Raw genomic sequence first — 72089 nt, 5'->3', positions numbered from 1 at the left:
AGGAACCTACCTCAACATAGTAAAGGTCATATATGATAAGCCTACAGTAAGCATTATTCTCAATGGTGAAAAACTGAAAGCATTCTTGCTAAGATCAGGAACAAGACAGGCATTTCCACTTTCACCACTATTATTAAACATAGTTCTGGAAGTCCTAGCTACTGCAATCAGAGAAGAAAAAGAAATAAAAGGAATCCAGATTAGAAAAGAAGAAGTAAAGCTCTCACTATTTGCAGATGACATGATACTGCATACAGAAAACCCTAAAGATAGTATCAGAAAATTACTAGCGCTAATCAGTGAATTTAGCAAAGTTGCAGGATACAAAATCAATACACAGAAATCACTTGCATTTCTATATAATATCAATGAAAAATCAGAAAGAAAAATTAAGGAATCAATCCCATTCACCATTGCAGCAAAAAGAATTAAATATATAGGAATAAACTTATCTAAGTAGCCAACAGAACTGTACACAGAAAATTATAAGACATTGATGAAAGAAATCAAAGATGACATAAACAGATGGAGAGATATTCCATGTTCCTGGGTAGGAAGAATCAATATTGTGAAAATGACTATACTACCAAATACAACCTGCAGATTCAATACAATCCCTGTCAAATTACCAATTGCATTGTTCACATAACTAGAGCAAAAAATTTCACAATTCATATGAAAGTACAAAAGATCCCAAATAGACAAAGTAGTCTTAAGAAAGAACAATGGAGCTAGAGGAATCAACTTTCCTGACTTCAGATTATACTACAAAGCTACAGTTATCAAGACAGTATGTTACTAGCACAAAAACAGAAATATAGATCAATGGAAAAATATAGAAAGTCCAGAAATAAACCCATGCACCTATGGGTACCTTATTTTTGACAAAGGAGGCAAGAATATACAATGGGGCAAAGACAGCCTCTTTAATAAATGGTGCTTGGAAAACTGGACAGTTACATGTAAAGGAAGGAAATTAGAGCACTTCCTAACACCATACACAAAGATAAACTCAAAATGGATTAAAGACCTAAATCTAAGACCAGAATCTATAAAACTCTTAGAGGAAAACATAGGCAGAATACTTGATGACTTTGATTTATCAAAGCAAGATCCTCTATGATCCACCTCCTAGAGTAATAGAAAGAAAAACCAGAGTAAACAAGTGGGACCTGATTAAACTTAAAAGCTTTTGCACAGAAAAGGAAACTACAAGCAAAATGAAAAGACAACCCTCAGAATGGGAGAAAATAATAGCAAATGAAACAACTGACAAAGGATTAATTTCCAAAATATACAAGCAGCTCATACACTCAATGCCAGAAAAAGAAACAACCCAATAAAAAAGTGAGGAAAAGACCTAAACAGACATTTCTCCAAAGACATACATATGGCTAACAAACACAAGAAAAGATGCTCAACATTACTCACTATTATTAAATGCAAATCAAAACTACAATGAGATATCACCTCACACCAGTCAGAACGGCCATCATCAAAAAGTCTACAAACAATAAATGCTGAAGAGTATGTGGAGAAGTGGAACGCTCTTGCAATGTTGGTGGGAATGTAAATTGATACAGCCACTATGGAAGACGGTATGGAGATTTCTTTAAAAACTAGGAATAAAACCACCATATGACCCAGCAATCCCACTCCTAGGCATATTTGGTTTCCCTGAGGAAACCAAAATTTAAAAAGACACATGTATGCCATTGTTCATTGCAGCACTATTTACAATAGATAGAACACAGAAGCAATCTAGATGTTCATCGACAGATGAATGAATAAAGAAGTTGTGGTAAATATACACAATGGAATATTACTTGACCATAAAAAGGAACACTTTTGAGTCAGTTCTAATGAGGTAGATGAACCTAGAACCTATTATACAGAAAGAAATGAGTCAGAAAAAGAAAGATAAATATAGTGTTCTAAGGCACATATATGGAATCTAGAAAAATGTCACTGAAGAATTTATTTACAGGGCAGCAATGGAGCAACAGACATAGAGAATAGATGTATGGACATGGGGAGAGGGGAGGAGAGGGTGAGATGTATGGAAAGAGTAACATGGAAACTTACATTATCGTATATAAAATAGATAGCCAATGGGAATTTGCTGTGTGACTCAGGAAACTCAAACATGAGCTCTGTATCAATCCAGAGGGGTGGGATGGGGAGGGAGATGGGAGGAAGGTTCAAAAGGAAGGGGATATATGTACACCTATGGCTGATTCATGTTGAGGTTTGAGAGAAAACAGCAAAATTCTGTAAAGCAATTATCCTTCAATTAAAAGAAATAAATTAAAAAAAATAGAGAGGCTAGACAGGTGAAGGAATTCATTTTGGTAACCACACTTAGTACCATTTGCTCCTGGGTCCCAGTTACATAATAATGTCTGAATTTTATATGAGACTAGAGTTTCAATAAATCCTTACTCAGATAGCCCAGGAAGTCTTTTTCACTGGGTCATATGATTGAAAATCAAGATTCAACAGAGTATACTCATTATGGGCTTTCCTAATGGCAAGGAATATGGGCTAGCAGGAGAAAACACAGGCACAGATGAGCAGTGGGGACTAAGGGACTTTCAGGCACTGCTCCCAAAGATGCACTTATCCAGACTGTAACCATCATGATACGTGCAAGAGATATTAGTTTCAGAAGAGTTTAAGCAAAAGGCTTCAGCAATGTGTTTTTAATGTTTCACTGGTTACAAAGCCAAGCTAGGCTGTATAACCCTTTAAAGCAGACATAAGCCATCAATCTACACAGACCTAAATAATATAACATAACAGAGTCTGGGTGTTACCAGGGGAATATAAAACTTTAATAGTATGTTATAAATAATGACCTAGCCCATATCTTTCTTATTTGGCCAAAAGAAACTATCAGGCTTTCAAGCTTGCCTGGAGATAAGCACAGAGCTGTAATATAGTTTCATCTTATATACATTCTAACACAACTATTAACAAGAAAAAAAAAAAAATCAGTACTTATCCCAACTGCTGGGCATTCTATTTAATGCAAAATACCTAACCCAAATAAAAACAAGGTACAAAGCAAAATTCCTGAAAAACTTACACCCAAAGAGGATTGAGACATGGTAATTGAATGTAAAATCACTGTAGATGGTGATTGCAGCCATGAAATTAAAAGACGCTTACTCCTTGGAAGGAAAGTTATGACCAACCTAGACAGCATATTAAAAAGCAGAGATGTTACTTTGCCAACAAAGGTCCGTCTATTAAAGGCTATAGTTTTTCCAGTGGTCATGTATGGATGTGAGAGTTGGACTATAAAGAAAGCTGTGTGCCGATGAATTGATGCTTTTGAACTGTGGTGTTGGACAAGCCTCTTGAGAGTCCCTTGGACTGCAAGGAGATCCAATCAGTCCATCCTAAAGGAGATGGTCCTGGGTTTTCATTGCAAGGACTGTTGTTGAAGCTGAAACCCAGCTTTTCCAATGAGTTTTTGGAAAAAACTGAAACCCTGATGCTGGGAAAGATTGAGGGCAGGAGGAGAAAGGGGCGACAGAGGATGAGATGTTTGGATGGCATCATCGACTCAATGGACATAGGTTTGTGTGGACTCGGGGAGTTGGTGATGGATGGGAGGCCTGGCGTGCTGCAGTTCATGGGGTCGCAGAGAGTCGGACACGACTGAGAGACTAAACTGAACTGAATTGAACTAAATGTAATATGGTATCTTATATGGTATCACCATAGAACAGAAAAAAGACGTTAAGAAAATTAAAAATGCAAATGAAGTATAAATGAAGCTTTGTTAATAATAATGTATCACTATTTTTTCATTAGTTGTGACAAATATTTATACCCACCCAATATGTTGTTAACGATAGAAGAAATTGAGTGAGGAATATATGGGAACTCCATTATCTTTGCAATTTTTCTGTAAATCTAAAAATATTATACAATTAAAACTTTATTTTAGACACATATAAAAGCACAAACAGAGTAAATGGAATATTCAATGAATCAGTCAACATCCACTTGATGGAATGTTATGTAGCCACTTAACACTTCTGAAATATCTGAAATTTTCTTTGCAACAATTACCATGTTTTTATGTAACAGTATATAAAATATATTAAATTATGTATCTAAATAACCAATGTGCTTTATGTATGTATGTATGCATGTATGTAACACCAGAGCTTCTTTTACATTAATTGTCAAATGTATTTGGGAAGTCAGTTTTACTACTGTTGTAATACAGTGTTTTATAATTTTAGATATTTCTTTTCTAATACAATGACATTTTGATGAGAAATAAACACAAATTTTCATCTTAGCAAATTCAGTATCACTTATTTTTGGAAGTAACCTATTGTTTATATGTAATGAAGAATTTATTTGCTTCAAATTCTCTTTGGCAAAGGCATTCAGCACACATGACTGTCAATTCGGCCATCTAGCCAGTAAAATTGGGGAAACAGTCCTTTTAGGTCACTGCAGTTGCTTCCCTCATCTTTGGCAGCTTATCATTAACTATTATTAATATGATTGATATGTCTTTTAGCATAGTATAGAATTCAATAGTAATGGTGTATGATTACAGTCCTATCAGGAATTCTTAATGATTTCTGAATACCCATACATTTCATGAGCTTTCAGTGAATAAATACTACTTTTCTCTTTTTTTCATCACTTCCTCTTCCACCTTGAAATATATTCTGGCTTTACAACAGTTATCCTTCACCAGAGGCAGGTCTAAAACATTACCCAAGCACAGAGTTTTCCAAATCGAATATGTGAATGACCAGAGTCCAGAGGTTGGTAGGATAAATTATTTTCCTCCTTCTGTAGTCCCATTAATTTACATTCCTTGGCGAATTACTGTCTCTCTTCTATTCTATATACATTGGGAACATAAAACTCTATGAACATTTATTCTAAAAAGGAAAACCAATAAGGCTATGGCTATTTCTGTTTTGTTTTGTTTTGCATTACACTTACAGCTTTTTTAATGGAGCTTTTATTTCAAAGTGTATAACAGGATGAATAAGTGTGAATGGATTGGGCCACATCTCGGTTACATACCACTCTCGTGATCCAACACATTGTTCCAGGGATTATTGCAACATTAAAATTCAGATAGAAGGGTAATGAAAAAGATGCATTGGACACACACAGGCAATTATTATTATTAATTTTAAAGTTTTCTTTTTTTCATAGCAAGAGAGGATTCAGCTGTAATGCTCTTGAATGTGCATGAAAAAGAATGAAAAAAAGGTATTGAGTGATGCTGTTGTCAAGATAAAAATGGTGCCTTGTATATGTATTTGATTACATAGCTACATTTTCAAAAGTATTTTCTACATAAAATCTCATTGACTTCAATTAGAATTTGCAATCTAAGTACGCCATATGGCTTTGCTTAAAAGCAATGAGACTATTAAATTTAATTACTTTTATATGCCTCTCGCATGGTAAAGGTGCTTGTTAAAGGAGCAGCAGTATATGAGAATTATTTCTAGTAAAAATTGAAAACTAAGAAGATGGCTACCGTCTGGTGATTACTAATTGGCAGTCTATGCTGCAAGAAAAGTAATTTTCAGTAATACTAAAAAATAGCAGGCGGAAAACAATGTTACTTTGCTAATTTTATTGCTGGTGTATCTAGCAATGTTCGAATGTAATGTAAATTAACACTAGTGCTCGAAAACAAAGTACAGGTATCCCCCACTATCAGAAAGGAGAGCCTTCCTATGAAACCTTTCATAAGACAAAACTGGCCAAAAGTGAAGAAGCAATTACCTTAGGACATATGTTGCTAAGGAACACAAAAGCTAAGTTAAGAAAGCAGGATGGTCACAGACAGTTCAAAGCTATGATGTCTAGATGCTGAGTGTGGTTCAGGGGAAGGAGCTGGTAGTGTCTATTGTCACTGCTCAGGGTGCATGCTACCTCTATAATCTCTTTCTTCAAAGCAAACATTGAATTCAACGTCCACTTTTTGACTTTTTTCTTAAAAATTAAAGTTGTCATCAGATTTTTTTTTTCCATTAGGAAAAACAGGTACTAATGCAGATCTTTTCAAAAGCAAAATGGCATTGGGTATTCCCTGGCAGCCCAGTGGTTAGGACTTGGTGCTTGCACTGCAGGGAACATGGGTTCCATCCCTTGTCTGGGAGCTGAGATACTGTTTGCCATGTGGCATTGCCAAAAAAAAAAAAAAAAAAAAGCAGCATAACCAGAACTTTTTGAAAAGCAGGGAATATTTGCACCTCCTCTACTTATAGGTCTTGTTCTCTTTTCTCTCTTTCCCATAACGAATAAAGGCACATAGCTTTCTTCCAGGGGTTCTTCCAAGTCTCGGGACTGAACCCAAGTCTCTTGTGTCTGGCGCCACCTGGAAAACCCACATATATTGATGGAAATGCAGTTATTTCCTTCATCTTTTTCCATTATAGAAAATTTTACAAAGTCAAATTCCTAATAAAATCACATATGCAATGTAAAGAATTGAAATGATTGCTGTATAAATACATGTTGTTGGACCTTCAGCAGGCACTAAAAAGTCTGTGGCAAATCAGAAAGCAGACACCTTTTAGAAGTATATTTGTTATCTCCAGCTAATTTTTCCATATGATAATTGAATTTCACCCACTGTGCTAGATCTGTTGAATTTATTTCTTTTAAAAAGTTGGAGAATTAGAGAGAAAATAAAATCTTCAAATTTTAAAATACAGAAATAAACATTTTATGAGCAAAACAAGCATATCTGCAAGCTAAATATGCCTCATGGACTGTTTTTGTTTGTTTGTTTGTTTTTTGTTTTCTATTTTTTAGTATTCAGAGTATATTACCAAGCAAATTCCTAAGAAATTAAACTAAAACCCATTATTTCCCTACTTGTTCATGCAAGCAATAAAATCAGAAATCCTAAGCAGTGGAACTAGCCATTTTTCCTTTAAACAAAATATAAAATAAACCATTGAGAAAACACTATATTCAGACAATTTCTAAAAAGCAATATATAGTAATTTCCTTTATGTGCATGGAAAACTGTTTTTCGTTTTTTTTTCTTCTGATTCTGACTTCCTTTAAAATTCAGTGGTCATTCTTAGTTCAAAAACAGTTGAATAAACATGGATGGTTATCACACCCCTTGCCAGAATCTAATGAAATCATGTAAATATTTTTAAAAATCAGCACAGGGATTTCCTTGGTGGTACAGTGGTTGAGAATCTGCCTTCTGATGCAGATTCCACAGGTTCCATCCCTGGTAGGGGAACTAGGATCCTACATGCTGAGGGGCAACTAAGCCTATAAGGCAACCACTGAGCCCTTGCACTCTGGATCCCAGGTGCCACAAAGAAGATCCTGCACGCTGCTGATAAGACCCAATGCAACCAAATAAGTAAATATTTTTTTTTTTAATTCAGTACAAAGTCCGGTTTTGAAAAATCATTAAGCATGCATTCTAAGTACATGAACAGGTATTTCTTGAAATATAAAGCATATGATGATTACAGAAATAGCTAAATTCAATAAAAACAGAAACCTGCTATACTGAAAAAGCAAAAAAAAAAAAAAAAACCAGTTTCTCTTTCCCCTCTCTACTCACAGTCTAACCTCAAAAAAACAAAAAGAAAAACAAAAGAATGAGTCTTTCCATCATCACAGAATACTTAAAAATTAGAGGCAAGGAATCAGAATTTTTTGTTATTTTTATTTCTTCTGTTTATTTTGTTTTCTTATTGTTATTTATTTTTAGAAGTGGTCCTGATGTTCCTGACAGGGTAAATGTTTAAAGGTTGTGAAACAGTCATCCCTAAAACTATATGTACAGCAATCTAAATTAGAGAAATAATGTGTCTGAAAACACCCAGGGTAGATTTTGAGACCTAGCAAAAACCCTGGATACCGTGCCCATAGCAAATGGCTTTTTCTGCATTCCCTTAAAAGCAGCCTATGATGTACACCACCAACACACTATTAGCAGAGCTCCTTTAATTATTGCCAGAGGAGCAAAAGGTATTACTTATCCTAAAGAAATGCTGCTGCTGCTGTTAAGTCGCTTCAGTCATGTCTGACTCTGTGCGACCCCATAGACCGCAGCCCACAAGGCTCCCCCATCCCTGGGATTCTCCAGGCAAGAATACTGGAGTGGGTTGCCATTTCCTTCTCCAGTGCATGAAAGTGAAAAGTGAAAGTGAAGTTGCTCAGTTGTGTCCGACTCTTTGCAACCCCATGGACTGCAGCCTACCAGGCTCCTCCGTCCATGGGATTTTCCTGGCAAGAGTACTGGAGTGGGGTGCCATTGCCTTCTCTGATCCTAAAGAAATAAATGCAAGCAAAGTATATGTCTCAGAAGAAGCCCATATTTGTAAATATTAGCAGACAATTATAGATAAAATTCAAGTTTCCCAGGTGGCACTAGTAGTAAAGAACCCACCTGCCAATGCAGGAGACAAAAGAGACCTAAGTTCAATCCCTAGATAAGGAGGATTCCCTGGAGGAGGGAACAGCAACCCACTCCAGTGTTCTTGCCTGGAAAAGCCCATGGACAGAGGATCCTGGTGGGCTACAGTCAAACAAACTCCAGTAAACAGACTCAAACCTACTGGAAAACCAGTATATTCTTTAGATAACTTAGAGATTAGCATCAGATTTTTGGCCTTTAATTGGCAGGATTTTCCATTTTGTATCACAATTTATATCGCAATTCTATAATAACCCATGGAGTCGATCATGAATTCTGTGAAGAAAAGATATGGAACCAAATCTTAAAATGCATTTTATGTCTTTGGCATAGATGATAAATCATGTAAGGATTTATTCTTAAAATTAAACTATGTGAACCTAGACAGTGTATTAAAAAGCAGAGACATTATTTTGCTCACAAAGGTCCACATAGTCAAAGCTATAGTTTTTCCATTTGTTATGTATGGATGTGAGAGTTGGACCATACAGAAGGCTGAGCTCTGAAGAACTGGTGCTTTTGAACTGTGGTGCTGGAAAAGACTTTTGAGAGTCTCTTGGACTGCAAGATCAAATCAGTCATCCTAAAGGAAATTAATCCTGAATACTCATTGGAAGGACTGAGGTGGAAGCTGAAGCTCTAATACTTTGGCCACCTGATATGAAGAGCTGACTCACTGAAAAATATTCTGATGTTGGGAAAGATTGAGGGCAGGAGGAAAAGCAGGCAGCAGACATTGATACGGCTGGATGGCATCACCAACTCAATGGACATGAGTTTGAGCAAACTCTGGGTGATGGTGAAGGACAGGAAAGCCTGGTGTACTGCAGTGCATGATCACAAAGAGTCTAACGCCACTGAGTGACTTAACAAAAACAACAACATGTGCCTTTCCCCCTAGGCAAGTGTATATTTCTCCTAATTTTGCAAAGGTATTAAATTCAGTCTAAAGATGTTATAAATCTATTTCAAGTTATATTCTACCTGCTATTCTACCAAATATTTTATATGAGGTTCTTTGCCATTTTTCTAAAACTGAACTATATCTCCTGTTTTGGAAAGGCCTTGATTCACATTGCCTACTATGATGATATATCTTCAAATTTAATATAAGTTGTTCTACCAACAGAATATAATGCTATCAATAATATGGTAGATTCCATATAACTCAATCATTTCAAAGAATAAATAAGCAGGCATGGATTTATTTTGGAGTAAAATAATGACTTGGCAAAGAACATAGCTAGGAACAGACATACTAAATCATTTGATTGAAATTTGGATACCATAAAAACTAGCATTGAAGAGTTTTAAATCAAGCATATTTAGGTTTATTTGTTGTGGCTAATTGAGACATTTTTTCTCTGTTCCTTAACCAATAAAATGCATTATTAAACGGGTAGAGTTAATTTTATACTCGTAATAAAAAATTACTAAAATTACAAATTTAGCTTTGGTTTCAAAATCTTTAAAAACAATAAAAATTTAACATGATTTCTTTTGACTATATGTGGTTTGAATATACATGTACTGTGCTTAGTCACTCAGTTATGTCTGACTCTGTGACTCCAATGGTTGTAGCCCTCCTCCTCTGTCCATGGGATTCTCCAGGCAAGAATACTGGAGTGGGTTGCCACTCTCTTTTCCAGTAAATCTTCCCACCCCAGGAATCAAACCCAGTTCTCCCACATGCAAGTGGATTCTTTACCGTCTGAGCCACCAGGGAAGACCTTTAAATATGCATATATATGTACATGTATACACATATATGTGAAAAAATATAGATTATGAAACTTTTTGGTTCGAATATTATATTGCTTTTTTTCCCCCTTAAAATATGTGGGATCCCCTCTTAAATCCTAGTGCCTAATTCTTCTGCATTCCTTTTTGCAGCAATAGATTTCAATGGGTACCCTTCAACTTGGACTCCAGTATCACTGCAGACAGTGACTACAGCCATGAAATTAAAAGACATATACTCCTTGGAAGAAAAGCCATGACAAACTTGGACACCGTATTAAAAAGCAGAGGTATCACTTTGCCAACAAAGGTCCATGTAGTCAAAGCTGTGGTTTTTCCAATAGTCATGTACAGATGTGAGACTGGACCATAAAAAATGCTGAGCTTTGAAGAATTGGTGCTTTTGAACTGTGGTGCTGGGGATGATATTTGAGAGTCCTTTGGACAGCTAGAAGATCAAACCAGTCAATCCTAAAGGAAATCATCCCTTAATACTCATTGGAAGGACTGACACTAAAGCTGAAGCTCCAATACTTCTGCCACCTGATGCGAACAGTTGACTCACTGGAAAAAAACCCTGATGCTGGGAAAGCCTGAGGGTAAGAGGAGAAGGAGCAACAGAGGATGAGATGGGTGGATGGCATCATCAACCCAATGGGCATAAGTTTGAACAAACTAAGGGAGATAGTGAAGGACTGGAAAGACTGGTGTGCTGCAGTCCATGGGGTTGCAAAGAATCAAACATGACTGAGGGACTGAAAAACAATTCTTCTTTTCTTATAACAAATATTGATTTGGTAGGTCTAATATGTATAGTTTTTCGTCAGTCGCCTTTGTTTATTCTCATAATAACCCCTTTTCTGTGGGCATAACAGATTTCAATGCATTATACAGATGATGAAAGTATGACTCAGATGCTAAAGAAAATCATTCATAGTAAAACTAATTGTTTGAAGTAAAAAGGCAAGACTTCAGTCAGGATATCTTAATCCACAGTATATTGATAATTACAGAATTGTGACTCAATCCATATCTCTCACAAATACAAGTACCTTTTAGCTTACATATGGCATCCTCAGTTTTGTTTGCATTTTTAAACTATTTTATAAGGATGTGAGAATTGGACCATGAAGAAGGCTGAGAAGCATGAAGAAATGATGCTTTCAAACTGTGGTGTCTAAGAGTCGCTTGGACTGCAAGAAGATCAAAATAGTCAATTCTAAAGGAAATCAGTCCTGAATATTCATAAAAGGGCTAATGCTGAACCGAAGCTTCAATACTTGACCACCTGATGGGAAGAACCAACTCATTGGAAAAGACCCTGATACTGGGAAAGACTGAAGGCAAAAGGAGAAGAGGGGGACAGAGGATGAGATGATTATATAGCATCACTGACTCAATGGATGTGAGTTTGAGCAAACTCTGTGAGATAGTGAAGACCAGGGAAGTTTGGAACTTTGCAGTCCATGGGGTTGCAAAAAGTAGGACACAACTTGTAGACTAAACAATAATAACGTCAAAAATTTTCTCCTTGTCCCCTGCCATTAGGCATACACCAAAACCCAATATTGGCTAAGTGTCATATCAATGCTTGGGTTATAAATAACCAGGACTATAGGTATAAAAATTGCTCTATTGGATTCACTGTAACCTGACACCAGGAAGAGTGAGCTGACTCGAGATAGGTCTAGTAAAGTTGAAACTCAGTTCTCAGAGGCAGAAACTGAAAAACTGGTAAAAGACAAGAAATGAATCTGAGATAAAAAACACGTAGTGAATCTTCAAGGATGGTTTGTCTAGTCATCAGCAATAGGACACATCAAACTCTAGAAGATGTATTTAAACAGAAGTTATCTGGTTAATGCTTTTATATCTCTGATTGGAACATTATCTTCTGATCAGAACATGACTAGGATGCAATATCTTAGTATTAGACCTTTATTGGACACTACTGAGTGATTGAGCTAACTGATGTAAAATGTTTTAATAATATAATCATTACCAAAGAGTTCAATTCTTACTATTAAGCTAGATTTTATGTAAAAGCAGCATTCACCCAATTTTCTTCCTGAAAAACATAACAAGAATGCAATGTGACTTTCTAAAAAGACTGTCTTTATCCTATGGCAAAACCAAATTAATTTGGAGAACATTCTTTATTATGGACAGCATATGTTAATGAAAAATATATTTAACTAAATTTAAGTGTTTCCTTTTTCATGATCAACTTCCATAGAACAAATCTATAATGTTAAGGAAACTAAAGCAACATGTATGATTTGCAAGTTGTCTTTTCAGAGTTTTCCTAGAAAACTTTTTGACATGTAAACTTACACACTGTACAACAGAGGGAGATGTACAACAGAGGGAGATAGAGACCTTTCAAAAATATTCTTTATTTAAGAATTGAAACAATATTTTTTTTAAACTATGTCAATTTCTAGTGAAATGATGGTCTTTTTTCTATACAGCACAGATGCATTCAACCTAGTGAATCATGTAGCATCTGAAAAAGAGTGTTATTTGTTTTAATTACTAATTCCAAAGCACGTTGTGTATGAGCAGATGTTTGTGACTTTTTGCCAAGCAATTAAAAGATATTAATACAGCTGAGTTTTGCACATGATGGAAAGATCAACAAAGTGGTAGTCAAGATTTACAACACTTGACAGTTGGTCACTGGGAACAACAATCTTCATGAACTAAGACTATCCACATGTATTCCATTGTCCTCACGTAAAAAAAGAAACAAATACAGATTATTAAAAATCAGTGGTGGGTAAAGCCCAAACACACATATAAATCTGATTTATACTGCTAGGTAAGCAGAGGTACACTCAGTACAAATGAGGAGCCTAGCTGTGGCCAACTATCACAGAAATTATTGTACCTGGAGAAATTCCTAGAATATAATGTGTCTCTGTACATCTCAGTTTCCTTGTTGAAATATATGTCTTCACTAATCATATGTACATTGAATTAGATATACTTGTTTACCCTAGAGATACTTAATCAATGTTAGCATTTCTCTCCTTAAAGGAAAAGAATAAGCAAAAATAATATTGAAGTGAAGAGGACAAAGGGATATTTATACTAACAAAAAATACTTACATGTTTTCTATGCTCTATACATATTGGAAATGCAATGTAAATTCAATACCATAAAAATGAGTTAATCTCTTTCAATGTTACACAATTTTCAGGCTAATAAAACTACATGTTAGACTTAAATGTTTTCATCTTTATGTCTTAGAATATTAATAATTTGTCTCAGTTATGTTACTGTTTTTATAGGACTTTTTATACAATGCAGAATTTTAGTAAATATTCAAATTATTTTAAAAGCAAGCACATACATATATAAGTATATATGTACCTATGGATAAACACAAATATATAAATATGCTTTGGTCACATTCATGTCAGAGTTACAACTTTCACTAATTTATTTATTATTCAAAAATACCTACTGATTGCTTTCTATATGTCAGGTTCTATTGTGGGTGCCAGGAAGGAACAGAGTTTCAATGGTTGCTGAAAGGAAGGAAGACAAGTACATATTTAGCATAATTTCAGGTAATGACAAAAATGCAACCAAAATTAGGCAGGGTAAAATAGTGGAAAGTGGTGGCAGGGTGAAGCATTTTTCTTTGGATAGAATTCTCAAAAGAAACATATTTGATGAGATAAAATTTAAGGGGAGATATGACAATGATATTTCCAACCTTGAATAGTCACTGGAAGTACTGATGCTGAAGCTGAAACTCCAATACTTTGGCCATCTGATGCAAAGAGCCAACTCACTGGAAAAGTCCATGATGCTGGGAAAGATTGAAAGAAGAAGGAGAAGAGGGCGATAGATGATGAGACGGTTGGATGACATCACCAAATCAATGAACTTTAACTTGGATGAACTCTGGGAGATGGTGAGGGACAGAGAAGCCTGATGTGCTGCACTCCATTGGGTTGCAAAGAGACAGATGTGACTTGGTGGCTGAACAAAAACATAACAGAAATAAGTAAGTTAGCTATACGATTATCTAGAGGGAGTGGCTTCAGGGTAAAGATTATTGCTCAGCGAGTGCATGCTCAATTCACTTCAGGTCAGTTGCTTAGTCGTGTCCAACTCTTCGCAGCATGCCAGGCCTCCCTGTCTATCCAAAATCCCGGAGTTCACTCAGACTCATGTCCATCGAGTCAGTGATGCCATCCAGCCATCTCATCCTCTGTCGTCCCCTTCTCCTCTTGCCCCCAATCCTTCCCAGCATCAGAGTCTTTTCCAATGAGTCAACTCTTCGCATGAGGTGGCCAAAGTACTGGAGCTTCAGCTTTAGCATCATTCCTTAAAAAGAAATCCCAGGGCTGATCTCCTTTAGAATGGACTGGTTGGATCTCTTTGCAGTCCAAGGGACTCTCAAGAGTCTTCTCCAACGTCACAGTTCAAAAGCATAAATTCTTCGGCACTCTGCTCTCTTCACAGAGCAACTCTCACATCCAAACATGACCACAGGAAAAACCATAGCCTTGACTAGCAGACCTTTGTTGGTAAAGTAATGTCTCTGATTTTCAATATGTTATCTAGGTTAGTCATAACTTTTCTTCCAAAGAGTAAGCGTCTTTTAATTTCATGGCTGCAGTCACCATCTGCAGTGATTTTGGAGCCCCCCAAAATAAAGTCTGACACTGTTTCCACTGTTTCACAATCTATTTCCCCTGAAGTGATGGGACCGGATGCCATAATCTTCGTTATCTGAATGTTGAGCTTTAAGCCAAGTTTCTCACTCTCCACTTTCACTTTCATCAAGAGGGTTTTTAGTTCCTCTGCACTTTCTGCCATAAGGCTGGTGTCATCTGCATATCTGAGGTTATTGATATTTCTCCTGGCAATCTTGATTCCAGCTTGTGCTTCTTCCAGCCCAGCATTTCTCATGACGTACTCTGCATAGAAGTTAAATAAGCAGGGTGACACTATACAGCCTTGACGAACTCCTTTTACTATTTGGAACCAGTCTGTTGTTCCATGTCCAGTTCTAACTGTTGCTTCCTGACCTGCATACAGATTTCTCAGGAGGCAGATCAGGTGGTCTGGTATTTCCATCTCTTTCAGAATTTTCCACAGTTGACTGTGATCCACACAGTCAAAAGCTTTGGCATAGTCAATAAAGCAGAAATAGATATTTTTCTGGAACTCTCTTGCTTTTTTCCAAGAGTGGATGTTGGCAATTTGATCTCTGGTTCCTCTGCCTTTTCTAAAACCAGCTGGAACATCAGGAAGTTCACAGTTCACGTATTGCTGAAGCCTGGCTTGGAGAATTTTGAGCATTACTTTACTAGCATGTGAGATGAGTGCAACTGTGTGGTAGTTTGAACATTCTTTGGTATGAAAAGGCAAAATGATAGGCTACTGAAAGAGGAACTGATCAGGTCAGTAGGTGCCCAATATGCTACTGGAGATCAGTGGAGAAATAACTCCAAAAGAATGAAGGAATGGAGCCAAAGCAAAAACAATACCCATCTGTGGATGTGACTGGTGATAGAAGCTAGGTATGAGGCTGTAAAGATCAGTATTGCATAGGAACCTGGAATGTCAGGTCCATGAATCAAGGCAAATTAGAAGTGGTCAAACAAGAGATGGCAAGAGTGAACGTCAACATTCAGGAATCAGCGAACTAAAATGGACTGGAATGGGTGAATTTAACTCAGATGGCCATTAAATCTACTACTGTGGACATAAATCCCTCAGAAGAAATGGGTAGCCATCATGGTCAACAAAATAGTCCAAAATGCAGTACTTGGATGAAATCTCAAAAACGACAAAATGATCTCTGTTCGTTTCCAAGGCAAACCATTCAATATCACAGTAATCCAAGTCTATGCCCCAACCGGTAACGCTGAAGAAGCTGAAGATGAACGGCTCTATGAAGACCTATAAGACCTTTTAGAACTAACACCCAAAAAAGATGTCCTTTTCATTATAGGGGACTGGAATGCAAATGTAGGAAGTCAAGAAATACCTGGAGTAACAGGCAAATTTGGCCTTGGAATACAGAGTGAAGCAGGGCAAAGACTAATAGAGTTTTGCCAAGAAAATGCACTGGTCATAGCAAACACCCTCTTTCAACAACACAAGAGAAGACTCTACAAATGGACATCACCAGATGGTCAACACCAAAATCAGATTGATTATATTCTTTGCAGCCAAAGATGGAGAAGCTCTATACAGTCAGCAAAAACAAGCCCAGGAGCTGACTGTGGCTCAGACCATGAACTTCTTATTGCCAAATTCAGACTGAAATTGAAGAGAGTAGGGAAAATCACTAAACCATTCAGGTATGACCTAAATCAAATCCCTTATGATTATACAGTGGAAGTGAGAAATAGATTTAAGGGCCTAGATCTGATAGATAGAGTGCCTGATGAACTATGGAATGAGGTTCGTGACATTGTACAGGAGACAGGGATCAAGACCATCCCCATAGAAAAGAAATGCAAAAAATCAAAATGGCTGTCTGGGGAGGCCTTATAAATAGCTGTGAAAGAAGAGAAGTGAAAAGCAAAGGAGAAAAGGAAAGATATAAACATCTGAATGCAGAATTCCAAAGAATAGCAAGAAGAGATAAGACAGCTTTCCTCAGCGATCAATGCAAAGAAATAGAGGAAAAGAACAGAATGGGAAAGACTAGAGATCTCTTCAAGAAAATCAGAGATACCAAAGGAACACTTCATGCAAAGATGGGCTCAGTAAAGGACAGAAATTGTAGGGACCTAACAGAAGAAGAAGATACTAAGAAGAGGTGGTAAGAATACACAGAAGAACTGTACAAAAAAGATCTTCATGACCCAGATAGTCACGATGGTGTGATCACTGACCTAGAGCCAGACATCCTGGAATGTGAAGCCAAGTGGACCTTAGAAAGCATCACTACAAACAAAGCTAGTGGAGGTGATGGAATTCCAGTTGAGCTATTCCAAATCCTGAAAGATGATGCTGTGAAAGTGCTGCACTCAATATGCCAGCAAATTTGGAAAACTCAGCAGTGGCCACAGGACTGGAAAAGATCAGTTTTCATTCCAATCCCAAAGAAAGGCAATGCCAAAGAATGCTCAGACTACCACACAATTGCATGCTCAGTTGTGTCCAACTCTTTGCGCCCCATGAACTATAAGCCCACTAAGTTTCTTTGTCCACGGAATTATCCAGGCAAGAATATTGGAATGAGTTGATGTTTTCTACTCCAGGGAATCTTCCCTATTCTGGGATCAAACTTGTGTCTCATGAAATGGCAGGAGCATTCTTTACCACTGAGCCACCTGGGGCTCAAAGATTAACAACTGGAAATTAAAAAGCTGCACCTTTCTAAGCATGCCAGTGTGAGAAAAAATTATAAATTTATAATTTAAAAAACTTATAGACTTTTGCAAATTGGGCAGAACAAAAGTTTTCTTTTAATTCTAAATTATGTATTTTTTTGTTTTATTTATTCATTAACTTTATCTGGAGAATAATTTACAAGTGGTGGTGGTCTCTGCAGTATATCAATGCAAATCAGTCAAAATTGTCTATATATCTGCTCCCTCATGAGCCTCACTCCCCCACCCATTCTACCCCTCTAGGTTGTCACTATGTGCCAGGCATAAATGACATTTAAAAATAATAAGCTAGACAAAATCTAGAGAAAAAAATTAAATGTCGTATAAAAGATTAGCTCTAAGCAAAACAAATATTTTTGAAACACATATTTGATAAAGATTGTTGTTCAAGATGTACATAATAAAAACCTCAGTAGCCTAATAAAATAAGTTAGAGACTTTAAAAGACACTTCACAGAGAATATACCTGAGTGGACAGCAAAGCATACACACAAAATATTCAACATTTTATTATACTGGAATTGCAAATTTAGGTAATAATGATATATCCTTATATATTCATCATAATATTAAAATTATGAAGACCTGGCTAGATTGCATCATGGACTCAATGGACATGAACTTGAATTAGCTCTGGGAGTTGGTGATGGACAGGGAAGCCTGGCATGCTGCAGTCCATGGAGTTGCAAAGAGTTGGACACGACTGAGTGACTGAACTGAACAATACAAACTATTAAGAACAGTCTAGAACAGTATAATGTTCACTGATAATTTCTATTCAATATTTCTAGTAGTTTCTTAAAAAGAGAAAGAAAAGAATACCATTTGACTCAGCTATTCTTCTTTTAACATTCACTTTAAATAAATGGAAAAATTGCCTTAAAAATTATGCAAGAATGTTTAACACCAGGTTTATTAATATCAGCCCAAACTGGGCATATAGAATGAATAAGCAAAATCAGATATATTTATACAATGGAATGCTGTTAATCATTAGTGTAAAGTTTAAAAATAAAATAAAAATACATGCTTGCTAAAAAAAAAAAAAATGAGTGATCTTTTGATTCACACAAAATAGATGTCTCAAAAGTGCTAAGTGCATTACCATGCAAAGATGATATAATGTATAAATCCATTTACATGAAATTTTAAAATGAATCAATTTATGATACAGAAAAATTAAAAGTGGTTTCTTCTGTGTTTGGGGGTGAGAAATAAGAATTAAGAAGTTTTCTGAAGTGTTGACAGTTTTCTGAAAGGAGCAATGACCCCAAAAGAAACTGACCCAGACTTGCCCAAGAGTGTTCAGGAGTCTCCAGCGGAGGGGTGGGTCAGTAGTGGCCAGTTGCAAGGTTTTGGGCACTGAGTGTAGCAGTGCATGCATGGATTTTTGATGGAGGTCACCACTATCTTAATTACCTCCGCCATAGTTTCAGATCAGATAGGATTAGTCGCTCAGTCATGTCCCACTCTTTGCAACCCAATGAATCACAGCACGCCAGGCCTCCCTGTCCATCACCAACTCCTGCAGTTCACTCAGACTCACGTTCATTGAGTCACTGATGCCATCCAGCCATCTCATCCTCTGTCGTCCCTTTCTCCTCTTGCCCCCAATCCCTGCCAGTATCAGAGTTTTTTCCAATGATTCAACTCTTCTCATGAGGTGGCCAAAGTACTGGAGTTTCAGCTTTAGCATCATTTCTTCCAAAGAAATCCCAGAGCTGATCTCCTTCAGAATGGACTGGTTGGATCTCCTTGCAGTCCAAGGGACTCTCAAGAGTCTTCTCCAACACCACAGTTCAAAAGCATCTTCAGTGCTCTGCCTTATTCACAGTCCAACTCTCACATCCATACATGACCACAGGAAAAACCATAGCCTTGACTAGACGAGACTTTACTGACAAAGTAATGTCTCTGCTTTTGAATATGCTATCTGGGTTGGTCATAACTTTCCTTTCAAGGAGTAAGTGTCTTTTAATTTCATGGCTGCAGTCACCATCTCCAGTGATTTTGGAGTCAAGAAAAATAAAGTCTGACACTGTTTCCACTGTTTCCCCATCTATTTCCCGTGAAGTGATGGGACTGGATGCCATGATCTTCGTTTTCTGAATGTTGAGCTTTAAGCCAACTTTTTCACTCTCCACTTTCACTTTCATCAAGAGGCTTTTAGTTCCTCTTCACTTTCTGCCATAAGGGTGGTGTCATCTGCATATCTGAGGTTATTGATATTTCTCCCAGCAATCTTGATTCCAGCTTGTGCTTCTTCCAGCCCAGCGTTTCTCATGATGTACTCTGCATATAAGTTAAATAAACAGGGTGACAATATACAGCCTTGACGAACTCCTTTTCCTATTTGGAACCAGTCTGTTGTTCCACGTCCAGTTCGAACTGTTGCCTTCTGACCTGCATACAAATTTCTCAAGAAGCAGATCAGGTGATCTGGTATTCCCATCTCTTTCAGAATTTTCCACAGTTTATTGTGATCCACACAGTCAAAGGCTTTGGCATAGTCAATAAAGCAGAAATAAATGTTTTTCTGGAACTCTCTTGCTTTTTCGATGATCCAGCGGATTTTGGCAACTTGGTCTCTGGTTCCTCTGCCTTTTCTAAAACCAGCTTGAACATCAGGAGGTTCACAGTTCACATATTGCTGAAGCCTGGCTTGGAGAATTTTGAGCATTACTTTACTAGCGTATGAGATGAGTGCAATTGTGCGGTAGTTTGAGGATTCTTTGGCATTGCCTTTCTTTGGGATTGGAATGAAAACTGATCTTTTCCAGTCCTGTGGCCACTGCTGAGTTTTCCAAATTTGCTGGCATATTGAGTGCAGCACTTTCACAGTATCATCTTTCAGGATTTAGAATAGCTCAACTGGAATTCCATCACCTCCACTAGCTTTGTTTGTAGTGATGCTTTCTAAAGCCCACTTGACTTCACATTCCAGGATGTCTGGCTCTAGGTCAGTGATCACACCATCGTGATTATCTGGGTCATGAAGATCTTTTTTGTACAGTTCTTCTGTGTATTCTTGCCATCTCTTCTTAATATCTTCTGCTTCTGTTAGGTCCCTACCATTTCTGTCCTTTATCGAGCCCATCTTTGCATGAAATGTTCCTTTGGTATCTCTGATTTTCTTGAAGAGATCTCTAGTCTTTCCCATTCTGTTCTTTTCCTCTATTTCTTTGCATTTATCGCTGAGGAAAGCTGTCTTATCTCTTCTTGCTATTCTTTGGAATTCTGCATTCAGATGTTTATATCTTTTCTTTTCTCCTTTGCTTTTCACTTCTCTTCTTTTCACAGCTATTTGTAAGGCCTCCCCAGACAGCCATTTTGATTTTTTGCATTTCTTTTCTATGGGGATGGTCTTGATCCCTGTCTCCTGTACAATGTCACGAACCTCATTCCATAGTTCATCAGGCACTCTATCTATCAGATCTAAGCCCTTAAATCTATTTCTCACTTCCACTGTATAATCATAAGGGATTTGATTTAGGTCATACCTGAATGGTTTAGTGATTTTCCCCTACTCTCTTCAATTTCAGTCTGAATTTGGCAATAAGAAGTTCATGGGTGAGCCACAGCCAGCTCCTGGGCTTGTTTTTGCTGACTGTATAGAGCTTCTCCATCTTTGGCTGCAAAGAATATAATCAGTCTGATTTTGGTGTTGACCATCTGGTGATGTCCATTTGTAGAGTCTTCTCTTGTGTTGTTGAAAGAGGGTGTTTGCTATGACCAGTGCATTTTCTTGGCAAAACTCTATTAGTCTTTGCCCTGCTTCACTCTGTATTCCAAGGCCAAATTTGCCTGTTACTCCAGGTATTTCTTGACTTCCTACATTTGCATTCCAGTCCCCTATAATGAAAAGGACATCTTTTTTGTGTGTTAGTTCAAAAAGGTCTTGTAGGTGTTCATAGAACCATTCAACTTCAGCTTCTTCAGCTTTACTGGTTGGGGCATAGACTTGGATTACTGTGATATTGAATGGTTTGCCTTTCAAGGAACAGAGATCATTCTGTCATTTTTGAGATTTCATCCAAGTACTGCATTTCGGACTATTTTGTTGACCATGATGGCCACTCCATTTCTTCTGAAGGATTCCTGCCTCCAGTAGTAGATATAATGGTCATCCGAGTTAAATTCACCCATTCCAGTCCATTTTAGTTTGCTGATTCCTAGAATGTCGACATTCACTCTTGCCATCTCTTGTTTGACCACTTCTAATTTGCCTTGATTCATGGACCTGACATTCCAGGTTCCTATGCAATATTGCTCTTTACAGCATCAGAACTTGCTTCTATCACCAGTAACATCCACAGCTGTGTATTGTTTTTGCTTTGGCTCCATCCCTTCATTCTTTTGGAGTTATTTCTCCACTGATCTCCAGTAGCATATCGGGCACCTACTGACCTGAGGAGTTCCTCTTTCAGTAGCCTATCATTTTGCCTTTTCATGCTGTTCATGGGGTTCTGAAGGCAAGAATACTGAAGTGGTTTGCCATTCCCTTCTCCAGTGGACCACATTCTGTCAGATCTCTCTAACTTGACCCACCATCTTGGGTTGCCCCACGGGCATGGCTTAGTTTCATTGAGTTAGACAAGGCTGTGGTCCTAGTGTGATTAGATTGACTAGTTTTCTGTGAGTATGGTTTCAGTGTGTTTGCCCTCTGATGCCGTCTTGCAACACCTACAGTCTTATTGGGTTTCTCTTACCTTGGGCATGCGATATCTCTTCACGGCTGCTCCAGCAAAGCGCAGCCATTGCTCCTTACCTTAAACGAGGGGTAACTCCTCACCACCGCCCCTCCAAACCTTCAACGTGGGATAGTTCCTCTAAGCCCTCCTGCACCCACGCAGCTGCAACCACGGCTCCTTGGACATCCCACTATAGTTTGGCCGCAGGTAAATACAGGGAGGGAACACAGCTCCACCCATCAACAGAAAATAGGATTAAAGATTTACTGAACATGGTCTTGCCCATCAGAACAAGACTCACTTTCCCCCTCAGTCTACCCTATTAGAAAGCTTCCACAAGCCTCTTATCCTTCTCCATCAGAGGGCAGACAGACTGAAAATCACAATCACAGAAAATTAATCTATCTGATCACATGGACCACAACCTTGTCTAACTCAATGAAACTATGACCTATGCCTTGTAGGACCACCCAAGACAGGCAGGTCATGGTGAAGAGTTCTGACAAAATGTGGTCCACTAGAGAAGGGAATGACAAACCACTTCAGCATTCCTGACTTGAGAACCCCATGAACAGTATGAAAAGGCAAAAAATAGGACACTGAAAGCTGAACCTCCCAGGTCAGTAGGTGCCCAATATGCTACTAGAGATCAGTTGAGAAATAACTCCAGAAAGAAGGAAGAGACAGAGCCAAAGTAAAAACAACACCCACGTGTGGATGTGACAGGTGATAGAAGCAAAGTCCAATGCTGCAAAGAGCAATATTGCTTAGGAACCTGGAATGTTAGGCCCATGAATCAAGGCAAATTGGAAGTGGTCAAACAGGAAATGGCAAGAGTGATCATTAACATTTTAGGACTCAGCAAACTAAAATGGACTGGAATGGGTGAATTTAACTCAGACGACCATTATATCTACTAATGTTGTCAAGAATCCCTTAGAAGAAATGGAGTAGCCATTATAGTCAACAAAATAGTCCAAAATGCAATACTTGGATGCAATCTCAAAAATGACAGAATGATCTCTGTTCATTTTCCAAGGCAAACCATTCAATATCACAGTAAATCCAAGGCTTTGACCCTACAAGTAACACTGAAGAAGGTGAAGTTGAACAGTTGTATGAAGACCTACAAGATCTTCTAGAACTAATACTCAAAAAAGATGTCCTTTTCATTATAGGGGACTGGAATGCGAAAGTAGGAAGTCAAGAAACAACTGGAGTAACATACAAATTTGGGCTTAGAGTGCAGAATGAAGCAGAGTAAAGGCTAATAGAGTTTTTCCAAGAGAACGCACTGATCATAGCAAATACCCTCTTCTGACAACACAAGAGAAGACTCTATACGTGGACATCACCAGACGGTCAAGACCAAAATCAGATTGACTATATTCTTTGCAACCAAAGATGGGGAAGCTCTATACAATCAGCAAAAATAGGACTGGGAGCCAACTGTGGCTCAGATAATGAACTCCTTATTGCCAAATTCAGACATAAATTGAAGAAAGTAGGGAAAACCACTAGACCATTCAAGTATGATCCAAGTCAAATCCCTTACCATTATACAGTGGAAGTGAGAGCTAGATTCAAGGGATTAGATCTTATAGACAGAGTGCCTGATGAACTATGGATGGAGGTTCATGAAATAGTACAAGAGGCAGTGATCAAGACCACCCTCAAGAAAAAAGATATGCAAAAAAGCAAAATGGCTGTCTGAGGAGGTTTTACAAATAGCTGTGAAAAAAGGAGAAGTGAAAAGCAAAGGAGACATATGTATACCTGTGGTGGATTCATTTTGATATTTGGCAAAACTAATAGAATTATGTAAAGTTTAAAAATAAAATAAAATTTTAAAAATAATAAAATAAAAGAAAATAAAAGGAGAAAAGGAAAGTTACACCCATTTGAATGCAGAGTTCCAAAGAATAGCTAGGAGAGATAAGAAAGCCTTCCTCAGTGATCAATGCAAAGAAATAGAGGATAACAATAGAATGGGAAAGACTGGAGATCATTTCAAGAAAATTAAGGATACCAAGAGAACATTTCATGCAAAGGTGGTCTCGATAAAGGACAGAAATGGTATGGAAGCAGAAGATATTAAGAAGAGGTGACAAAAATACACAGAAGAATTATACAAAAAAGATCTTCATGACACAGATAACCGTGATAGTGTGATCACTCACCTGGAGCCAGACATCTTGAAATGAAAAGTCAAGTGGGCCTTAGGAAGCATCACTACAAACAAAGCTAGTGGAGGTGATGGAATTCCAGTTGAGCTATTCCAAATCCTGAAAGATGATGCTGTGAAAGTGCTGCCTTCAATATGCCAGCAAATTTGGAAAACTTAGCAGTGGCCACAGGACTAGAAAAGGTCAGTTTTCATTCCAAACCCTAAGAAAGGCAGTGCTACAAATTCTCCAAGTCAGGCTTCAGCAGTACGTGAACCATGAACTTCCAGATGTTCAAGCTGGTTTTAGAAAAGGCAGAGGAACCAGCGATCAAATTGCCAACGTTCGTTGGATCATCTAAAAAGCAAAAGAGTCCCAGAAAAACATCTATTTCTGCTTGATTGACTATGCCAAAGCCTTTGATTGTGTGGATCACCACAAACTGTGGAAAATTCTTAAAAGTATGTGAATACCAGACCACTTGACCTGTTTCTTGAGAAATCCATATGCAGGTCATGAAGCAACAGTTCAAACTGGACATGGAACAATAGACATGGTACTTGACTGGAGTAAGTCAAGGCTGCATATTGTCACCCTGCTTATGTAACTTATATGCAGAGTACATCATGAGAAACTCTGAGCTGGAATAAGCACAAGCTGCAATCAAGATTGCCAGGAGAAATATCAATAATCTCAAATATGAAGATGACACCACCCTTATGGCAGAACGTGAAGAAGAACTAAAGAGCCTCTTGATGAAAGTGAAAGAACAGAGTGTAAAAGTTGGCTTAAAACTCAACATTCAGAAAACTAAGATCATGGCATCTGGTCCCATCACTACATGGGATAGATGGGGAAACAGTGGAAACAACGCCTGACTTTATTTTTTGGGCTCCAGAATTACTGCAGATGGTGACTGCAGCCATGAAATTAAAAGACGCTTGCTCCTTGGAAGGAAAGTTATGACCAATCTAGACAGCATATTAAAAAGCAGAGACATTACTTTGCCAGAAAAAGTCCATCTTGTCAAGGCTATCATTTTTCCAGTGGTCATGTATGGATGGATGTGAGAGTTGAACTATAAAGAAAGCTGACCCCCGAAGAATTGATGCTTTTGAACTGTGGTGTTGCAGAAGACTCTTGAGAGTCTCCTGGACTGCAAGGAGATCCAACCAGTTCATCCTAAAGCAAACCAGTCCTAAATATTCATTGGAAATACTGATGCTGAAGCTGAAGCTCCAATACTTTGGCCACCTGATGCAAAGAACCGACTGATTGGAAAAGACCCTGATGCTGGGAAAGATTGAAGGCAGGAGGAGAGGGGACAACAGAGGATGCGATGGTTGGAAGGCATCACCCACATGATGGACATGAGTTTGAGTAAGCTCCGGGAGTTGGTGATGGACAGGGAGGCCTGGTGTGCTACAACCCATAGGGTCACAAAGAGTTGTACACGACTGAGTGACTGATCTGAAATGAAATGACAGATTTTTGTATCTTTGTAGAGTTTTGTGTTATACAGGTATATGTATTTATGAGATCTTATGTAATGAAACACTTAATTTTTTGCATTTCATTAAGTTTAAGGTTTAGTTCAAAAGAAAATTATATCTCTTGAGAATAATGAATTGCACCTAGTTATATTATGGGATAAGTGTCATGATATCTGCAATTTATTTTGAAATGCAGAGCATAGCAAGATAAATAGTGATATATTAACTGTAGTTTTATATAGTGAGTATGTGAATATTTATGTAAAATTACTTCAACCATACTGTATGCTTGGTAAGTTTCATAATATTGGGTTGCCTCCAAATTTTATTCCTTACTTTATGGTAGGTGGGAATTGGGTAGGCAAGAAAGCTGAAAAAAGCTACAAATTCATTTTCTATGCTATCATGATAAAATGACTATCCCATTTTCTTATATTTTCTCATTAATTTAGCTCTCATGTCTCCAATTCATGGAAGAATGTGGAAGCAAACAATAATTTTGCCTCAATACTTTTATATGCATATGCACAATAAACAGCACAGAATGCAGAAGTCCAGGACTAATATCAACCTCAGTGATACTATGATCATCAGAAATTCTTACCCTATTCTTGATTTTGGTAAATGGCTATATCTTATTATTATGTCTTTATATTATATTATATCTTTATGTCTTCATAATTTTTATATTTTATATTATAATATAATATATATTTTATATATTTATATAAATATGTATATATTATATATATATAATATTTTATATTATATTATATCTTTATGTCTTCATAATTTAAATGATTGGGGTAAAATAGAAGACTAGTTGCTACAACCTCTAACCACTGGACTCTATGAATAAATTGTATAATTGAACAAAAGTTATATCAGAAATGCCAACCTTGCTTGCACACATGCACTATAAGCATCAAAGAATGGTTAAATTGTTTGAGGGAAAATATAAAAAGACCTCTGTTTATAAAATATATTGTTATTTTTTACAGCTTTGGTGAAGATAAACTTGAAAGATTTGTATTGAAAAGTCTACTATGCAGAAATTTAATGCAAATTTTTCTGATTATTTAGAGTGGCAGAATTTTTAAACTTAAAAAAGAATATTTTACTCTATTAATAACTTCAATTTTGCAACACTTTAGGAGAATATATTCAAAAGAAAAAGCACCTTCATTATGATTTCTCTCTCATTTCGTTTGAGGTGCATTTCCATAATTTAGAATACTTCATTTTAGACAATCAAACTCTTCCTTTAGAATTTCTTTTGATTTGCAAGTTCAGAATGACAATCCAAAGAACAGAAATATAAATATTTTTTAAAATCCCTTATAAAAAAGAAAGCTATTGCCACTAAATTACATTATAAAAAGTTCAGGACTTACACAATTATGTTGCTGAACTTGGTAGGTAGTTTATCTGCTCAATCCTTGCCACCATAATTTACATGTGATAAGGCAGCTGTTTATATTTTACTATAATAATTTGAGTTTACATCAACCCCCCAAAAACCTTTTCCAACATATACAATGTATCATACATGTGCAATTTATATATATTTAAAGTTTACTCCTTAAGCTTAGAGTATCAGTGTCATCTCCAAATTACAAAACATGAAGTAGAAGTATAGAGAGATGAAGTAATATTCCTACAGAATAAGGCAACTATTATGATGGTATTAGATTCAACTTTAGGGTATCATCATCTGTGGAAATTATTGCTAAATGATAAATAATGTGTAACACAAATATAATTAGAAATTCTGTGTATAAATGTTTTTATCACACATATATGAATTATGTAGCCCATATTTTTAAAAAAGTTTCATAGTACCAGAAAAGTTTCTCCAAAATTGTTTGAAAGTGAAAGTTAAGTCACTCAGTTGTGTTCGACTCTTTGCGACCCCATGGTTTGTAGCCTATCAGGCTCCTCCGTCCATGTGATTTTCCAGGCAAGAGTGCTGGAGTGGAATGCCATTTCCTTCTCCAGGGGATTTTCGCTACACAGGAATCAAGTCCAGATCTCCTGCATTGCAGGCAGACGCTTTACCATCTGAGCCACCGGGGGAGCCCAGAATTGGGCTTCAAAATTGTTTGAAGGTCTAAGCAATACATTATTTTTTTAAAGCAGGATTTTGTATTTACTGGTACCAAATATTAAGCCAAAGAAACAGTATTTGCAGATTTTTCCTCTGTACAGCTTGTTAAATGATAGAAAAAATATGTTAACAGGAATTCCCCAGTGGTCTAGAGGTTAGAACTCTGCACTGTCAAGACACACCAGAGACACCTGGACACTCACAGGCAAGTCTGGCTCAGTCTCCCACTGGTCTCCAAAGTCAAATTCCCTGGGAGTTCTTAGTATGTTTGACAGTATATGTGTACTTTATTCTGTGGTGTTTTCCAATACCACCAACAAATTTTCTGATAGTCCTAATATTTGTCCTCTATCATTTGGAGTTGGGACTGGCTACCATCCCCTGGCATATGGATGCCTTCACCAACCTGGAAACTCTGCATGCCACTGTTAAGAGGTTTCTATAGAGGATTCATGCTACAGTCATATTCAATCAATTATTAATTCAATCTCTAGCCTCCCTTTCCTAGAGGTTAAGTGATGAGGCTGAAAGTTCCAGGCTTGTAATCAAAGCTTGATATTTCTGACAACAGTCTCCATCTTAACATTATCTCTCTAAGGGCCCTCCAACAGTTGTTTCATTAGAACAAAAGAAGTGTCTTTCATCCTTATCACTCAGGGAATTCTAAGCGTTTTAGGAGCTCTGTGCCAGGAACTGGAGAAAAAGACCAACTATATTTATATGACACCACATTTATATATACTATAGAGTGTTTAAAGTATGTTTTCCAAATCTGATATGTTACTTGAAATTTGTACTAATACTTAAGGGGGAAAGGGAATGGCTAACCACTTCAGTATTCTTGCCTCAAGAACCCCATGAACAGTATTAAAAGGCAAAACAAATATGGTAACAGAAGATGAGCCCCCAAGGTTAGTAGGTGTCCAATATGCTACTGGGGAAGAGCAGAGAAATAGCTCCAGAAAGATTGAAGAGGCTGTGCCAAAGTAGAAAATATGCTCAGTTGTGGATGTGTCTGGTGGTAAAAGTAAAGTTTGATGCTGTAAAGAACAATATTGCCTAGGAATCTGGAATGTGAGGTCCATGAATCAAAGCAAATTAAAAGCGGTCAAACAGGAAATGGCAAGAGTGAACATCGACATTTTAGGAATCAGTGAACTAAAATGAACAGAAAAGGGCAATTTTAATTCAGATGACCATTATATCCATTACTGTGGGCAAGTATCCCTTAGAAGAAATGGAGTAGCCCTCATAGTCAACAAAAAAGTTTGAAATGTAGTAATTGGGTGTAATCTCAAAAACAACAGAATGATCTCTCTTTGCTTCCAAGGCAACCAATCAAAATCTCAATAATCCAAGTCCATACCCCTACCACTAATACAGAAGAAGCTAAACTTGAATGGTTCTATGAAGGTCAACAAGACCTTCTAGAACTAACACCAAAAAAAAAAAAAAAATGTCCTTTTCATCATAGGGGATTGGAATGCAAAAGTAGGAACTCAAGAGATACTTACAGTAACAGGAATGTTTGATCTTGGAGTACAAAATAAAGCAAGGCAAAGCTAACTGTCTTTGGCAAAGAGAACACATTGGTCATAGCAAACTCCCTCTTCCAACAAAAGAAGAGACAATTCTACACATAGACATCACCAGATGGTCAATACTGAAATCAGATTGATTATATTATTTGTAGACTAAGATGGAGAAGCTCTATATAGTCAGTAAAAACAAGACCTGGAGCTGACTGTGGCTCAGATCATGAGCTCCTTACTGCAAAATTCATGCTTAAATTGAAGAAAATAGTAGAAACCTTTCAATGATTCTGGTATGACCTAAATCAAATCCCTTATGATTATACGGTAAAGGTGACAAATAGATTTAAGTTATTTGATTTAGTAGAGAGAATGCCTGAAAATCTATGGACATAAATTCATATAGGAAATGGTGACCAAAACCAAACCCATCCCCAAAAACCAGAAATACAAGAAGCCAAAGCTATTGTCTGAGGAGGCCTTGCAAATAGATGAGAAAAAGAAGAGAAGTGAAATACAAAGCAAAAAAGGATGGATATACCCAACTGAATGCAGAGTTCCAAAGTATAGCAAGGAGAGGGAGAAAGACTTCTCAAGTGACAAATGCAAAGAAATAGAGGAAAACAATAGAATAGGAAAGACTAGAGATCTCTTCAAGAAAATTGGAGATACTGAGGGAAAATTTCACTCAAAAATGGGCAAAATAAAGGATAGAAACCACAAGGATCTAATAAAAGCAGAAGAGATTAAGAAGCGGGGTCAAATAATACACAGAAGAACTATAAAATAATGACCCAGATAACTGCAAGGGTATAGACACTCACCTAGAAACAGACATCCTGGAGTGTGAAGTCAAGTGGGCCTTCAGTTCAGTTCAGTTCAGTCACTCAGTTATGTCCAACTCTTCACAACCCCAAGGACCACAGCACACAAGGCCTCTCTGTCCATCACCAACTCCCAGAATTCACTCAAACTCATCTCTATTGACTTGGTGATGCCATCCAACCATCTCATCCTCTGTTGTCCCCTTCTCCTCCTGCCCTCATACTTTCCCAGCATCAGGGTCTTTTCCAGTGAGTCAGCTCTTCATATCAGGGGATCAAAGTATTGGAGTTTCAGCTTCAACATCAGTCCTTCCAATGAACACTCATGACTGATCTCCTTTAGGATGGACTGGTTGGATCTCCTTGCAGTCCAAGGGACTCTCAAGAGTCTTCTACACCACAGTTCAAAAGCATCAATTCTTTGGTGCTCAGCTTTCTTTTTGGTCCAACTCTCACATCCACACATGACTACTGGAAAAACGATAACCTTGACAAGATGGACCTTTGTTGGAACCTGATGGACTCTAAGACCACGTGGGGCTTAGGAAGCTTTACTATGAACAAATCCAGTGGAGGTGATTGAATTCCACCTAAGCTATTTAAAACCCTAAAATGTGATGCTGTTAAAGTGCTGCACTCAATATGCCAGCAAGTTTGAAAAAGTCATCAATGGCCACAGGACTGAAAAAGGTCAGTTTTCATTCCAATCCCAAAAAAGGGCAATGCAACCTTGTTCAAAATACCATACAATTGTGATCCTGTAATACGTCAGCAAAGTAACATTCAAAATCCTTCAAACTAGGCTTTAATAGTACGTGAATCAAAAACTTCCAGATGTACAAGCTCGATTAAGAAAAGGCAGGGGAACCAGAGATCAAGTTGCCAACATCCGTGGATCATAGAAAAAACAAGGTAACTCCAGGAAAATATCTACTTCTGCTTAATTGACTATGCTAAATCGTTTGTGTGAATCACGACAAACTATGGAAAATTCTTAAAGAGATGGGAATACCAGACCACCTGACCTGCCTCCTAAGAAATCTGTATGCAGGTCAAGAAGCAACAGTTAGAACCAGACATGGAACTATAGATAGACTGTTTCCAAATTGGGAAAGGAGTACATCAAGGCTGTATATTGTCACTCTGCTTATTTAACTTATGTGCAGAGTACATCAAAATGCCAGGATGGATGAAGCACAAGCTGGAATCAAGATTGCTGGGAGAAATATCAATATCCTCAGATATGCAGATGACAGCACCCTTATTGCAGAAAGCAAAGAGAAACTAAAGAGCTTCTTAACGAGAGTGAAAGAGGAGAGTGAAAAAGATGGCTTAAAACTCAACATTCAAAAAACTATATGGGTATCTGATCCCATCACTTCATTGCAAATAGATGGGAAAAAAGTGGAAACAGTGATAACTTTTCTTTTCTTCAGCTCCAAAATCATTGTGGATGGTGACTGCAGCCAGGAAATTAAAAGACACTTGCTCCATGGAAGAAAAGTTATGACAAACCTAGAATATTAAAAAGCAGAGACATCGCTTTGTTGACAAAGGTCTCCACATAGTCGAAACTGCACTTTTTCTAGTAGTCATGTACAGATGTGAAGAGTTGAATCATAAAGAAGGTTGAGCAAGGAAGAATTGATGTTTTTGAATTGTGATGCTGGAGACAATTCTTGAGAGTCCCTTGGACAGCAAGGAGCTTAAACCAGTCAATCCTAAAGGAAATCAATCAGGAAGGACTGATCCTGAAGCGTCAATATTTCGGTCACCTGATATGAAGAGCCAACTCATTGGAAAAGACCCTGATGCTGGGAAAGATTGAAGGCAGGAGGAGAAGGGGGTGACAGAGGATGAGATGATTGGATGGCATCACTGACTCAATGAACATAAGTTTAAGCAAACTTCAGGAGATAGAGAAGAACAGGGAATCCTGAAGTGCTGCAGTCCATGGGGTCCCAAAGAGTTGGACATGACTCAGTTACTGAAAAATAACAACATAAAATGTTTTTTCAGTGACTAATATCCCTTTGTGGGGATCGTGGTGGGAAGGCTTCTCTTGTGGTTCAGGTGGTAAAGAATCCACCTGCAGTGTGGGAGACCTGGGTTTAATCCCTGGGTTGGGAAGATCTCCTGGAGAAGGGAAAAGCTACCCACTCCAGTATTCTGGCCTGGAGAATTCCATGGACTGTATAATCCATGGGGTCGGTAAGAGTCAGACACGACTGAGCAATTTTACCTTTCATTTTCATTTTCATATCCTTTTTAATCACTAACTTTGATCTTTTGATGTTTATTGTTTATGAAAACATGATTTATAAGTCACATACAATTAACAATTGGGGAAAGTATAAGTCCTAAGAAGTTGTTTGAAGCAACAACTTGTTGCTTCAATGTTTGAAGCATTAAGATACCTATACCCTCTGCCAATGCTTCTCAAGCATTAAGTAATGCATTAGTTTAATATATGATGAGGAATCCATGAAGGCAACTTAAGAAGTTTTATAAGATGTGTAAAAATTAAAGAGAAAATAAGAAAAGATGAAGAATATCTGAGAACTGAATTACACTTAAACTGGGGGGAAAAAGTTTCATGATCATGAAGAAAATGATAAAAGTTGCCAACATCTTCAGTGACTGACAGTGAAACACGGACCAGTGATAAAGCAGGGTTGCGTGTCATGTAACCAGATGATGCAAGATAATTTTTAACTCAAAACTGTACAAATATAATTTTGAGAATATGCCCAGGAACCAGGCAGGACATGACCAGATGGTACTCTCATTGTGCTGATGGACTCTGAACACTTTCTTTGCTCTCTGCCTGGAGTTATGAAGCACTAACTCATGCTTTCCACCATCTGAAGTGCATAAAAGATTCATAAGGTTCCAGACCTGGTCTAGGGATTAGAATACTCAAGTATAGATAATTAAAATACCTTTAAATTAACATAATAATCTTTTATGGTAGCCAAATACCTGCCCCTTGGCCACTTAGTTAGCATACAGTTTCTTCTTCTTCAGATTGGTCTCACTATTTAATGACTTTACTTATTTTCTCTCTTAATGCACTAAATCCATGCTATGCTATGGTTCTAACTCAGAGCTACAGAGTGGTTAGCTGATTTGTAGTAATTCCTCATCTATCCACTTCTTAATTTGAGTTGGTTATTTGGTGAAAGCAAGGTGTTTCAGTCATGTCCAACTCTTTGCAACCCATGGACTGTAGCTGTCAGGTTCCTCTGTCCACTGAATTCTCCAGGCAAGAATAATAGAATAGGTTTTTTCCAATCCAGGGATTGCAACTGGGTCTCCTGCATTGAAGGTAGATTCTTTACCATCTGAGTCACCAGGGGAGCCCAGTTATTCGCTGACGATTATCTGAAAATACTGTGAGTTGATTCTGAAGGAAGGGATCATATTTACATGTACAAAACAAATCTGAATGTACTACTTAAGCAAAGAGAAGTGTACCTGCAGAAAACAATCTCTCTGAAACTAAGGAGTTAAGGAATTGAATGACTTTCGGAACTCATAATGAGTGAGGATTTTGGCAGATTTTTAAGATAAAATAAAAGGACTGGTTGACATTCAGTGTGAGTACTAGAGCAGAACAAATATTGATTTGGCTAAATTTCAGAAGTTAGAAACACAGCCAAACTCTAACTAAACATTAAGCATGAAACCTCGTCTGTGGTTACTTACCTATGACCACAGAAGAATTAAGAAATTATTTTTAAAATACATTTTTCTTCTTATTCTTGATGGCAGATTTCAACTTCTTGACAATGTCTCTTATTTCAAGAAAGCTTCACAGTAGGTTAAAAACAATCACATACCCCTGAACAAAAAATCAGGGGAGCAGTATGATTTTGAAATGAATGCTTCATATCAGAAGCGATCTGAAATCATGGATGAGGAACTAGGAGACAAACATTCTCCTGTTCACTCTTATGAGTTGTTTCTGTAGTATGATAAAATTCCTAATGGATTTGTGAAGGGGTGAATATATTTTGAATGTGGGAGAAATAGAAATAATCTACAGGTAGAAGATAAACTGCTTGGTTTCACCTGTCTACAAATACTTTAAAACTCCAGTTATCAAGAAGTAAAGCCTAATCATCCTCCCCTTGAGGACTTAATGTGGTTACTTGCTTCTAATGAATAGTATAGAGCAGAAGTTATAGTTTGTAACTTAGGAGACTAGGTTATATACCTTTGTGCTTTTCTATCTGATCTCTACTTCAGATTATTTGCTCTGAAGGAAGACAGCTGCTATATCATGAGTACACTTAAGTCGCTATGGAGAAGCTTACATAGGATAGGTTTAAGGAGGCTGATGGCCAGCAATCTAGAAGGAACTGTGGTCTCCTGCCAAGAGCCATGAGAGTGAGTCATCTTTTGATGTTCAGATAACCATGCTGCTCCTGCTAAGTCACTTCAGTCGTGTCCAACTCTGTGCAACCCCATAGATGGCAGCCCACCAGGCTCCCATCCCTGGGATTCTCCAGGCAAGAATACTGGAGTGGGTTGCCATTTCCTTCTCCAAAGCATGAAAGTGAAAAGTGAAAGGGAAGTAGCTCAGTCGTACCTGACTCTTCGCGACCCCATGAACTGCAGCCTACCAAGCTCCTCTGTCCATGGGATTTTCCAGGCAAGAGTACTGGAGACTCCTGCCAAAATCTTAACTACATCCATATAAAATAACTTTAGCCAGAACCTTGCATCTCAGCTACATCCAAGCTCCTGACCCACTGAAACTATGAGATAATAAACGTATATTGTTCAGAGCCATTAAGTTGTGGGGTAATTTTTATACAGTAATAGATAATTAATATACCAACTCAGACATGAATCTTAGTTGGATTTTCTTTTTATTTTTTTAACTTTACAATATTGTATTGCTTTTGCAATATATATCTGCCACAGGTATACACGTGTTCCCCATCCTGAACCCTCTCCCTCCTCCCTCCCCGTACCATCCCTCTAGGTCATCCCAGTGCACCAGCCCCAAGCATCCAGTATCATGCATCGAACCTGGACTGGCGATTTGTTTCATATATGATATTATACATGTTTCAATGCCATTCTCCCAAATCATCCCACCCTCATCCTCTCCCACAAAGTCCAAAAGACTGTTCTACACATCAGTGTCTCTTTTGCTGTCTCATATACAGGGTTATTGTTACCATCTTTCTAAATTCCATATATATGCATTAGTATACTGTATTGGTGTGTTTCTTTCTGGCTTACTTCACTCTGTATAATAGGCTCCAGTTTCATCCACCTCATTAGAACTGATTCAAATGTATTCTTTTTAATGGCTGAGTAATACTCCATTGTGTATATGTACCACAGCTTTCTTATCCATTCATCTGCTGATGGGCATCTAGGTTGCTTCCATGTCCTGGCTATTATAAACAGTGTTGCTATGAACATTGGGGTACATGTGTCTCTTTCCCTTCTGGTTTCCTCAGTGTGTATGCCCAGCAGTGGGACTGCTGGATCATAAGGCGGTTCTCTTTCCAGTTTTTTAAGGAATCTCCACACTGTTCTCCATAGTGGCTGTACTAGTTTGCATTCTACCAACAGTGTAAGAGGGTTCCCTTTTCTCCACACCCTCTCCAGCATTTATTATTTGTAGACTTTTGGATCGCAGCCATTCTGACTGGCATGAAATGGTACCTCATTGTGGTTTTGATTTGCATTTCTCTGATAATGAGTGATGTTGAGCATCTTTTCCTGTGTTTGTTAGCCATCTGTATGTCTTCTTTGGAGAAATGTCTATTTAGTTCTTTGGCCCATTTTTTGATTGGGTCGTTTATTTTTCTGGAATTGAGCTGTAGGAGTTGCTTGTATATTTTTGAGATTAGTTGTTTGTTGGTTGCTTCATTTGCTATTATTTTCTCCCATTCTGAAGGCTGTCTTTTCAGCTTGCTTATAGTTTCCTTTGTTGTGCAGAAGCTTTTAAGCTTAATTAGGTCCCATTTGTTTATTTTTGCTTTTATTTCCAATATTCTGGGAGGTGGGTCATAGAGGATCCTGCTGTGATGTATGTCGGAGAGCGTTTTGCCTATGTCCAAACACCAGTGGAAGAGCAATTAATAGGCTGCTTTATCCTATGCTCTGAAAAAGACTTATCTGAAGTTTTTTTTCAATTTACTTGCATATTTAAAGTCATGTATGCTTTATTTTTTATCATTTTACATATCTTAAGAAATATCCATAATTCTTACTGACTGACCCATTTTTGGGGAAGAAGGTTTAAGAGGGAGAGGACATATGTATACCTATAGCCGTATCCTGTTGATGCATGGCAAAAACTATCACAATATTGCAAAGTAATCATCCTCCAATTAAAAAGTTAAATTAAATTTTAAAAAAGAAGTGAGATGTTTTACAGAGATAAAGAGTTTTGAGGAAAGGAACATACTGAAAAAAAGTTTCTAAATATTAAGCATAGGTAAATCCTACAGAATGTTGCTATGTCACACTGAAGTGTGTTTGTGCAGGTATCTTCTTGGAAAATAAAGCCCGATAAACAAAGAAACAAAAAAGAAAACCCAATCAAATATTTATTTTAACACTTTTCAAAGATAAAAAATAAAAGAAAGTACTTATTTGTATAAATATATAAAAGTAAACTTTCCTTGGTGGAGTTAACCACACATAAATTTTAAGAAGAAGTTTAAAATACTTAGGAATATATCTACCTAAAGAAACTAAAGACCTATATATAGAAAACTATAAAACACTGGTGAAAGAAATCAAAGAGGACACTAATAGATGGAGAAATATACCATGTTCATGGATTGGAAAAATCAATATAGTGAAAATGAGTATACTACCCAAAGCAATTTATAGATTCAACGCAATCCCTATCAAGCTACCAACAGTATTCTTCACAGAGCTAGAACAAATAATTTCACAATTTGTATGGAAATACAAAAAACCTCGAATAGCCAAAGCGATCTTGAGAAAGAAGAATGGAACTGGAGGAATCAACCTACCTGACTTCAGGCTCTACTACAAAGCCACAGTTATCAAGACAGTATGGTACTGGCACAAAGACAGAAATATTGATCAATGGAATAAAATAGAAAGCCCAGAGATAAATCCACGCACATATGGACACCTTATCTTCGACAAAGGAGGCAAGAATATACAATGGATTAAAGACAATCTCTTTAACAAGTGGTGCTGGGAAATCTGGTCAACCACTTGTAAAAGAATGAAACTGGACCACTTTCTAACACCATACACAAAAATAAACTCAAAATGGATTAAAGATCTAAACATAAGACCAGAAACTATAAAACTCCTAGAGGAGAACATAGGCAAAACACTCTCTGACATACATCACAGCAGGATCCTCTATGACCCACCTCCCAGAATATTGGAAATAAAAGCAAAAATAAACAAATGGGACCTAATTAACCTTAAAAGCTTCTGCACATCAAAGGAAACTATTAGCAAGGTGAAAAGACAGCCTTCAGAATGGGAGAAAATAATAGCAAATGAAGCAACCAACAAACAACTAATCTCAAAAATATACAAGCAACTCCTACAGCTCAACTCCAGAAAAATAAACGACCCAATCAAAAAATGGGCCAAAGAACTAAATAGACATTTCTCCAAAGAAGACATACAGATGGCTAACAAACACAGGAAAAGATGCTCAACATCACTCATTATCAGAGAAATGCAAATCAAAACCACTATGAGGTGCCATTTCACACCAGTCAGAATGGCTGCGATCCAAAAGTCTACAAATAATAAATGCTGGAGAGGGTGTGGAGAAAAGGGAACCCTCTTACACTGTTGGTAGAATGCAAACTAGTACAGCCACTATGGAGAACAGTGTGGAGATTCCTTAAAAAACTGGAAATAGAACTGCCTTATGATCCAGCAGTCCCACTGCTGGGCATACACACTGAGGAAACCAGAAGGGAAAGAGACACGTGTACCCCAATGTTCATCACAGCACGGTTTATAATAGCCAAGACATGGAAGCAACCTAGATGTCCATCAGCAGATGAATGGATAAGAAAGCTGTGGTACATATACACAATGGAGTATTACTCAGCCATTAAAAAGAATACATTTGAATCAGTTCTAATGAGGTGGATGAAACTGGAGCCTATTATACAGAGTGAAGTAAGCCAGAAGGAAAAACATAAATACAGTATACTAATGCATATATATGGAATTTAGAAAGATGGTAACAATAACCTGGTGTACGAGACAGCAAAAGAGACACTGATGTATAGAACAGTCTTATGGACTCTGTGGGAGAGGGAGAGGGTGGGAAGATTTGGGAGAATGGCAATGAAACATGTAAAATATCATGTAGGAAACGAGTTGCCAGTCCAGGTTCGATGCACGATGCTGGATGCTTGGGGCTGGTGCACTGGGACGGCCCAGAGGGATGGTATGGGGAGGGAGGAGGGAGGAGGGTTCGGGATGGGGAACACATGTATACCTGTGGCAGATTCATTTTGATATTTGGCAAAACTAATACAATTATGTAAAGTTTAAAAATAAAATAAAATTAGAAAAAAAAAAAAAAGAATCCACCAAAGAGAAAAAAATAAAATAAAATAAAAATAAATTGCAGATTAGTTAAGACTTTTTATTTAGAACAAATTTAGTTTGATAATTTTATATCTTTATTGTGAATGAGTTAACTTTCATTTCATAAAGTTTTTTTTTGTGGTGTGTAGATTCAAATATTTATTTTAAAAGTTATTATTTGAGCAGAGGATTTGTTACTGACTGAAAAGATAATTTTCAAGTTCAATTATGCAATATTGACACACTTAGGATTATCGAGTTCTTGATGTAAAGATACATATGTAATCTACAGTTTAAGGCTCACTGGAATAGGTATTTTCCATATAGATTTATGACTGCTGAGCAGCAACTGGAAAACCAATGATCTTTTTACCGTCACTGAAAATAAATTCAACCAAGGACAACGACTAGTCAACCATGAAATTGTGCACTTAAGCAGACTTCACACTGACAACAGAAATGCTGAAGGGAATTTATATATACTTGCTAGGATCTCATCTGCTGAGTGTTATTCTGCAAACTCTTTTCTATGATCCATTTGTAGTGAAAACAGCAGTATATCCATTTGCTATTTCAGTGTCTAGTCTCAAGACTTAGATACTGATCAAAGATAGTTATTTCAAATTTAAAAAGGCAATAACTCATATTTTCACTTCAATTTCTCTAAGAAAGATCTTTTTGATTGATCAAGAATAGCTAAATATTGAGAAATAACCTAGAATATAAAAAAATCATGTCACAAATATCTATATTTAAAACATTAATTATGTATATTGATTACTTAAAGGTAATCCTCAGAAACAAAGAGCCTAGACCTGATTACTATTCCCATTTTCATAGGTCAAGAAACCAAAGCTAAGATGTTAACTAAACTGTCCAGTGTCATACTTCTGAACCCATTCAGTCTTTCTTTCAAGTCAATGTTCTTAAACATTGGGCAATTTGATATGACCTCTAACTATGAGTATTATATATACATATTCAATTACAATAAAATATCTATCAACATTTAAACATTTTAAAATACAATTTAAGAATGTTTCTTCTTTTATGTGTAAAATATACAATAATTATAATAGTGTTATAATTATTAACACTGTATTCAGGTCAAGAATACAACAGTTAGAACTGGACATGAACCAACTGACTGGTTCCAAATCTGGAAAGGAGTATGTCAAGGCTGTATATTGTCACCATGTTTATTTAACTTATATGCAGAGTATGTCATGCAAAATGCTGGGCTGGATGAAGCACAAGCTGGAATCAAGATTGCCAGGAGAAATATCAGTATCCTCAGATAGGCACATGACACCACCCTCATGGCAGAAAGCAAAGAACTAAAGAGCTTCTTGATGAAAGTGAAAGAGGAGAGTTAAAAAGTTGGCTTAAAGCTCAATATTCAGAAAATTAAGATCGTGTCATCTGGTCCTATCAATTTATGGCAAATAGATGGGAAAACAGTTGAAACAGTGGCTGACTTTATTTTTTTGTACTCCAAAACCACTGCAGATGGTGACTGCAGGCATGAAATTAAAAGACTCTTGCTCCTTGGAAGAAAAGCTATGACAAACCTAGACAACATATTAAAAAGAAGAAACATTACTTTGCCAACAAAGGCCCATCTAGTCAAGGCTATGGTTTTTCCAGTGGTCATGTATGGATGTGAGAGTTGGACTATAAAGGAAGCTGAGCACCGAAGAATTGATGCTTTTGAACTGTGGTGTTGGAGAAGACTCTTGAGACTCCATTGGACTGCAAGGAGATCCAACCAATCCATCCTAAAACAAACCAGTCCTGGGTATTCATGGGAAAGACTGATGCTGAAGGTGAAGCTCCAATACTTTGGCCACCTGATGCAAAGAACTAACTTATTGGAAAAGACCCTGATGCTGGGAAATATTGAAGGTGGGAGGAGAAGTGGACGACAGAGAATGAGATGGTTGGATGGCCTCACCAACGTGATGGACATGAGTTTGAGCAAGCTCTGGGAACTGGTGATGGACAGGAAAGCCTGGCGTGCTGCAGTCCATAGGGTCGCAAAATGATATAATATATATATTATATCATTCATTATGGTGGCTTTGTGGTAAAGAATCTGCCTGCCAATGCAAGAGACCCAGGTTCAATCCCCATGTCAGGAGGATCCCCTGTAGGAGGAAACAATAACCCATTCCAGTATTCTTGCCTAGGAAATCCCAGGGACGGAGGAGCCTGGTGGGTTACAGTCCATAGTGTCCCAAAAGTCAGATCTGTCTTAGCAACTAAGCAACATCAACACACCAGGAACTAGACTGAGGGTCTCACATAAATTATTCAAAAGTCTTCCCAATACTGCTCCATACTTATTTACACATGAGGCAATAATCTAAAGCAGATTGTGCAACTTCTCTAAATCCTATTACTGATTTATCACAGATTCAGTACTGAAACACATCTGTTTAAAGGACATTAATAAATAAAAACCAACCTTTAATTTTATGGATTTCTTGTTATATTACTGAAAATAATTTTAGGCCAATATTGATGTTTATAGATTTCTCCTCTATATCTAAATAAATTGTCTATATCTGATTTATCTGAAATTAAGTGGTATGCAACAACTAGGTATTAAAGCCCTACTTTATATGCCTGAAAGGTTAGGGAACAATGTGATAAACAAAAACATAAGAAAATAACAATGAATAATTATTAGATATCTTTTATGTACATTTTACTGTTCTTTTTAAACATTTTGAAGTATTTCTTTAGATGTATTTTTTTATCTCATTTAGGAGCATACTATGCAACAGAATAAAAATTGTACATAGTAATTTAATAAATAAAAACTGTCTGTGATATAACAATATGCTAAAAAAACATGACTAGCCTGAGATTATTATTGTCTATTGTAGATGCAGAGTTCATCTTTAATGACCATACTTAATATCCTAAGATTGTACCAGAATTAAGAATAAATATTTTACTTTTGACTTATAGTTATAAATGCTATTTATCACATCACCATTCAATATGTATAAGCATTGCATTATATTGATGTAGTTTTCTTAATTTAGTTTATTATATAAAAATTAAGATTTAGAATTGAAGAAATTTCAGTAAAGTGAATATGTATGGTTCTTAGATATAAAATCAAAATCAAATATTTAGCTTTTCTTTAAAAAATTATCATTGATTTTTGTATTTGAAATTGAAGGTTGCCTTGGCAATTATTGCCATCAGGTAACCAAAATATTCATTGAACAATATTTATAATTAATCAATAAAGTACTTAAGACATTAGACTGCAAAAATGTAAAGCATCAGGCAAAGTTGTACATAGGAAGAAAACATGTAACAGCTATTGTTTACTAAATATGCTTCTTTAGATATTGAATGTAAAAGGGATAGCAAAATATAGGTGAAGTGTGAGATAGGATGGAAATAGCAGGCATGAAAAGACATATTTACATTTATGCTTTGCTTTCTACAAACAAATATACCTCATCAAAATGATATATTTCAAAAGTTGCTTTCCTTGCAATTTTCAAATCACTTTTCATTTTACCTTAGGTGAGCATTATATATTGTATAAACTATTAGATAAAAATTTTAAGGAAAAAATAACCAGCAAAAATTAGCCATTGTTGACTTATGAATTTATACAGTCACTACAAACATTATATTAAATACAGCAATATCAGTTGTTTGGAAACTGATCCTTATCAATTTAGTCAAAAATATGGTATTTTCCAACATATTTAAGACTTTGGAGCACAACAGATGTTTATCTCTTTAGAGCAAGATAACTATGCATATCTGTCATGGGATAAACAAGTTTACATCATTAACCATTTCTGAGGATAACTTATTTAATCACAAAGGTATACATTAGCAGAATATACAGTTTATCACTTCTAAACACAGAAAATGGATTTTCATTCAATCCTTTGTCTTTTTTGACAAAAATTTACTTGAACATCCAGAAATCATATAAGTGAACCAAAAATGCTTAACCTCAAACATGCACTTTGACAAGGGAATACTTGTTCTGGAGTTGTCATTAGAGCAGGTGTCTGCATTGAGCAATAACAGAAATTTCAAGCACCAGAAGTGGCAGAAGCAGGGAAATTCTTCAGAGTCTCTGGGTCACTCTATATACACAGGCTTCCACAATTGCCTGAGGCAGGAGTATATTATATTATATGATCACTTATTATAGCAATAGAAGAGTTGCTGAACCTCAAAGGGACCATGCTTGAGTTCCCACGCCAGCAACAAGAGGGAAGCAAACAGAACCAGTCTTTTGGAATCAGAAAATCATTTTGTGTAAATAGTGCACATATGGTGAAAGGAGGTACGGAAATCTGTGAGAGAAAAGCTGGTTTTCCTCATTTTCTTGAACAGTAGAACTTTTGTTTTAACTTTGGCATAATAATGGCTGGTTCAAAGACCAAAACTGAAAAATAATAACTCATGTACTCATGTATATAGATGAAATCGAAAATTGAATGTGTGTGTAAAATATATATTAGCCTATACACATATGCACAGTAATCTTTATATTGACGATTACAGCTTAGCATTTCTGTTATTAAAATGTTTGTTCTTTTAATGTTATAGAACTGTTTTCATCAGCTTTTCTATCTTGGTCATCTCAATTATAGAAACTCTCTCAGATTATAGAAGCAGAGGACCAAATGGATAAACCATTACTTTTTAAAGGGGAAGATACTTCACTTTAAGTGCAAAAGCATTTTCATTATCTGGTTGTGTGTGTGTGCATGCAATCAGATAAAAATTTCAGATGTATTGCAATGGCAAATTCAAAAGGCATATGCATCCATGACAAATAAAATATATCTATACTTTTCAGCAGATGATCCTATGCTGCTGCTGCTGCTAAGTCGCTTCAGTCGTGTCCGACTCTGTGCGACCCCATAGACGGCAGCCCACCAGGCTCCCCCATCCCTGGGATTCTCCAGGCAAGAACACTGGAGTGGGTTGCCGTTTCCTTCTCCAGTGCATGAAAGTGAAAAGTGAAAGTGAACTAGCTCAGTCGCTTTCTACTCTGTGCAACCCCATGGACTGTAGCCCACCAGGCTCCTCCATCCATGGGATTTTCCAGGCAGGAGTACTGGAGTGGGGTGCCATTGCCTTCTCCGGATGGTCCTATAATCTACTTACCAATCCTTTAATTCCCTTGCATTTTGACGATTCATTTTACAGCATAAGAAACAATTTACTTATCTCTGATTATAATACTATTGTTACCAAAGTTCTCTCTTTCTCAATCAATCAGTTTTATTCATCACTGAAAATTTGACAGAAGCTGAAAATTTCTGTAGGACTTAGGACTGACATAATCAGATGTTTTTGATGAAACATCCCTATACTTTTCTATACAGTCAGCCTCACACAGTTCCCTTTTTCCTTATGTCTTACCTTCATTCTCTGAAACGCAGTTTCCATTATTGGTTTATTTCACAAGCTCTACTGCTCTGTCATTTGGACACCTTCCAATAAAGCAATTCCTTTATTTTGTCTGTGAGGATTGCCTTCCATGATTCCCTTACTGACTTACAGCTCTCTTAGCATAATATAAACTTTGTTGAAGTCTTCAGAAGTAAATGGAATTCCTTTCTCTGTGATTTTTTTTTCCTACCAGGAAATAAGAACAAGAAAATGGTTGGTATGCTTCTAGCTTATTCATGGGCATTGAAACTAATTGTTTTTCATCTTTATTCAAACATCTTGGAGCAATGATGTTTGGTTACACTTTTCTCCCAAATCTGGATCACTAGCCTGCACTTATTTAAAGAATTGTTCACCTAACACTTAAATTCTTTTCACCAACCAATTCATTATTCATGTGGATAAAATATTTAAAAGTCTAACATTATTTATATATATATATATATATATATATATATATTTTACTCACTATAACTTTATAGTGATTCATCCAGCTCGTAGCACAAATCAGTAGTATTTTCCTTTTTATTGCTAACATTCCATGGTCTTTATGACAACATAAATTTTTTAAAAGCAATTATTTTCCTCTCTAATCAATCCAACTGATCATTGTTAACACACAGCCTTTTTCATATTTTTACCAACTCCGAACTCTCAAGTTTTAATATTCTTCTTTTTCATCATTGTCTCCTATTCATCAACCTCATCCCACCTTTCCCTAGTCTCACAAAAGTTATTTGGTTCACTGACAATCTTCATTCTCCTAGGGACATGAATTTGTCTCTTCAACTAGTTTTCCACACTTTACATGACCTTTTCTAAGAACACTTATTTTTTCCTGCCCTGCTCAGCATGCAAAGCCTGCTTAGTCCTGCCCCTAGGCAAACTCCTAAGTAGAGTCCTTACCTTGACTCCCTTTATAATCCTTGCACATTTTTTGCCAGTTATTTACATTCCTCACAAAAACAGTTCCAAGCTTGCATTGATTTCACTGCACTTATCAAATGACATTAGCTTCTATTTCACAGTGAAAATGATATTCATTATATAAGATGCCTGTCAAATCCTGTGAAATTCCCTGCAAATTTAAATAGAATATGAGCAATCCAATCTGTGTTCTCTCTCTAGTCATCACCTCTAGAAACTTACGTCAACTCCTTTTCACTTTGCCAGTGCTTTCCTTTCTTTTAATTCTGTCTCTGCATTATTGTGGTAAGAATTAAAGTTTCAAATCTACATTAGTAAGTAGGAATGCAACTATTCAGAGTTAATTACTGAGAGAATGTGACCTCTAGGTTGGATTTGAGTGAAATCTAATTGAATGCATCAATAAATATCACTGAGTGACAACCTGAAGTTTAGGAATGATTGGTTACCTCAGGCCTGGAAAAAGAGTAAAAGGGGATCATCAGGCATAATCATTACCAATACTTAAGCAAGAGTTGCAAGTATTCCAACCCATCTGCAAGGCCATCTAACTACTTTGAAAGTGAAAGTGAAGTCGCTCAGTTGTGTCCGACTCTTTGCGACCCCGTGGACTGTAGCCTACCAGGCTTCTCCGTCCATGGGATTCTCCAGGCAAGAGTACTGGAGTGGGTTACCATTTCCTTCTCAAAGGGATCTTCCCCACCCAGGGATAGAACCCAGGTCTCCCGCATTGGAGGCAGACGCTTTAACCTCTGAGCCACCAGGGAAGCCCTCTAACTACTTTAAGCCCTTCTAATTACGACTTGATGACTTCAGATAAGGAAGCAAGGAGAAAGAGCAATACACATGCTGGCAAAAAAAAATGTGTTATTTACGTAACACATATTTTTTGTTTTAATTTAACAGATTAACATCCCATAACCTGTATGAATCAGACTCCTAATTCCATCCAGTGTGATATGGATCATAATATCCAGTGTGATATCACACTGGTATGGATCCAAGGTTCATTTCCTGGGCTAGTGATTCTAATAGTGAGTTATGTGAAAATCAGATCAAATTTGGGTTCTGTTAGGTAGGTAGAATAGGGAAAAGGAGTCCAAAATGGTGGTGGCTAAAAGACAAGGAAGGTTCAAGGACCAGAGTGAAGACTTCAGGCAGAACAAACAGCACTTCTGGCTAAGCCCAGTTTGCATAGGGCAGGCCCAGGTGGAGGAAAAAACATAAAAGGAGGAGCCAAAGCGCTTTCTCTCGGACTTTCTCTCCCGCCTGCATGCGCTCTTTTCTTTCTCTCTCTCTCACTCTCTCTCTCTCTCTCCTGCTATCTACTAAATAAAATGGAGCTGTAACACTGATTTGCCTAAGAGCTGTAGTACGGTTTGTCCAAGACCTGAGAGCTGTGACGCACTGAGGGCTTTAATGTCCGTCGCTCCAAATCTTTGTTGTGACGAGAGAAAGAACCGAGGAACATACACTCACATGACAGTTCCAAGACCACACACACTTTTGGAACTTCAAGAAGTTGAATTTATATTCTTTACTCTTGAATTTACAAATGCTTATCCATACTTACTATTTTCAAGGAAATGTGATAAGTACTGTAACATTATGAGTATATAGCTTCCTTATATCAATTAGTATTGGGTGCATTGAATTGCTGTATGTTCTATTGATTATAGCCTTGAAAGATTCTGGGAGGATAACATTTGCTCAATTTGCAAATCACTAGCACATTTGCCTGGAAAATTCCATGGACAGAGGAGCCTGGTAGGCTGCAGCCATGGGGTTGCAAAGAGTTGGACACAACTGAGTGACTTCTCTTTCACTTTTCATTTTCATGCATTGGAGAAGGAAATGGCAACTCACTCCAGTGTTCTTGCCTGGAGAAGCCCAGGGACAGGGGAGCCTGGTGGGCTGCTGTCTATGGGTTCACACAGAGTCGAACACTACTGAAGCAACTTAGCAGCAGCAGCGCATTTTAAAAATTATTTATTTTTCATGTATGAGAAACTCTAAGGTTTGACATTACTAACAGATGCCTATATTGCATAATAAATATGAAAAACATAATCTAAAAGCACTTTTAATCTTTATGTTTAAGATCAGAGGTTAAAAAAAAGTAAAAAAAAATTGAATTATTTTCTTTCATGTTTGATTATTAAAGAAAATGTTCTAGAATTCAAAAATAGTTCTCAAATTCACAAATAGTTCTCAAATTCACAAAATAATGCTTTTGTGAACTCATAATAAAGTTTGAAATAATATTAATACTAACTTTGATGGTGGAAATTAAAAAAAATATATGCATGATATGGCAACTGTGTATGTTTTTGTGGCCGGGTTTTATTTATGATTTGCATGAAAACAACATGTTTACTTTCTATAATCCTCTTTTAGGAAAATCATAAAATTCAATACCTATTTATAATATAATACACATAATTTATAATATAGATGGTCACTGACTGGTTTTACTTTTTTAAATTCAAACAGAATGTGTTTTAAAAAGCAACATACAAATTTTGGATCATGAAAAGAAAATATGAAAACCTTTAGACAAGCTGTTAGCTAACATTTGAAAACCAAATTAAACAGGTTTACAATATAATGCAGCAGATGGAGAAAATGTGATCACCCTGGGAATAAATTTTCTTTATTTATCAATTTAACTTAGGTCTGTTTATGTGCCTCTCATAAAGTAAGATTGTTATCCCCATAGCATGTTTCATATTACCATGAAATAATATTCTTTCAAATATTTTCTGATTATATCTGCTCTAAGTTAAGGATAAGGGAAAGTGAATATAAGATAAACATATATAATATTGTTTACTTTAGGTAGGTATGAAATAGATGTTTACAAAATGGCACATCTAGAAAAATCCATGTTAATTGTACGATCATAGACTTTGCCCTCAAATATATACGGTTCTGATTCAAGTGAGGAAACATTTATGGAAGCAGGTGTCATTAACATATTTTTAAAAACTAAGTGGCACGTTTTAAAGGAATCAGAGGCGGTAGACATGTGAAGTATATAAACCAACAAAGATACTATGTCAACATATTCCATAGGTGAGCTAAATTAACTCAGCAAAGTGAGATAAATAAAGAAATGTATAAGCAACTGTCCCAGATAGCGTATTCTGTATAAACATCCTAAAACGAAATACTTTTTTCTAAAATAATACTTACTGGGGATAAATATAATGCTGACAAATTCTTCACTGAATAAATCTGAAATGTGTAAATGAAGAGATATAATGAAAAGAAACTGAAAATATTAATTACAGTAAATCTAGAAAAGGTATTAATGTCACAGAGGAAGAGAACAAAATATTCAATTATGGACTCACGAATTTATTCCAATAATTTGAAATAATTCCAAAAGAAATGTGGAGAAAATGACATTCAAATATTAAAGTGTTCTTCCTCTCAATTTTTAATTACATTTAACTGAAGGATATGACAGCAGAATGAAAGAAATAGCAAATTCTGTAGAGAAGACTGCCTTTGTCAAACCATTGAAATGGGTAACAGCCAACTGGATGATACCATACTATCTGTGCATGTGCTAACTTGCTTCAGTCATGTCCTTCTCTTTGTGGCCCTATAGATTGTAGCCTGCCAGGCTTCTCTGTACATGGGGATTCTCTAGGCAAAAATACTGGAGTGGGTTGCCACACCCGCCTCCAGGGGATCTTCCTAACCCAGGGATTGAACCCATTGTCTCTTTTGTCTCTTGCATTGGAAGATGGAGTCTTTACCATTAGTGCCACCTGGGAAGCCCATGCCACAGAGAGCAAAATTACAATACTGGTAGCTGCAAATACTTAAATTGCCTTTGGATTTTAAAGTTCCTTTAAGTGCATAAGTAGAATGGCTACAGATGCATTTATTATTAAATATAGAATTTTATCAGGAATAGAAGTTAAAGAATTATTTCCTGACTATATGGACAATCAAAGAAGTCTGTGTCCAGCCAGCATCAACATTACCTGGGAGCTTATGTGAATGTGGAATCTCAGACCCTACCATAGGCCTATAAAGTCTGCCTTTGAACAAGATCTCTAGGTGATTTATATGCAAATTGCAATTTGAAACGTGCTGATCCAATACATATAAATTATGCTTGGCAGATGAACAGGTTGCAAATAGTTACATTTATAATGACAGAATGAACAGTTACCTAATTCAGAATAAATACAAATAAAAAATATTTTATCCCTAATGTTATTTTACTGGGGAAAAAATCAGGTTCTTATTAAAATGTGGATTACTGAAATTATGCAATTTATCTAGAACTTGAAATGATATGAAATATCAGAGGTTTTGAGATTCCATTTAAAATTCTAAAAATGATCAAACATAAATACTGCAATATCTAAGCAATTTCACTAAATTTTGTATAGGCCCAAGACAAAGAATGTTATGATTTTGTGACTAAAATATGAGGTTTTTTAGAAATAGCAAATTCAAGATGACAAATAAATGGTATGTTATGGAAAATCTATCTGATGAAAGAAGGATATTGAATTAATTACACCTTTCTCATGGATATTATGGAGAAGGCAATGGCACCCCACTCCAGTACTCTTGCCTGGAAAATCCCATGGACGGAGGAGCCTGGTAGGCTGCAGTCCATGGGGTCGCTAACAGTCGGACATGACTGAACGCCTTCACTTTCACTTTTCACTTTCATGCATTGGAGGAGGAAATGGCAACCCACTCCAGTGTTCTTGCCTGGAGAATCCCAGGGACGGTGGGGCCTGGTGGGCTGCTATCTATGGGGTCGCACAGAGTCAGACACGACTGAATCGACTTAGCAGCAGCAGCAGCAGTAGCAGTGGGTATTAAGAGACTTCCTTTCCTTTGCTTTCTACAGTAAGATGTTGTGTATTACAATTGCCAAAGAAATAATGGAGCAAATCAGTGTTGAAAAAATTGTATATCTTTTCCTACACAACAAATATAAAAAAGAAATTTGGGGGTAATAATATAACAAGATGTTATATTTAAAAAGTGTATATTTTTTAAGGACTCAAAAGATTTACTCTAGGACATTTTGCACAAAGTTACACAGTGTAGAGACAAAGTTCAAGAAAAAACTAAATCTTGAAATAAAGAAATAAAGTATTAGTTGCTCATTTAGCTCAGTTCAGTCACTCACTAATGTCTGACTCTTTGTGACCCTATGGACTGCAGCATGCCAAGCTTCCCTGTCCATCACCAATTTCCAGAGCATACTCAAACTCATATGCATTGAGTCAGTTTGCCATCCAACCATCTCATAATCTGTCATCCCCTTCTCCTCTCACTTTCAATCTTTCCCTGCATCAAAGTCTTTTACAATGAGTCAGTTCTTCCCATCAAGTAGGTGGCCAAAGTATTGCAGCTTCAGCTTAAGCATCAGTTCTTCAAATGAACATTCAGAATGGATTTCCTTTAGGACTGACTGGTTAAATTTCCTTGCAGTCCAAGGGACTCTCAAGAGTCTTCTCCAATACCACAGTTCAAAAGCATCTATTCAGTGTTCAGCTTTCTTTATGGTCCAACACTCACATCCACACATGACTACTGGAAAAACCATAGCTTTGACTAGACAGAACATTGCAAACGAATGTCTCTGCTTTTAAACATGCTATCTAGGTTTATCATAGCTTTTCTTCCAAGGAGTGATCACTTAATTTCATGTCTGCAGTCACCATCTGCAGTGATTCTGGAGCCCAATAAAATAAAGTCCATCACTGTTTCCATTGTTTCCCCATCTATTTGCCATGAAGTGATAGGACCGGATCCATTATCTTCATTTTTTGAATGCTGAGTTTTAAGCCAGCTTTTTCACTCTCTTCATTCATCAAAAGGCTCTTTAGTTCCTCTTGGCTTTCTGCCATAATCATGGGGTGTTATCTGCATATCTGAGGTTATTGATATTTCTCCTGGCAATCTTGATTCCAGCTTTTGCTTCAACCAACCCAGCATTTTGCGTGATGTACTCTGCAAATAAGCTAAATAAGCAGGGTGACAATATACAGCCTTGATGAACTCGTTTCCCAATTTGGAACAAGTCTATTGTACCATGTCCGGTTCTTACTGCTGCTTCTTGAAATCTGCACACAGATTTCTCAGGAGGTAGGCAGGTAAGGTGGTCTAGCATTACCATCTTTTGAAGAATTTTCCACAGTTTTTTATGATCCACACAGTCAAAGGCTTTGGCATAATCAGTAAAGCAGAAGGTTTTTTTCTGGAACTCCATTGCTTTTTCTATGATCCAGTGGATGTTGGGGATGGGATCTCTGCCTCCTCCACCTTTTCTAAATCCAGCTTGAACATGTAGCAGTTCCTGGATCACATACTGTTGCAGCTTGGCTTGGAGAATTTTGAGCATTACTTTGCTAGAGTTTGAGATGAATGCAATTGTGGGGTAGTTTGAACATTCTTTGTCAATGCCTCTCTTTGGGATTGGAATAAAAACTGGCCTTGTCCAGTCCTGTGGCCATTGCTGAGTTTTCCAAATTCCTGGCATATTGAGTGAAGCACCTTCACAGCATCATCTTTGAGGATTTGAAATAGTTCAGCTGGAATTCCATCACCTCGACTAGTTTTGTTCATAGTGGTGCTTCTTAAGGCCCACTTGACTTCACATTCCAGAATGTCTGGCTCTCGGTGAATTATGACACCAACGTGGTTATCTGGGTCATTAAGATCATTTTTGTATATTCTTCTTAATATCTTCTGCTTCTGTTATTTCCATAACGTTTTTGTCCTTTATCATGCCCATCTTTGTATGAAATGTTCTCTTAGTATCTCTGATTTTCTTGAAGAGATCTCCAGTCTTTCCCATTCTATTGTTTTCCTCTATTTCTTTGCATTGATCACTGATGAAGGCTTTCTTCTTTTTTCTTGCTGTTCTTTGGAACTCTGCATTCAGATGCTTATATCTTTCCTTTTCTCTTTTGCTTTTGAGTTCTCTTCTTTTCTCAGATATTTTTCAGGCCTTCTCAGACAACCATTTGCCTTACTGCACTTCTTTTTCTTCACGATGGCCTTGATTACTGCCTCCTGTACAATGTCATGAACCTCTGTCCATAGTTATTCAGGCACTCTATCAAATCTAATCCCTTAAATCTGTTTGTCTCTTCCACTGTATAATTGGATTTGATTTAGGTCATACCTGAATGGTCTAGTGGGTTTCCCTACTTTCTCCAATTTAAGTCTGAATTTTGCAGTAAGAAGTTAATGATCTCAGCCACAGTCAGTTCTGGTCTTATTTTTGCTGACTGTATAGAGCTTCTGCATCTTCTTCTGCAAAAAATATAATCAATTTGATTTTTGTATTGACCATTTGTTGATGTCCATGTGTAGAGTCATATCTTCTGTTCTTGGAAAAGAGTACTTGTTATGACCAGTGCATTCTCTTGGCAAAACTCTGTTAGCCTTTACCCTGCTTCATTTTGTACTCCGAGGCCAAACTTTCCTGTTACTCCAGGTATCTCTTGACTTCCTGCTTTTGCATTCCAGTCCCCTATGATGAAGAGAACATCTTTTTTAGTATTAGTTCTAGAAGGTCATTAGATCATCATAGAACCATTCAACTTCAGCTTCTTCAGCATTTTGGTTGGGGCATAGGCTTGGATTACTGTGTTATTGAATGGTTTGCCTTGGAAACAAATAGAGATCATTCTGTGATTTTTGAGACTTCACCCAAGTACTGCATTTTGGACTCTTTTATTGACTATGAGGGCTACACCATTTCTTCCAAGGGATTCTTGCCTACTGTAGTAGATATAATGATCATTTGAATTAAATTTGTCCATTCTAGTCCATTTTAGTTCACTTATACCTAAAATATTGGTGTTCATTCATCCCATCTCCTGTTTGACCACTTCTAATTTCCTTGATTCTGGACCTAACATTCCAGGTTCCTATACAAAATTGTTCTTTATAGCATCAGAATTTACTTCCATCACCAGTGACATCCACACCTGGGCATTGTTTTCTCTCTGGCTCCATCTCTTCATTTTTTCTGGAATTATTTCTCCATTCTTCTCCAATAGCATATTGGGCACCTACTGACCTGTGGAGTTCGTCTTCTACATCATATCTTTTTGCCTTTTCATACTGTTTGTTGGCTTCTCAAGGCAAGAATACTGAAGTGGTTTGCCATTTCCTTCTCCAGTGGACCATGTTTTTTCAGTACTCTCCAACATGACCCATCTGTCTTGGGTGGCAGTACATGGCATATTTCATAGTTTCACTGAGTTAAAAAAGGCTGTGAGCCTTGTGATCAGTTTGATTAGTTTTCTGTGATTGTGGTTTTCATTCTGTCTGCTGTCTTATGGAAAAGGATAAGAGGCTTGTGGAAGCTTCCAGAGATGACTGTGGGGGAATCTGGGTCTTCTGATGGGCAAGCTGATGCTCAGTAAATCTTTAATCCAATTTTCCATTGACGGGTGGGGCTTCGTTCCCTCCTTGTTGTTTGGCCTGAGGCCAGGCTATGGTAGGGATAATGGTGATCTCCTTCAAAGGACTTTCACCTGCACTGTGTGTATTCAGTGTCCCTAAAGCCACAGCAGGCCACTCTCCACCTACACCTCCACCAGAGCTACTGGATACTCACAGGCAAGACTGGCTCAGGCTATTCTGGAGACACTGCTCCCTTTCTCTGGCTCCTGGTGTGCACAATGTTCTGATTGTGCCCTCCAAGCATCTATTTCCCCAGTCCTATGGAAATTCTGTAATCAAATCCCACCGGCCTCCAAAGTCAACTTCCCTGGGGGTTCTCAATCCCTTGGCAGGATCCCCAGGTTGGAAAATCTGTTATGGGTCCTAGAACTTTCTTAACAGTGCAAGAATTTCTTTGGTGTAATTATTCTGCAGTTTATAGGTTGTCTGCTTGGCGGTTTTATGGTGAGGCTAATGGCGATCTCCTCTAAAAGGGTTTACGCCACACATCACGTGTCCCAGGTCTGCTGCAGCCAGAGCCCCTGTCCCCAAGGCAGACCACTGCTGACCCATACCTCCACAGGAGACATTCAAATACTCACAGTCAGGTCTGGCTCAGTCTCCGTGGTTCCTTTGAGTCCTGGTGTGCACAACATTTTGTTTAAGCCCTCTGAGTGTCTCTGGCTGGTATGGGGTTTGATTCTAAATGTGATTTTGCCCCTCCTACCATCTTTTTGGGGCTTCTCCTTTGCCCTTGGATGTGGAGTATCTTTTTTTGGTGCCAACATTTTCCTGCTGATGGTTATTCAGCAGCAAATTGCAATTTTGAAGTTTTCACAGAAGATGAGTGCATATGCTTCTACTCCACCATCTTGCAAGGGACTTGTCAAATTTCAGTTTTGTTAAGTGTATCGGTATCCTTACTGCATTTATCTCCTACCTCTCCTTGACTGTCTTTCAGTTTAAAATGTGTTAGTTTCTCAGTCTTGTCCAACTCTTTAGGGCCCCATGGACTGTAGCTTGCCAGGCTCTTCTTTCCATAGAACTCTCCTGGATAGAATACTGGAGTGAACAGCCATTTCCTCCTCAATGGGATCTTCCTCACCCAGGGATCAAACCTATGTTTCCTATATTGCAAGGAGATTCTTTACTGTCTGAGCCATGAGGGAAGCCCCAAAGAAATCAAATAGATCTTGAAATAAAGGGCTAGTACTTAATAAAAGCATTAAGAGGTTAATATTAAAATATTTGATGATAATGAAATATATTTCTTTTATTTAAAGGAGCTAGTTATTATAAGATATATCTTTCCTCCTCCATTGGAAAATGAATGTTGCAAAACTGAAAAAATATATCAATTAAATTAAAGCATCCATAAGGAATGCATTAGGAAAATTTTATGTGAAAATTTTAATCTTATAGAAATGAAAAAAGTGAAAGTGTTCGTTGCTCAGTTGTGTCTAATTCCTTTTGACCTCATGGACTGTACTGTTCCAGGCTCCTCTATCCATGGAATTCTCCAGGGAAGAATACTGGAGTGGGTCACCGTTCCCTTCTCCACGGGATCTTCCAGAGCCAGGGACTGAATAATCATTGCAGGCAGATTCTCTACTCTCTGAGCCACCATTCATATGGAAATAGATATAAGGTAAGGGTAAAAGATGTGAATAACATTCCAGGGTTTCTATACAAAAATCTTATTTTCCCAATTGTATTAGCCAAATCTGCTAGAAGTTTGGATAAATTTCTACTTAACTGATATGATGATTGACATTATTAAATAAAATATAAATTATATTGCAATATACTTATTTTTACAAAGCCATACTTGAATGAACACAAAAGCTTCTATTTGTTCTTTACTGTCTTTAAAGACCAATGAAACAATTGGATTTTCACAGACTGATTGGACTGTGCAATTTACTCTAAATACATAAAAATTATGTCTCAGGTTTCTGAATGATTTAATACCTTAGATTTATATACAATCTGGGGATTATTTCTTTCTAGTATTGATATAGCAAATTTGTTTCCGACATGCCACTAAAAATCTGCTGCTATTTTTACCTGAAAGTTAAAGCAATGCTTCACAAAGTATCTATGCTATTATACTACGTAATACTTTGGTGAAACTCATTATAGATAATTTAATGCAATAATTACAATTGAATTTAGCTATTATAAGTCATGATTAATACAATTCTAAATCAAGCCTTCTCTCAAGTAAACACGTTTCACTTATCAATTTTGTTTATTGGATATAAATGATAATAAGATTGTGTATTCACTTAAAAGACTGACAGTTTGTATTGACTTAATATCCTAACAATTATTATACAATAATTATAGCTGAAACTCCAATACTTTGGCCACCTCATGCGAAGAGTTGACTCTTTGTAAAAGACCCTGATGCTGGAAGGGATTGGGGGCAGGAAGAAAAGGGGACGACAGAGGATGAGATGGCTGGATGGCATCACCGACTCGATGGACATGAGTTTGGGTAAACTCTGGGAGTTGGTATAAAAAATATTTGTTCTTCAAAGTCTTTATGTATACTGAACAAGTGCAACAGAAACCCATAAAATCATTGATTTGGAAGCTATTTCTCTCTCCATCTAATCAAGAGTTGTAAAATAATCAAAAATTTCAAATAGTGCTTTACAAGTTACATTATATTATTCAATAATTTTAAATTATATTTACACAGAACATTTATGCCTTTATTGTAACACTTTAGTTTACAAAACTGATTGTTTTGCATAGAATAATTTTCTCAACAGTTATTCAATATGGTAATTTTGACGTTCCTAACTTCTGTCCCTATTTTAATTTCATTTATTGCAGGAATGAGTTTTCTCACTTGACTAACGTTAAAATGTAAAAATGAACTTCATTGCACTCTGATGTTTATTTTATAACATAAATATTTAAATTAGTGAATTTCATGGAGTTCTTTAATGGTAAGTATTAACTTTATTGAAGAAAATTTAATTATAGCATGGTTATTACTCTGAATAAGTTTTGCATGTATGTCTATCTACCTGTCTTTTATTTTTATTGCATCATTAGTTTTAATTGCTTTAATTATATCAAGTTATATTATTTGCATATCATCATTGTGTATAGGTAGATATTTTACCAAGCAAGTACTTTGGATCACAGATATCTATAATGTATAGTCTGTGAATAATTTCAAAATAGATTTACATATTTATTTATGGAGTCGTATAGGGATCACTGGGATACTTTCCCAAAATAGGAGAACTAATTTCTGCGATGGTATTAAGAAGACATCTGTCATAAATAATGCTTCTGAAGTAGTTATCAAATGAATGCTTCATTTACCTTTCTTTTGAAGTGAAGTGAAAGTGTCTGACTCTTTGCGACCCCATGGACTATACAGTCCATGTAATTCTCCAGGCCAGAATACTGGAATGGGTAACCTTTCCCTTCTCCAGGGAATCCCAATCCAAGGATGAACCCAGGTGTCCCACATTGCAGACGGATTCTTTACCAGCTGATCCACAAGGGAAGACCAAGAATACTGGAGAGGGTAGCCTATCCCTTTTCCAGCAGATCTTCCTGACCCAGGAATCAACGTGGGGTTTCCTGCATTGCAGGTGGATTTTTTACTAACTGAGCTATCAGGGAAGCCTACCTTTCTTTTAAATACTATAAAAAATATAAGTATATAAAGCTTTGCTTCTTTTGGAATTTCGTATATTCCATCTATATGCACGTATATAATATACCTATAAAACATACATATGATTTATATTTATAAATACATATAAATATGTATATATTTGCACTTAGTATATATACTAATAAAAGTTTTTATATATACATATATTATATATATATATATTATATAGACATATAGAATATGGTCTTCCCTTGTGGCACTAGTGGTAAAGAACCCACCTAGCAATGCAGGAGAAATAAGAGACATGGTTTCAATCCTTGGGTCAGGGAGATCTCCTGAAGGAGGGCATGGCAACCCAATCCATTATTCTTGCCTGAAGAATACCATGGACAGAGGAACCTGGCAGGCTACAGTTTGTAGAGTCTCAAAGAGTTAGGCATAACTGAAGCAACTTGACACACACACATATATTATATACATATACTTCAAACTAGGTTTATACATATACATGTATTGGTGGTGGTGGTGGTGGTTTAGTCGCTAAATAGTGTCCAAGTCTTACAACCCCATAGACCGTAGCCCGCCAGGTTCCTCTGTCCATGGGATTTTCCAGGCAAGAATACTGGAGTGGATTGCCATTTCCTTCTCCAGGGGATCTTCCTGACCCAGGAATCAAACCCAGGTCTTCCGCATTGCACGCAGATTCTTTACCGATTGAGCTATGAGGGAAGCCATATAAATTTCATTATATATATATATATATATATATATATATATATATATATATATGCTATATTGCATATTGGAGAAGGCAATGGCACCCCACTCCAGTACTCTTGCCTGGAAAATCCCATGGAAGGAAGAGCCTGGTGGGCTGCAGTCCATGGGGTCGCCAAGAGTCAGACACGACTGAGCGACTTCACTTTCACTTTTCACCTTCATGCATTGAAGGAAATGGCAACCCACTCCAGTGTTCTTGCCTGGAGAATCCCAGGGGCAGGGGAGCCTGGTGGGCTGCCATCTATGGGGTTGCACAGAGTCGGACACGACTGAAGCGACTTAGCAGCAGCAGCAGCAGCATACTGCATATACTTTGAAGCAAACAATAGGGATACTTTGGCATCAATGCAGTTGAGAAGTAAGGTAGCCATTCATAAGTTTATCCAAGATAAATATCATATATTAAGGAAACCACATGGCAAAATGCAAGCAGATCAGTTTAATACAATTAGGTACTTTGTACACTATACTCAGTCTCAGCAGAGGGGGAAAGTGAGGGCTGAAATTCGTCTTAGAAATCATAACACCTAGTCTGATCTTGCCTTAATGCCAAAGGAGTGGTAATTCATAATTCTTTACTCAAACTAGACTCATATGAATGTGCAGGTAGGTGATAATGGGACCTAGCAAAGAAAACCCACTTTCATTCTGGTTCCTGAATAAGTAAAATCACTGTCTGGAAATTAACTGTGAGTATTAGTCTTGCTCCAACTTCAAAAATCAGAGAATGGTTTTTAACAAAACTAAGTATGTAGTAAGAGGAACCACGGAGAGTCTGTCTTTGTGTGCATTTTCATACTTTTTTTATATTGATGTCTCAAACTACAATGAAAAGCCAGTCAAAAGAAAACATTGAATTAGAAAAAAAAAATCTTACTTTTGAGCTAAACCACTATTAAAATAAAACATATACAAAACCATTTATAAGAAAATAGTAAAATTTACCATAAAATGATAGTAAAAGAAAAAAATTACAGATCTGACTCTAAAACAGTAAAAGGCAAATAAAATGTTCACAATAAAATGGGAATGATATATTTAGGTAAGTTGTTGAAAGATGGTACAAATTCTACACGGAAGCAACAGAACAAGGCTACAGAAAAAAAAAGAGAGATGGAACAATGAGAGAAAAGATGGTAAAGGTGGAACTGTTGGAGAATTGAGATGCCATACAAGCAAATAGTTTGGTATCTAAAAAGGAGATTAATACAAGAATAAAAACAAAGTAAAGATAAAATGTAGAGGAAATCGTCTAAGAAACAAGGTAGATTTGTGACCCCTAAAGGCAATGGCACCCCACTCCAGTACTCTTGCTTGGAGAATCTCGTGGACGAAGGAGCCTGGTAGGCTGCAGTCCATGGGGTCGCTAAGAGTCGGACACGACTGAGAGACTTCACTTTTACCTTTCACTTTCATGCATTGGAGAAGGAAATGGCAACCCACTCTGGTGTTCTTGCCTGGAGAATCCCAGGGATGGCAGAGCCTGGCGGGCTGCTGTCTATGGGGTTGCACAGAGCTGGACACGACTGCAGTGACTTAGCAGCAGTAGCAGCAGCAAACTCATCAAATTCATGGAAAAATTTATAGTTACAGTACACATACTCTCAGTATCTCCTTAAAGTGAAATCAGGAAATTATTTGAAAATATAAGCGATCAGAGAATATGTATCTAAAATTCTTGCCCTTGTATTATTTAAGCCATGGCTAAGCAAGTTTCAGGCAGGATAGAGAAAGGACATGTGCTTGCACAACAAAGGCATTTTTAAAATAGCTTTTAAAACTCAGTTTCTTTTGCCTGGTACAATATTAAGATTTTCTTTATTATCCCTAAGTTTTGGACTAAAGTCATTTTATTTATTTATTTATTTTTTAAATTTTATTTTATTTTTAAACTTTACAATATTGTATTAGTTTTGCTAAATATCAAAATGAATCCGCCACAGGTATACCTGTGTTCCCCATCCTGAACCCTCCTCCCTCCTCCCTCCCCATACCCTCCCTCTGGGTCATCCCAGTGCACCAGCCCCAAGCATCCAGTATCGTGCATCGAACCTGGACTGGTGACTCGTTTCATACATGATATTATACATGTTTCAATGCCATTCTCCCAAATCTCCCCACCCTCTCCCTCTCCCACAGAGTCCATAAGACTGATCTATACATCAGTGTCTCTTTTGCTGTCTCGTACACAGGGTTATTGTTACCATCTTTATAAATTCCATATATATGCGTTAGTATACTATATTGGTGTTTTTCTTTCTGGCTTACTTCACTCTGTATAATAGGTTCCAGTTTCATCCATCTCATTAGAACGGATTCAAATGTATTCTTTTTAATGGCTGAGTAATACTCCACTGTGTATATGTACCACAGCTTTCTTATCCATTCATCTGCTGATGGACATCTAGGTTGCTTCCATGTCCTGGCTATTATAAACAGTGCTGCGATGAACACTGGGGTACACGTGTCTCTTTCCCTTTTGGTTTCCTCAGTGTGTATGCCCAGCAGTGGGATTGCTGGATCATAAGGCAGTTCTATTTCCAGTTTTTTAAGGAATCTCCACACTGTTCTCCATAGTGGCTGTACTAGTTTGCATTCCCACCAACAGTGTAAGAGAGTTCCCTTTTCTCCACACCCTCTCCAGCATTTTAGATAGGCTACTTTTTCTCATTCTCCTACCTCCCACTTTTTTTAAAATATAATTTCTAAAGGTTACACTCTATTTTTACAGTTATTAGGAAATATTGTCTATGTTCCCCATGTTGTACAATGCATCCTTGTAGTTTTATACCCAATAATTTGTACCTCTCACTCTACAACCCCTATGTTGTCTCCCCATCCCCCATGGTAACCACTAGCTTTTTTTTTTCCCCTATATCTGTGAGTCTGCTTCTTCTTCATTATGTTCACTAAGTTGTTGTATTTCTTAGATTCCTTATGTGATATCATACAGCATTTGTGTTTTCTTGTTTGACTTATTTCACTCAGAATAATGTCTTCCAAGTCCATCCATGTTCCTGCAAATGACAAAATTTTGTTCTTTATTTATGGTTGAATTGTATCTCCCACTTTTAAATCTTGGCCAAGAATATAAAAATATAAAACCTAGAATAGATATTGAAAAAATGTATAATTTAAAGAGTACACATATGCTCTATATAAATATCAATAATTTGGATAGAGGTAGGTATAAGCATAGTAGTAATAGTTTAGTCTCTAAGTCGTGTGTGCCTCTTGTGACTCCATGGACAGTAGCCTGCCAGGCTCCTCTGTCCATGGGACTCTCTAGGCAAGAATACTGGAATGGATAGCCATTTCTTTTTCCAGAGGTATAAACATAGGTGTAGGCAATGATATAGAAGATAATCAGCACTTATAGTTTGGTCATGGACAAGGCAGATACTATTAAAGAGTCATTGATTTAGTTTAGATTAATTCAGTAATTTACTTTTATCTAAAAGGCAAACATTTAATAAATCTAGAAATTATAATTCAAGTAAATATCCATAATCTACTGAATCAAAGGTATAGAACCAAAAAATGAACATGATAGCAACTATTCAATAGTCTGTTTCTTCTAATGAACTGTTCACACGAGGAAAGAAAAATTATATAAACTATTTTCTCATGTAACAATGTAATAAAATTATTCCAAGGAATACATTATTAGACAGTAAAGTAAAAGAAGATAAGCTTAACTCACAATATGTAAGCTTATAAAAATCACTATATCAGTTAGTGGGTATAAGATAAATTTATTATAAAGCACTTATCTAAGTTTAATATTTAGAAATATTTTCTACTAAATTATTCTATAGTAACAAAATATGAACTTAAGCATCAAGTTCAGTTCAGTTCAGTTCAGTCACTCAGTTGTGTCTGACTCTTTGTGACCCCATGAATCACGCACTCCCAGCCTCCCTGTCTGTCACCAACTCCTGGAGTTTACCCAAACTCATGTCCATTGAGTTGGTGATGCCATCCAACCATCTCATCCTCTGTTGTTCCCTTCTCCCCCTGCCCTCAATCTTTCCCAGCATCAGGGTGTTTTCAAATGAGTCAGCTCTTCACATTAGGTGGCCGAAGTATTGGAGTTTCAGCTTCAACATCAGTCCTTCCAATGAACACCCAGGACTGATCTCCTTTAGGATGGACTGGTTGGATCTCCTTGCAGTCCAAGGGAATCTCAAGAGTCTTTTCCAACACCACAGTTTAAAAGCATCAGTTCTTCAGTGCTCAGCTTTCTTTATAGTCCACCTCTCACATCTATACATGACTACTGGAAAAACCATAGCTTTGACTAGACAGACCTTTGTAGACAAAGTAATGTCTTTGCTTTTTAATATGCTGTCTAGGTTGGTTATAACTTTCCTTCCAAGGAGTAAGTGGCTTTTAATTTCATGGCTGCAATCACCATCTGCAGTGATTTTGGAGCCCTCAAAACTAAAGTCAGCCAGTGTTTCCCCATCTATTTGCCATGAAGTGACGGGACCAGATGCCATGATCTTAGTTTTCTGGGTGTTGAGCTTTAAGCCAACTTTTTAACTTCTCTTTCAATTTTATCAAGAGGCTCTCTAATCGTTTCTCACTTTCTGCCATAAGGGTGGTGTCATCTGCATATCTGAGGTTATTGATATTTCTCCCGGGAATCTTGAATCCCACTTGTGCTTCTTCCACCCCAGAGTTTCTCATGATGTACTCTGCATATAAGTTAAATAAGCAGGGTAACAATAATATAAAAAATATGAATACAAAAATAAATTACTTATAATTTCTCAATCACTATACTTTGACCACCTGATGTGAAGAGCTGACTCATTGGAAAAGACCCCTGATGCTGGGAAAGATTGAAGGTGGGAGGAGAAGGGGATGACAGAAGATGGAATGGTTGGATGGCATCACCAACTCAATGGACATGAGTTTGAGTGAACTCCGGAAGTTGGTGATAGACAGGGAGGCCTGGCGTGCTGCAGTCCATGGGGTCACAAAGAGTCCGACATGACTGGGCACCTGAACTGAAGTGACTGATCCAAAGAAAACATAAATTTAGATATCTAACAGATAATGCTGTTAGATACATGCTTTCACTTTATCAAAATTTTTCATGATCTGCTAAAAGATATTTTAGGATCTTCTAAACATTAGTGTTTTGAGAAAATGAAAAAAATGAGTACAAAACAATTTCAAAATTATTACTAATGAATACCAATTTAAAAAAACATTTGTCCATTGATAGCCCACCATGACATGAGACAGAAAATAGAGTCCAGGTAAAGACTGAATGCTTGTTATTTATTGAAAACCAATCATTCAGATCACATTTAAATAATGAAATGTATTTTATTATCTTCTTGGCTACAATAAAAATGAAAATAATGCTGACAATATTTGTTTCATTTCAAATGAATGATTGATGTCATGTAGCATTTGCCAGAAAATCTAAGATATCGGTGCTTTAAAGCACTTCAGTATTTTTTAAACGAAATTCTGCGTATAAAAATGAAAACTGATCTTCATTAAAATCCTATCCACCAAGGCCCTAGAAGTTCCTGGGAACTCATTTGGCTGCTGAAAATTTCAATTCCCAAGATCATCCAAGCAGAGCAGTTGCCAGATGCTTCCACAGCAACAGGACTGAATACCCTATGTAGTTAGACATAAAATGTGATATTTAGTGAGGAAAAGTTATTTTTCCTTTATTTTTCTATAAGAAAAAGAACCAAAAATAGTCTTAGAAACAGGAGATGATTTCACTCTTTGCATCATCCAAATAAAGTTAGTGCCAAACTTCTTAAATCACACACAGTTTAAAGAACAGAGCATGTCTGCTTTGAAGCAAATTCTTACATTATCATACACTATAGTGTGGTACATGGTGGCAGGTGAATTATATTTAAAGTTTAATTTAGAAATATTTCATAGGAATTTAGAAGTAGAAGAGATCTTAGAAAATATATAGGTCAAATCACATATTACATGGATGAGAATAGAGTCAGTAAAATTAATCAAATGGGTTCTAAAAGTGGAAGGATTATCCATTAATGTATCTCTCATTGGTAAAAAATAATTGTGTAGTTACTGTAGATTTCTTGGATATACAAAAATTGTATCTACTCTTTTTAAGGAATTTTCAAACTAAGCATGATGTCTTTCCTTCCAGGATATAAGACATTAAATGTTAATTTAGTTTATACATTACTTGTGTGCATAGGAGTATAATATTATGAATATATAAAAACAATCTTTAGTATAATACACTGGTCAGATTCAATAATTTTAATAGGTTATGCATGACATACTCCACTTAGGTTGTTCTACTTATGTTAAACATGATAAATAATTTTATTATGTTTATCTATGCCCTAGATCATTCTTAATACACAAACATCCATATGAAAGAGCAGTTATAGGTGAATAAACACTTTGTGCATATCTTAAAAACAATGTATTATAGAAGCAGTGAAAAATATTTTTTCAAATATAAAATGATCTTTAAAAGCTGGATGAAAAGATTATGCACAAAATTTTGTATGAGAAGAAGAAAGAACAACCAATTCAGAGAATATCATTTCCAAAGAATTTTCATTGGAACTTAGTCCAGAGAGTTGTTAAAGTAGAAAAGCAGAGCAAAGTATTTCAAGGTCAGTAGTTCTCCTTATTTCCAACACAAACCCTACAAAGATCATGGCGCACATTAGATTTTTCATGGTTCTAATGATCCCTACAGTAAAGAGGGCTAAAGATTCAAAGATGGAACCATAATGAGATGTGTAGGAAAGATGGAGATGTAGTATAGTCAAAATACACACACATTAGTAGGTGATTCTCATGCTCAGGTAGGTGACCTACATGCAGGAGGATAATAAAAGTGGCACAGCTTCTCCCCAAGGAATGAGGAGTCTGAGCCCCACATCAGGCTTCCCAGTGCGGGGATCCTGTGCCAGGAAGATGAGCCCAAGAACAGCTGGCTTTAAAGGCCAGCGGGACTGGTGTAAGAAGCTCAAAGGGGCAGAGACTCCACTCTTAAAGGGCTTGAGCTAAATCTGACATACTCTAAACCCCAGTGCAGAGGTAGTAATTAGAAATGAGCCTGGGTCAGATGCACTTGTTGATCCGGAAGCAACTCCTGAGAGGAAGGAGGCAACTGGGACTCCCTTTGGGAAAGTAGATAACAGTAATAACACTTTTATAGACTCATTCTACCATGAGGACATTAGTGCTAGCAAAAGCCATATGGGAGATCTCCCTTTAGCCTATTAGTGCAGATGCTTAACCATCCACCAGCTGAAAGTGTTTTCTCTACGATCAGGATGCCAATTCTCACTACTTTTTATTCAACATAGTATTGGATGTCCAAGCTGAAGCAATCAGATGAGAGAGAATAAATAAATAAATAAATGACTCTTTGTGACCCCATGGACTATACAATCCATGGGATTCTCCAGGCCAGAATACTGGAGTGGCTTGCTGTGCCCTTCTCCAGCAGATCTTCCTAACCCAGGGATTGAACTCAGGTCTCCTAAGCACTGCAGGTGGATTTCTTTATCAGCTGAGCCACGAGGGAAGCCCAAATACATAAAAGGCACCCATATTGGAAAGGAAGAAGTAAAATGGTCACTGTTTGCAAATAATGCAATACTATGTACAGAAAATCCTGAAGATGCCACCAAGAGACTATTAGAATTCATCAATGAATTCAGTAAAGTTTCCAAATAAAAAATCAGTATACAAAACTCTGCGGCATTTCTAATACACAAACAACCAACTATCGGAAGAGAAATTACTGAAACAATTAAACTGTAATCAGTTGCATCAGAATGAATACAATACCTAGGAATAAATCTAACTAAACTGGCATAAGACTTGTACTTGGAAAATAATAAGATACTTATGAAAGACATTGTGATGATACAAACAAATGAAAAGACATACTGTACTTACAGATTGAAAGAATTAACATTTTAATAGAACAATAATCCCAAACCAATCTACAAATTCCATGCAATCTGTATCAAAACACCAAGGACAATTTTCACAGAACTAGAACATATAATTCTAAAATTTGTATGGAAACATGATAGACCCTGAGTAGACACAACAATCTTGAGAACAAAGGACAAAACTGGAAGTATCACATTCTGTAATTTCAAACTATACTACAAAGCTACGGGTAAAAAAATAGCATAGTACTGGCACAAAAACAGTCATAAAGATCAATGGAAAAGAATAGAGAATTCATAAATAAATCCACACTTATATGGTCAATTCATCTGTTGACAAACAAGGCAAGAATATATAATGGGGAAAACACAACCTCTTCAATATATGTTCAATATATATTCAATATATATTCAAAATATATTCAATATATATTCAATATTTGGAAAACTGTATACAAAAGAATTAAACTGGACTACTTTTTTACACTATCCACACATACCCACACTCACATACACAAGCCTTCAATCTGGATTAAAGTCTTAGATGTTTCAAGACTTGAAACCTTAAAACTTCCTTAAAAACCTTAAAAAAAAAAAAAAAAAAATTCCTAGAAGGAAACATCAGTATTGCACTCTTTGACATTGGTCTTAGCAATATTTTTAAGATATGTCCTTCAGTTAAGGAAACAAAAGCAAAAATAAACAAATGGACTATGTCAACTAAAAAAAAACTTTGCTCAGCAAAGGAAACTATCAGCAAAATGGAAAAGCAAACTGCTGAATAAGAAAAGATATTTGTAAATGACAAATCTGACAAGGGGTTAATATCCAAAATATACAAAGAACTCAAAAAATTCAACTTGGGGAAAAAAAAATTTTTAATGAGCAGAAGATCATTCTTAGGGTCTTTTTCCTAAGAAGACATGTAGGTGGCCAACGGGAATTGGAAAGATGCTCAACTTCAGTAATCCTCAAGGAAATGTAAATCCAAACCTTAATGTGATATCACTTCACACCTGTCAGAATGGCTGTTATCAAAAAGATAAGAAATAGCAGTGTTCCTTGTTCTGGCCTGGAGTTCCCACTCCAGCTTAGCATTTGAGCCAGAGGCTCCCAGCCACCCTCCCCACTCCCCACACACACCTGGCAGAGCCCCTGTTGACAGTGTTGGTGCACTGTGACTCTGAGGTGGGGGCAGGAGGTGAAGTATCCATGAGAATTGGGATTTGCTTGATGGGTGATGTGAAACAGACTTCTCACAGACAAGCCTGAGATGAGGTGCCTGAGGCATCCAGGGCACCTGGATGTTAATCATCCCATAACTCACCTACCTGACTCTGTAGAAATTCTGTGAGATCTGGCTTCTGGAAAGAGTATAGATCCTAAGGCCTGTTTCCATGGTTCTCTATGTTGCTCCTGAAACTTAGTGCATCACAGACCATCCCCTCTCTGACCCTCCATCAGAACTTGCACTTATACAAAAAAGAGAGGAAAAAAAAAAAAAAATTCAGCCTAACACCATCTGCCTCAGACTTCCAAAGATTCAGGCACACTCCATATACCAAATACAATCAAAATATATTCATCCCCTCCTAATAACCTCTGGTGTTGTGGGAGGAATTTTCATGAGGTTTATTTCATGTTTTATTGAACTCACCCTCTGAAAAATTATCCCTATGGTGGTAATCATCTAATTAGAAAATGCAGTACAAAATTCATCCCTGACTATAGCTGAAGTGATCAATATCATTAACTCAGCCCAGGAAGACATTCTGGTTATCCTCAACACATCATGGAGATGATGCTATACAGAGCCTCAGTTTCTACATTGTGGAGAATATACCCCACAGGATGTCTGCTTCCACATGACTATTTTCTTTAGACTCCCAGGTAGATTACTAACTACTTTTCATATTTATTCAGCACACCTTACTCCTCTTTATCACATTGATCTGTGTCCACTTATTTTGCTGTGTGTCTCATTAGCCTATACCTTCTTCAAAATGAGGTCTTGCTGTGTTCATTTTTTGTATTTCCATCAGCATGGTGTAATGCATTGTAATATATGCTTTCAGAAAATTGTATTAAAGAAATGTCTGTAAGAATACTTTTGTGGCATATTTTAATTGGAGTTTTAACAGCTCATTCAGGGCTTTTACAAGAGACATACAATCATGAGTCCACTAAAGACTTTTCGAGGTGGATAGTTATGTAGTCATATATGGAATTTAGTAAGACTAATTTGAGAGAGGTTTTTATAGTGCACTGAAGAAAGATATACATGAGGCAATTACTTCTGTTAGGAGAGTGTTTCAAAGTCTAAATGGTAGATGTAGTAGAGTTAATCCTAGATGGCTAATGGTCATTATAAAAAAGAAGTAAGACATCACATGGAAATATGCTATAAAACTAGAGGGAAGAGAATCTAAAAATTCAATAATGATGTGGTGGAAAGGAAACAAGTGCTTATTTATTAAAAAAAAAAAAAGAAGAAAAGAAAGTAGACCATTGATTATGCCACATCTTTTACTCCTGAAGAGCTGGTAAACATTTAGTAGTACACACATAGTGTATGAATTATGAAAAATTAAAATTAAGAAATGGTTTACTATCATGAATGACCACTCTCTACTCCATAAAGTCTTGCAAATTGAAGCAGCTTTTAGTATGCTAATAATTTGGTCTCTGGCTTAATAAACCATTATGATGTACTTTGAATAACACTTTTACAAGAAGGAAATTAGAGAGGCAAGTGGAAAGATGCAATTTGAACCTGGCAGGATTCTATAGAGATGATAGTTGAAAGTAAAAGTAGGAATGAGTCAGTTAGTCAAAGAAAAACCGTGCAAGTAACATGTCAATCAGGGAAACATGGTGATTTCTGGCAATCATAATCTTTAATATTATGATTTAACTCTCTAGGGAGTTATGAGTTATCCACTTCCACTGGACAGAGAATAGTTCCCCAGCACCTGGTTCAGGATTGATGCTTAGCATCTACAGCATCAGGCTCATTGGAATCACTCTTTCTAAAATTAGGATCAGTCTACAAAGGCACATGCCTAAGAAACCCTGAATAAAAATCTCTTCCATGTGCACCCTGTGAACTCCCTAGGATAGAACAACTTTTTGTTTGCCTTAGTATCAAATACTTAATTATGACACAAAAAATTCTTTTGCCACTTTTGAGCACTGTGACCTGGAGGTGTAAAGAATTTAACGTCCTGGATTTCTTTTTTGTGGAAAGGGTATAACATTTCTACCCAATATATTTCTTGCTTAAACAATTAATAAATGAAAAAAAAATCTTTAGAACAAAACCTTGCAAGTAAGTGCTAAAAATATTAGCTATTATTTTCAATACTTATATTATTCCTCTCTCTGCAAGGGAGATGGATCTTCACTCATCATAGTGATATACAGATTTGATTTGGAAATCTGTATCATCTTGTTAGATATGGCATTGTTAATATTTTAGAATCAAGGGGACTCAGGTACGTATGTGATTTCTATCACAAAGAATACCACTTTGAGCACTTTTCTGCTGCTGCTGCTGCTAAGTTGCTTCAGTCGTGTCCGACTCTGTGAGACCCCATAGGCAGTCTCCCACCAGGCTCCCCTGTCCCTGGGATTCTTCAGGCAAGAACACTATAGTGGGTTGCCATTTCCTTCTCCAATGCATGAAAGTGAAAAGTGAAAGTGAAGTCGCTCAGTAGTGTCCAACTCTCAGCGACCTCATGGACTGCAGCCCACCAGGCTCCTCCATCCATGGAATTTTTCAGGCAAGAGTACTGGAGTGGGGTGCCATTGCCTTCTCCAGACCTCTCTAAATCAGTTTGCTTGCATTCTCAATTGCTAAGTTGGTCTGACTCTTTGAGACTTCATGGGCTGTAGCTTACCATGCTCCTCTGTTGATGGGATTTTTCCAGGCAAGAATACTGCAGTGGGTTGCCATGTCCTCCTCCAGGGGATCTTCCTGACCCAGGGATCAAACCTGTGCTTCCTGAGTCTTCCTTCACTGGGAGGCAGGTATTTTACCATTGAGCCACCAGAGAAACCCTGCTTAATCAGTTTACTCATCTTTAAAACATAAAAATTTTAGAAGCATTGTGTAAAGGATAATATATGTAACATACTGGGATCAATATATGATTTATGATATTCAATAAATTATATCTATATTTGTTAATTACTAACATTATTTTAATCATAATAATATCAAGAATATCTCACAGTTCATCTATTGATGGATATATAGATTGCTTCCAGGAGAAGGCAATGGCACCCTACTCCAGTACTTTTGCCTGGAAAATTCCATGGACGGAGGAGACTGGTAGGCTGCAATCTATAGGGTAACGAAGAGTCAGACACGACTGAGCTACTTCACTTTCACTTTTCACTTTCCTGCTTTGGAGAAGGAAATGGCAACCCACTCCAGTGTTCCTGTATGGAGAATACCAGGAACGGCGGGGCCTGGTGGGCTGCAGTCTATGGGGTCACACAGAGTCAGACACAACTGAAGTGATTTAGCAGCAGCAGCATGTTGCTTCCACGTCCTGTTCACCTAATTTATGACAAAGGAGGCAAGAATATATAGTGGAGAAAAGACAGTCTCTTCAATAAGTAATGCTGGGAAAATGGACTGCTGCTGCTGCTAAGTCGCTTCAGTCATGTCCAACTCTGTGCGACCCCATAGACAGCAGCCCACCAGGCTCCCTGGTCCCTGGGATTCTCCAGGCAAGAGTACTGGATTGGGGTGCCATTTCCTTCTCCAATGAGTGAAAGTGAAAAGTGAAAGTGAAGTCGCGCAAAAATCATGTCTGACTGGTAGTGACCCCATGGACTGCAGCCCACCAGGCTCCTCCATCCATGGGATTTTCCAGGCAAGAGTACTGGAGTGGGGTGCCATTGCCTTCTCCAGGAAAACGGACAACTACATGTAAAAGAATGAAATTAGAATACTCCCTAACATGATATAAAAAATAAACTCAAAATAGATCAAAGACTTTAAAGTAAGGCCAGACTATAAAACTCTTAGAGGAAACCCCTTTGACATTAAGAATTTTTTGATCCACTGCCTAGAGTAATGAAAATAAAAATAAACAAATGGGATCTAATTAAACTTAAAAGTTTTTGCATAGCAAGGAAACTATAAACAAGGTGAAAAGATAATCCTCAGAAGAGAAAATATTTGCAAATGAAACAAAGAAACCAAAACCAAACCAAAACAAAAATAACCCAATCAAAAATGGGTGGAAGATCTAAATAGACATTTCTTCAAAGAAGACATACAGATGGCCAATAAATACATGAAAAGATGCTCAACATTGCTCATTATTGGAGAAAATGAAAATCAAAGGTACAATGAGGTATTTTATCACTTCATACCAGTCAGAATGGCCACCATCAAAAAATCTACAAACAAGAAATGCTAGAGAAGATGTGGAGAAAATGGAACCCTCCAACATTTTTGGTGGCAATGTCAATTGGTACAGCCACTATGGGTAACAGCATGGAGATTCCTTAAAAAACTAAAAGTAGAACTACCATATGACCCAACAATCCAACTCCTTGGAATATACATGGAGAAAACCATAATTCAAAAAATATGTGCACCCCAATGTTCATTGCAGCATTGTTTACAATATCCAGGATTACACTTATTTCTTTATTCTTGGTGTCTACTAACTTTGACTGACTTGACTGCCCTATCTCACTCTTTGCCATTAACATGTTCCTATACTTGGAAGAAAGGTTTTCCCAGATGGTGCAGTGATAAAAAATAATCCATCCACCAATGCCGAAGATGTGGGTTCGATCCCTGGGTCAGGAAGATCCCCTGGAGGATGAAATGGCAACCCATTACAGTATTCTTCCCTGGACAATTCCATGGAGAGAGGAGCCTAGTAGGCTACAGTCCATGGGATCACAATGAGTTAGACACA

Source organism: Bos grunniens, chromosome 20, assembly GCF_055505025.1.
Source record: "Bos grunniens cultivar Pamir isolate PY7600 chromosome 20, Bosgru_T2T1.0, whole genome shotgun sequence".
Lineage (NCBI taxonomy): Eukaryota > Metazoa > Chordata > Mammalia > Artiodactyla > Bovidae > Bos > Bos grunniens.
Note: the sequence above shows the minus strand (reverse complement) of the source record.